At 39.8% G+C, this 72089-nt stretch overlaps 5 protein-coding genes across 6 annotated transcripts in view; all 5 read left to right on the plus strand.

The window, feature by feature from the left end:
- Positions 1-33795: 33795 nt before the first annotated feature.
- On the plus strand, positions 33796-40501 carry LOC139233903 (homeobox protein Hox-A10-like). The gene is made up of 2 exons (XM_070864563.1): positions 33796-34570; positions 40141-40501. Exons 1-2 carry the CDS (start codon positions 33844-33846, stop codon positions 40410-40412), a joined length of 999 nt encoding a protein of 332 aa, XP_070720664.1. The 5' UTR covers positions 33796-33843; the 3' UTR covers positions 40413-40501.
- Positions 40502-49219: 8718 nt separating this feature from the next.
- LOC139233905 (homeobox protein Hox-B9-like) lies at positions 49220-50751 on the plus strand. Its single transcript, XM_070864566.1, has 2 exons — positions 49220-49801; positions 50492-50751. Exons 1-2 carry the CDS (start codon positions 49285-49287, stop codon positions 50731-50733), a joined length of 759 nt encoding a protein of 252 aa, XP_070720667.1. The 5' UTR covers positions 49220-49284; the 3' UTR covers positions 50734-50751.
- Positions 50752-60372: 9621 nt separating this feature from the next.
- Positions 60373-61993, plus strand: hoxb8a (homeobox B8a). Of its 2 annotated transcripts, none has more exons than XM_070864564.1 (2): positions 60373-60799; positions 61189-61993. In XM_070864564.1, exons 1-2 carry the CDS (start codon positions 60373-60375, stop codon positions 61476-61478), a joined length of 717 nt encoding a protein of 238 aa, XP_070720665.1. In that variant the 3' UTR covers positions 61479-61993. The 2 variants fall into 2 exon arrangements, with proteins under 2 accessions (XP_070720665.1, XP_070720666.1); XM_070864565.1 differs by having other exon boundaries at positions 61192-61993.
- Positions 61994-62978: 985 nt separating this feature from the next.
- On the plus strand, positions 62979-65695 carry hoxb7a (homeobox B7a). Its single transcript, XM_070864050.1, has 2 exons — positions 62979-63477; positions 64901-65695. The coding sequence occupies exons 1-2, from the start codon at positions 63078-63080 to the stop codon at positions 65134-65136; spliced, it is 636 nt and encodes a 211-aa protein (XP_070720151.1). The 5' UTR covers positions 62979-63077; the 3' UTR covers positions 65137-65695.
- A 6168-nt stretch (positions 65696-71863) lies between these two features.
- hoxb6a (homeobox B6a) overlaps positions 71864-72089 on the plus strand; it is a 1473-nt gene continuing 1247 nt past the window's right edge. Inside the window, 1 exon segment of the mRNA XM_070864051.1 lies at positions 71864-72089. This exon segment is cut by the window's right edge and continues 333 nt beyond it. Coding sequence (XP_070720152.1) covers positions 71864-72089 — 226 coding nt within the window.

Raw genomic sequence — 72089 nt, forward strand, 5'->3', positions numbered from 1 at the left:
GAACAACCAGCCTCCAACAAGCGATAGGCATACAGTCGCATAATGGTTATGTTTGGACCAGTAATCGGAAGGCCGAGATTAATGATTCGTGAGACATGAGTTCAAATCCCACCACGGCAGCTGAAGAATTTAAATTCAGTTAATTAAATAAAAGTTGGGGGGAAGCTAGCATCCGTAATGGTGACCATGAAACTGGATTGCTGTTAAAAACCGAACTGGTTCACCAATGTCCTTTAGTGTGAAGGAAACCGGCCTATATGTGATTTCAGACCCACAGAAATGTGGCTGACTCTTAACTGCCCTCTGAAATGACGGGATGGGCAATGAATAGGGGTGTCCCATAAATGCTGGCCTTGCCAGCGACACCCGCATCCTGTGAATGAATTTTTAAAAAATACAACTGGTTGAAAGTCGATGTAATTAGTGTTATTTTAAGGGTTGTCACCTGTAAACTCTAAACCTTATCAATGAAATGTACGGAGAAAAAAAACAATTTTCGTAGGTTTTTTTAATAACAGATGAAGTTTGTGCACGGCTCAATGTTTGCAAGCATATTTCCCAAATCACGTCTTGTTTAAATTGTAGACAATTGGTTCTGTTTAGGGAAAATATATTTCAGGTCAATATTTCAACACCAGGGCTATTATCTTGAGGTTTCTAGCCTTGATTTATAGACACGATTATGAATAAATATAGCTTAAAATGTGTGCAGTTACCTTAAGAAAATGAGGGAAGAAAAATTTGCATTGATATAGCGCCTCCCACAACTTCAGATCGTTCAAAAATGCTTGACACCCAATGAAATACATTTTTGAAGTGCCGTCTATTATAATTACTATTGCAATGCCGAGAAACGTATTATTACAGTTGTATTAAACTGTTCGATTTTAAATTAGATTTATATTTTAAGATCTGAATTTTAGAGTCGGAAATGTCAATCAATTCTTCAACTGAAGAACGCTCTTGGTTTCATACCGATACCCCCTGTCTTGAGCTCTGCAGGTGTCGACACCCGCGCGCCCTCTGCCGTTCAATGAGCTTCATAACATGGGACCAGCGGTTACTTTATGACATTATTGATCAGAGGGAGATGAAGATTCAGATTATTTCCACAGCGCCATTATAATTGTTAATGCTAATGTTATGGGATATCGTCCTCTTCTCCTCTCTTCCTGGTCCCTTCGTCCAATCCGCAAAATTGATGACGTCATAATTGATCATTGTTTACCGGTTCTGCTCTGCAAATCCGTAAAACAAATTCCCAGGTATTGCTAAATTTATATTGATTCAGCACAATGTGATTTATCTGCGGAGGAAAAGATTACGTAGTCATGAACAATAATCAAATCAATGCAAATAAAACGTACCTCACTCTTCACCATTTTAATTTTAGTGCATTTATGAACATAGGCTCAGTGACCCCATAACGAACAATACTTTGATAAATTTATTTTAACAATCAACTGTTTAAAGCCAACAAGGCGATTAATTCTCTAGAAAGCAGGGCAATTATTTACAGCATTTCTGCACTGGTAATATACGTACACTTCTTGTAAATCTACCATATAGCTATATGTCCTGTTTTATATACTTACACTGTAGTCAAACAGCAATCTGTTTCGAATTTGTAGTTTCATGGAGAATAGGTCGATATTCGGATTCAAGGCGTCACAACAACTCGTGCTGTGAAATATAACGTTCGAAAATTGGAACTAAGTGAAAATATGTCTAACCTGCCAAGGCTGAATCTCATACTGTAGGGTTCTGTACTTGGGTAGTGTGATGTTGGAATTCCGTGCCTTGAGATTAACAGAAATCTGCATTTTGCAGTTGCTCCTTCACAACACACTGCAAAGAGCATGCAGTCCAATCTCTTCAACCAATATTTCATCTTCTGGAAATCTAAACATAAAATACAAGCAATAGTTCCTATCTGTAAACACTAACTCCGTTTCACTGCAGCCGAAGCATCTTCAAAGTCTCTCTGATGCAAAGACAACTTTAATATATCTTAAACATTAAAACTCGAGGAGTTTAGCATGGACTTGTGTGGATGTCTGTGCATTGGAAGGTGCGGTGTATTTGTAGGAGGGAATCAGGCATCCTGCCGTTGGGATTTATTACTGCCGTGTTTCAGCAAAACGCTCATGAGAGGCGAACCCCGATCTTAGAACGGCTGCAAAGGGAATAGGAAATACTTGGGATATTGTCATTCAAAATCAGCGAGTTAATCAGACACCAATGAGTTTGGAGATAAACAATTTGCACTCAATTCAAGGCAGACTCCAGCACTTTACAAAACGCTGGTAATTAGATCCAAATCGTGGTCATTTCATGAGAAGAGCTGTGCCGTAACTTATTACAAAAATAACACTCTGCAAGGAGTTCAGTCTTATAGAATCGGCTCTTTGCACTAATTTGGGAAATATCTTTATAGTAGCCTTTACCGCTGTCAGCTTAATATTTCTTCACATTTGAGTGTGTGTGAAGAGCCTAGATGTGCGAGACGGAGTGGGATAATATAAGAACATAATGCAGGTCAAGGACGATAAAAACATCGAAATGAGCCCTTCCCATCAGAGCATCCCATACGTTAGTCTCCATAGATGCAAACATTTATCACTCTTTGAGTAAAGCTGTTCTTCCAAATACCTGTATTAATTTTTGCTAAAGATTAAAATGGAATGCATATAATCTGGTTGTAATTTCCTGGATTATATGGAAGTTATGTTCCCAGTTTACCTTGGAGGTATATTTAAAAACTCCGCGAGGTCTCCCTTTAAATTCTTTCCAGATTATAGCCTCGAGTTTCTCCAATTTTCTCTCACAGCTCATCCCCTTTATACTTCGGGTTATTCGTGTTGCACTGCTCTGCATGTATAAACTTTGGTGGCGCGTTGACCAGAACGGGACACAACGGGACACAATACTCCAAGTGGGGTCTGACCTGTACATTATAAGGCGTCAACATAACTTCTAATGCCTTTCTTCTGGCTATATATTCCAGCAGTCCATTCTCTTTATTACACTGCTTTGCCTTACTGTCTAGAATTCGAGAGTGATAAGTTTACTCTCACTCCTAGGTCAATTTCTAAGGCTGCAATTACACTGCATATATGGGCCGAGACCGGTACATGTCTTAGTTTGAATCATTGTATAATCTGAAGTTATAATGAAAGTGATTCAGACATCCTACGCATACACAGAAAATGAAATCATACGTCATGACACAGGTACATACAAACAATTATTCAAAGGCGTGTACAGATCACGCATTCGGAAATTCTGGAGGTGCATTGTAAAGTGAAGTGCAATAAAAATGGGCAAAACGGTAGCTTTACTTATTCTGGGGTTGTGTCTAATCTGTTGTAGCTTTGTATTGGGGATTCAAGGCAAACTGTGAGGCTGTACATTGCGTCACGGTCAGGTTTAAATGAACCTATTCAAAATGAAGTTGTACTGGAGTCAGTCCACAACAGAATGTGTCTGAAACCTGAAAAGAGTGTTCGAAGACCAGGCCCTCAAATCTACCATGAAGCTCATGGTCTACAGTGCTGTAGTAATACCCGCCCTCCTGTATGGCTCAGAGTCATGGACCATGTACGATAGACACATCAAGTCGCTGGAGAAATATCACCAACGTGTCTCCGCAAGATCCTACTAATCGCCTGGGAGGACAGATGCACCAACATTAGCGTCCTCGACCAGGCCAACATCCCCAGCATTGAAGCGTATTCAGATCCTGGGCCACCCAACACTTTTTGGGTCACCCAATATCGTAGACCAGGATCATTTCTGCACTAACACAAAGGTGGTTGTATAAAGATTGTCTAGCTCTCGTTCTGATATTTCGGTTGCAAACATTGTATACCTATGATATGTACTTTACAGCCTCTTATCAACAAGAGCAGACATTGATGACGAGATTCAACACCGCCTCCAGTGCACCAGTGCAGCCTTCGGCAGCCTGAGGAAAAGAGTGTTCGAAGACCAGGCCCTCAAATCTACCACCAAGCTCATGGTCTACAGGGCTGTAGTAATACCCGCCCTCCTGTACGGCTCAGAGACATGGACCATGTAGAGTAGACACATCAAGTCACTGGAGAAATACCACCAACGCTGTCTCCACAAGATCCTACAAATCCCCTGGGAGGACAGACGCATCAACATTAGTGTTCTCGACCTGGCCAACATCCCCAGCATTGAAGCACTGACCACACTTGATCAGCTCAGCTGGACAGGCCACATCATCCGCATGCCAGACACATGATTCCCAAAGCAAGCGCTCTACTTGGAACTTCTTCACGGCCAACGAGCCAAAGGTGGGCAGATGAAACTTTACAAGGACACCCTCAAAGCCTCCCTGATAAAGTGCAAAATCCCACCGACACCTGGGAGTCCCTGGCCAAAGGAAGTGCATCCGAGAGGGCGCTGAGCATTTCGAGTCTCATCGTCAAGAGCATGCAGAAATCAAGCGTAGGCAGCGGAAAGAGCGTGCAGCAAACCAGTCCCACCCACCCTTTCCCTCAATGACTATCTGTCCCACCTGTGACAGGGACTGTGGCTCTCGTATTGGACTGTTCAGCCACCTAAGGACTCATCTTTAGAGTGGAAGCAAGTCTGCCTCGATTCTGATGGACTGCCTATGATGACAGTTATCAGTGTTCAAGTTAATTTCGCATTTGTCTGCTCGTCTCCCTAACAGATTTTAACATGTCTGAAAATCTATTTCTACAGCTTTACCTATTTCAGCAAACCCGATCTTTTTTGATATCCAGGTAATTTGAGTAGATTGGAGAAAACACATGGTTCTTGGTAGTAACCATAGTGGGGCTGCTCTCATTTCCCCCAGTCCAACCAAGCACCCTGTTTCCTATTTTATAACTAACACCTTACCCAGTTCGCCCTGTGTTTTTAGTATACGTTCTGAAAGTTCCAAACAAATAATACCCTTGAATGCCACTATTTTGTCTGTAACATCTTCAAAGGATTCCAAAGGGTTTGTAAAATTCTACACCTCCTAAATCAATGCTGGCTCTTTCTACATAGGATCAGTCGCATGCTGTTCAGCCCATCGAGCTTGTTCCGACATTCAAATTAGATCATGGCTGATCTGTATCTTAATTGTCAGCTGTGGCTCAGTGGGTAGCAAAATCACCTCTGGCCCTGAAAGTTGTGGGCCTCAAGTCCCACTCTAGGAACTTGAGCACGCAAATCTAAACTGACACTCCCAATGCAGTGCTGAGAGAGTGCTGCACTGTCTGAGGTGCAGTCTTTCAAATGAGACATTAAACCAAGGCCCTGTCTGCTCTCTCAGGTGGACGGAAAATATCCCATGACACTATTTCGAAGAAGAGCAGTGGAATTATCTCCGGTGTCCTGGACAATATTTATCCCTCAATCAACATAACAAAAACAGATTATCTGGTCATTATCACATTGCTGTTTGTGGGAGCTTGCAAGTTGGTTGCCGCGTTTCCCACATTACAACAGTGACTACACTCCAAAAATACTTCATTGGCTGAAAAGCGCTCTGAGACGTGTGTTGGTCATGAAGAGCGCTATATAAATCCAAGTCTTTCTTTCCTTCTTTTTAATTCCATTTACCCGCCTCTGTTCCATTTCCCTTGATACACTTACTCAAGAAAAATATATCAATCTCAGGCTCGAAAATTTCAATTGAACACCAGCAATCACAACATTTTGGGGCAGAGAGTTCCGATTTCCACTGCCCTGTGTGCGAAAATTGCTTCCTGATTTCACTGTTAAATGTCCTCGCTCTAATGTTAGGATTATGCCCTGTTGTTCTGGATTCCGGAGGTACATTTTTCTATATCAACGCTATCGAGTTCCTTAATCCTGTTAAACACCTTGATTTGGATCACCCCTCAACTGTCTAAAGTCAAGAGAATACAAGCCATGTATATGCAATCCGACACCATAATTTAACCCTTTAGCCCCGAATTATTCTTATTAAATTATTTGTGTAAATAACAACTTACACTGCATTCCGATGCAAATCATTGTGTGAAGTGCTTGAGCGGTCTCCAGGTGATAAGATGCTACATAAACTTGCATGTGGTTTTATTGTTACTGCTGGTTTATGCAGATAATCCTCCAGCCTCTCCATTAGAATAGTTTCCATGACTTTAGCTATTATTGATATTAGGCTAATGAGTTTGTCGTTAGCTTGATCAGATATGTTACCCTTTTAAAATCTAGGCCATAACTATGCTACTTTCCAATCCTCAACAGTGCCCAGTAATTCGCACATGACGATAGCCAGTGCGACGGAAATTTCCTCTCTAGTTGGCGTTACAATCCATAGGACAGATGGCACCTGTCCCAAATAAATTGTTAGTGTTAAAGTTCAAGCAACTCTGCCGTACCAACTACAAATTCCTCTGTCATCGGGAATGTTACAAGAATTGGATGGCCGCAGAGTGTTATATTCCCGAGTGAATATTTCTCGAAAATATCCGTGTAATATTGTAATTATTTTCCCCTCTACATCTTTTATATTTAAGAGTGGTATCCTCCACACTAACTATTCTTTGACATAATGTTACTGGAAGCTAATATATGTGCGATAGTCAACATGTTTCTATATCTAGGTCTTTGTACATGGAAGAGTATATTTGTCCCATGGACATGTCTTTCTGTGAGAGATGGTGCAAATGTCTGTATATCTCTGGGTGTGAGAGCGCAGGTGTGTAGTAAAGGCTGCATGTACGCATGTGTGAGAGTGTTTATATTTGTGTAGGAACATATATTGTGCATGTCTTGGTGTATGGGAAAAGTGAAATTGTCACAAACTACAGAGCTGATGCAATCATACCAACGTATTGCAAAAAGACACAGAAATATTGACAAGTTATGGTTATGTGACTTTGTCCAATTTGCAACAGAAATCCGGAAACAGTGTAGGAACCACTTAAGGTGTAAAATGAGACTTTTGCAGCCAATGAAAATGGGGGAACTCGAAACTCGAGCACTGCACGAGTTAATATTATGCACATATTGCGTGAATGCTGACGCCTTCCACTTCTTGATGTTGCACATACATGTTCAACCCTGCACGGTGTAAAATCGGCTCTTTTGTCCTAAATTGCCTCCAGTATGTTATTTACAGTAAGTAATGTGTTCATCATACCCTTTCGGTCTTTGTCTGTCACTCTGCTATGGCCATTGCAGCAATGAACTTCTCTGGGTTGTTCCTTCTAAGCTCCAAGTATGTGGCTCCATACACTATTCCCCCTCCCTGCATGCTCAACACTCATTCATAGATTTACACTGCGGTTCCTTCTTTCCCAGAACCGCGCGGCTTCTCGCGTTCCTCGGTTTTACCTTTCCGCCGTTTTCAGGACTTTAAAAGGCAATATTGGCGTCAGCTATTCATTATTTTCTACTTGACTTCCTCCTCCTTTTTTTAAACTGTGGTGCGGTGCACTCTGGTCCTTGGCTTTTCACCTTGACCTCTCGTTAAAAAGATAAAAGAAAATCAGCGATAGCGATTCACAATTTAAAAAAAAAATTTGCCTTCTTTATTCTCTGTCATTGATAATTTTGTTCATGCAGTTTTGACAAAGCGGTCATGAACGGCCGTATACCTCAAAACGTGGATTTAAAACGGTATGTCTTGGTTTACCATTCATCCCTATATCTTCATGCTTTTGGGGCTGAGCGAGAAACACTTTATCTTGCATTAATTATGGAAACAGTCTGTAACGATTTTGTTTCCTGATTCAATTTCCCCGATGCACCAACCCGAGTAGATGTGTTTGCGGTTGAAGTAATTAATTTGGCCTGAATGATTAAAAATCAGATGGGAGCTAATTGTGCCGAGAGAACAGGAATCGGTGTTAATAAGAGAACAAAATCACTGCAATTTGTTTCATAGATCAAATGTTTTTATTTTATACAAAAGGTGTCGAACTTCATTGAAAAATACAATTCTGTCGGGAACATGCAGAGTGAGACTCCAAACGCTGATCAAGCAGTGTATTTACAGGAAACATAATTAATGTTCAATTTGCAGTTGGTTTAGGGGGAAGGGGAACCTTATTTGGTGAAATGCTTCCTATTTTCTCTCTATTCCTGCCACAATATTATGACACAGTAATGGTGTTGAACATGTGCGGGAGTCAGGGTACTTAAGTGACTTGTGGAAAGCCTGCTTTCCAATCTCTTGGCAACGTTTAAAGAGGCAAAAATCAGCCTGTCACATTAATCCGGCCTTTGAAATAACGCTATAAATTCATTTGTTTGATCTCGTGCATTTAAAGTTATTTATTTATGTTTATGCAAATCCATAGTTTGAAAATATGTAATTCGTGCAAACGAGCTGTCACGCAACTGAAAAAATAAATACAAAAGTTAGAAATTTGAAATTAAAAGAAAATACTTGAAATAGTCATCAAATCTCTCAAACGGCGAAAGAGGCGAAGGTTTCAGGTGTATGCGAACCGTTTACTTGGCCGTTGTCTCATCTGTGTCTTTCCAGAATGTTCCGTTTTAATCCCAGAAAACCCGTTTCCTTAATCTCCTCTTGAATTTCGTATTTTCCATTGATAAAAATATTGCAAAACAGGTACTATTCCTTATATAATAGTTAGATTGTTATAAAAATCAGCTTGTCCCTAAAACCTCGCCGTGCTAAAGGTTTTTATTAAGCTGTGCTCACCAATACTATTAGTTTAGAATTAATTTTGATGTTTGTATATTTTGGTGAAATACCTGCTTTGCTATTTCCTTGTCAAACCGCACTTAATTGCAACATATTTTAAATTTTACACGTTTCACTAAAAGTAGAAAAGTTACCAACTTTCAGTTTTTGTTCGACATCTCGGCAGGGATTATTTATAAATATTTACAGATTTTTTGTTGCAAAAGGGAGATATATGTAATAATATGAAGAGCAAACCGATGAAAAATGTTTGAGATATTTAATTTCGAGACTGTCTCTTCACCTCCTTTCCTGCCGGACTTTATGAGCACACAGTTGGAATAAGGAACATGTCTGCGTGTCAGTAAAACAGGGAAAGTAGTAGGTTGATGTATCTTTGTGCCTGCATCCGTTTGAGAGTTGATGCTCTTTACTATCAACCATAAGTCTTGGTGCAGTGGACACGGCAAGTGCGCGAAGAAACCAAACGGGAAAGCGGACGTTTATTTGCTGGCTAGTTAAATAATCGGGTTGTATGTTGGTGTGCAGACATCGGGTGCCGTTCTACAGAGCATCGGCTAACAGTTTAAAATGCGCACAGAACTTACTGTGTATGAGCGGCATTTCTGAGCGTCTTATACCCTGGCCGGGTGCTGGACATTTTGGGTGTGTTGCTCAAATTCGACAACACTTTAATTGGAAATGAATTAATATTTCTATAGATTGCTTTCGATCGGGAATTCTTTTCAAAGCTGCTGTATAGTCCCAGCTCGCCTCCGCCAGGTTCTAAGTACAACTGTCCTGCTGTGTTGCAGTATTTTCATTGGCACGAAGAGCCTTGTTATTTCTGTGTTGATTGCAAACGAACATATTTGTTTATTTTACAATGCCTGAGTTTAATTCACAATCATGAAACGAACCGTCCCATAAACCTTGGTATGTAACTAAACGGTAACGCAGTTTTTAAAAAATGTCATCAACATAGAGATGAATAATTAACTTTTCTGTTTCTTTTTTTTTACGTTTAGCAGTTATTTTTCTCGGATCCAACGAACTGCAAGGATTTATGAACGAACTCTGAAGAGAGAGCGCTGGCGTCAGTCAAAGCCTCTATGCTAATGTGTGCGAGCCGGCATGATGAAATACTTCCTCTAATATTTTGTATTCTTATACCGTGGGGAATACAACGACTCTCTAAAGTAAAAAAAAAAATTCACAACGAATGCACAGATTGAAAGGTTAAATAAGTTACAGGAGTTAATCTTTTTTCCAAAGAATTTGTTGCAGTTTTGACTTCAATTTCAAAAGAAAACAAATAACGAGACTGATGTCACATTCCACATGCTTGATTGGCAGAACGGCGGCGATCACACCGTAACACTTGCACGCTCTTCCTGGAACGTGGTGTGTTCATTTTTGGTTGGGTTAATACGTCTCAACAGAATTATAATTAAAATTATTGTAAAAGTGCCAGACTGGTACAAATTAACTACTGTGCCTTGGGAGGACATATTGCGCAAGTCACCTTCAAAGGACATTTAAAATCAAATATTACGATCAATAAAAAAAAAATGTGTGGTAGTTTGGGAAACAAGTTAGTCAAATAAATAATGATGGGATATTTTTATATAGCTATTTGGCGAATAAGCAGGAATCTGACATAGGAACATAAGAAATAGGAGCAGGATTAGGCCAAGATTGTGTTTATTAAGATAAATAGTGGCCTACTACAGGCCTTGGCAACAAAACCCAACATTGCTACTTGTTCATTCCAAGAGATGAGCGGCGAAATAATCTTCAGCATTTTCACATGAGATATCTGTGTTCTGCAGATCTGTGTTCTACAGCTTGATGGCTGCCATTGCCATTCGACAGCACAACAGACACAATAGGACAAGATAATAACAGCATGCAGTCCGGAAGCTGCGGACTTGCCACCGCCTTTGAACCAATGTTGGCCCCTTAAGTGTTTGCTACAAGTTATGTTGCATTCTTGGTACGATCACGTGATCACGTCACACGTCACGTGGTTCACCATATTGCAAGAGAAGCGGAGGTGATTTATTTGTCTTTAGATACATATATGAAGAATTGCACGTGAAAATAATTTCAATTTTGTCCAAATGCGAGTCTAACCTCTGATTTCGTGAGTACTGAGAGGCCTGCACTGCAATAGGCTGATCCTTCTGACTTTAGATGGAATCGTTTTTTAATAGCTGCTTATATATGTATGTTGGCGATGGAGTTTTATTTAATTAAACCATACCCTAATCCCCAACATTTTTTTAACTGTTTTCTATAAGGTTCGTCAGCAACATGCCTGCAGCAAACAAGAACCCAGTCAATAGAATTGGATTTCTTACTCGAGTTTCCAACACGTTAAACTTCCACCCGAATAAACATCCGCTCTAGAATGAGCGACAATTTGCACAGGGGAATGCGTCCAGGGAATAAAGTTTAAGCCTGGAACCGTTTCAAGGTTAGAAACTGCAGGAGGGAAAACAATTCCGCCACAGGAATAACAAGAGAAGTTCACTCGGTTGCAGCTAACTGCCCCAGATACGGCCATAAGGAGCCCAAAGCGCGAGCAGAGGCATCGAAATGCCAACACGACATTGCTTTAAAAAAATCAATCCTCTATATTAAAACCTGGATTTTTACCCATACCGAATATTTACAATTAAAATTAATGAATGGTGCTTTAAATTTTAAGGACTCCACACCAAACATCCACGATCAAGTACAATTTGCAGACTTGTTTTCACAGTGGCGTTGTTTATTTGCTTTTAGAGATCTAAAATCTCTATCCACCAACGAAACAAAATGTTAGCACTCGCAACAATATACTGAGACTATACATTCTAAATGCGGATAAAAGTTAAAATATCAATCCCACGACTGTGCTGTGGCCCCATTTAAAAGCAACGTTTTCTTTTTATCAAGGCGTTCTATGCGGAGCGTACCCAGCAACAGACACTTTACTGCCTGCCTGTGTAAATTTTATGTGCCAACAGACGACTGGCTGACGAAAAAAAGAGACAGAGGCAGGGGTGCCTCTTGTAACAAACATCAAATTTGGTGCTAGCGTGAGTGGGGGAAAGAGAGATATTCCAACTCTACACAAACAAAGAAAAGGCCAACTGCTTTTAATCCCGGTATCTGAAGTTTATCTGACGCGATAAGTCGAAATTCTTATCATTGTTGGGTGAGTGGAAGAAAGCGGCAGACAAATTCAGCTTGTGTCTGAAAAAAGTGGTGCATTTCATACAATGTCTATGGAATCGAACACACTCCACTGGAGACCCCGACTCTCTCGGGCTGCTGTACACCCCACCCGCTTAAAGTGGCCACTCTCCTTATTCTGGGACACATTTTGCTAGGTTTTAATTAGCATTTCTGCTGGTGCTAAATTCTTCACTCGTGGAGCTGAGCTTTTGACTTGAAAAATCAGCTCGGCTTCCAGATGGGACCAGATGTCGAAGGCCGTTTGGTTCCATGTAACTTTAAACGCTGACCTTGCAAATCCAACTGCAGTTATTTACTCTAGTTTTAAAATCCATTAAATTGAGGGCACCACACAATCCGAGGAATGAATGCGCTATCACTTAGATATCCACATTAAACTTGCATGTAACATCGAACGTCCTCGCCAGTATAAATAAACTGACACTCAAAGATTAATCTTGCAGTCGAATTTGTATTACAGGCCAGAACTAGCTTTCCAAAGAAACACAGTGCAGCACCAGCCTTTAGCAGGGAGTATGAAAAGTTTATAATTGTCTCTTTATCACTGAAAGGAAACTTTAAGCTTTAATTTTCAATACGGCCGATTTAAATGCCCATGGCGCGCTTTAGACGCCATTTAGACTGTAAAACTAAGATGCACAGAAGCGTAGACATGTATAACTGTTGCTGTACCTTCCTGATATTGCATATTCACAACGGACGCCATTTATTACATTGGACCCTTTCAGTACTTATTTGATTAAAACAAGTCAGAATGACATAATTATCCTTGCTTTCTCCATTAATTCGTGTGCAACAATGTTTAAATGCCACAAAATACAATGTGTCAGTCCTGATTTAAACCATCCCAATTAATGTAATCCTCATTTCAACCTAAGCACGGTGTTGTGTCACAGGATAACAATAATATAAACCCGTTAATTTTAACATAAAAAGGTTTGGTAAGAATACTGGGTTGTAGAGTTGAATATCGTAGTTCTCAAAATATAGGAGCACTGAAAAATGAAGGAAGACTCATTTAATAATATATATTGTTGCATGCAATCCTGAGGGGAAATTATTACGCTAAAGAATACTTTGCATTACCGCAAATTATTCGTTAACATCAACATTGTAATTGTTTGATAAACAAAATCCGTCATTTGAATTCCAGGATATGATGGAAACATGAACAATGTCGGTACAAGATATCCCCATTAGGTAAGAACAATTCTATCTGTTCCTCATCCTTTTGAAAAAAGTGAAGGGTTGAAGATATTTCTAACTAATAATTATTCAGAACTTTGCTTTTAAACTGTTCAGTTTCATAACATCTTTACTATGTTTTAAATGTAGTAATCAGTGGAAAGTTCTAAGCTAATTTGGCGCAACTAAATCTTTACCAGTATTGAGAAAATATCGGTAAAAACTGTCTCTCGCTCTGCCATCTCGCAATCTCTCTGAAATTAACTTTACAGGGTTTGGAGAGATGCAATATTTTTATGGGTAAGTGATTGTCCGTGTTTTGTACAACCATTGCAAGTGCTTGCACTTTGTGTTACTCATAATCACACACAATTGTCTGAGAGTAGTCATCATCATCATAGGCAGTCCCTCGGAATCGTTGAAGACTTGCTTCCACTCCTAAAGTGAGTTATTTGGTGGCTGAACAGTCCAATACGAGATCCACAGACCCTGTCACAGGTGGGAGAGACATTCGTCGGGGGAAGCGGGGTGGGGGGGGGGGGGTGTTGGTGGGGATGGAACTGATTTGCTGCATGCTCCTTCTGCTGCCTGCGCCTGACCTCTTCACGCTCACGGCACTTTCTCCACTTAGGGCCGTCTTCGGCCAGGTGTCAGTGGTGATGTTGCACTTCATCAGGGAGGCTTTGAGAATGTTCTTGTAACGTTTCCGCTGCCCATCTTTTGCTCATTTGCCGTGAAGGAGCTCCGAATAGAGCAATTGCTTAGGGAGTCTCATGTTTGACATGCGAACTATGTGGCCTGCCCAACGAAGCCGATGGTGTGTGGTCAGTGCTTCAATGCTGGGGATGTTGGCCTGGGCGAGGACACTGATATTTGTGCACTTGTCCTCCCAGGGAATTTGCAGGAGCTTGTGGAGACACAGCCCTCTGGGGAGGCATGATTGGTAGAGAGGGGGTAGGGAAAGCCAACTCCAGTGGTACATTACTCCTGACAAAATATCTAGAACACGAACTCCTCATCACCAAGATTCTGTTCTGCCAGAGGGACAAATACAAGGCATCGTGGCAACACCCTCACTCCAAACACTGGCACCTGCTCGACTATGTCATCATCCAAGCCATGGATTGCAAGGATGTGCGTATCACCCGCACCATGACAAGAGCTGACGACTGCTGTATGGACCATCGCCTAATCCAATCCATTATTGATATTAACATAGCCCCAAAGCAGAAGGGGCAGCAGAAGCAGTTAATGCTGGAGCATTTAAAGACCCAGCTAAGAGAGCCCTATACAGCCAACGCTTCGCAGCTAATCTGGCATGCCTTGATGACTCTGAGATGCTGAATGCCCACAGCACTTGGTCTGCCTCCAGTCCTCCATAACCAGTGTCTGCGAAGAGACATTTGGTTACTCAACCAAAAAACACCAGAACAGATTTGATGAAAATGATAAGGAGATCCAAGAACTAATAGATCGTAAGCACAGAGCATTTCTGAGCCTCAAGCAACAAACCAACTGGAGATCTGCAAAGCAACGTTACAGATGGCTCAAGGCTGAGGTCCAACAAAAAGCCCGGGACCTAAAGAATAGGTGGTGGATGGAAAAAGCACGGGAGATACAAAGGCCTTTGAGAGTGTCTCTTTCTCTCTCTCTCTCTCGCTATATTATATATATATATAATCAATAGAAAAAAGAACAGTGCCGGTAGAATGGCGAACAAAAAATGTAATTCCCATCTTCAAAAAAGGAGATAGAACTAATCCAGGGAACTATAGACTGGATAGCTTAGCGAAAATGGTAGAATAATACTAGAATCTTTACTATAAGATCAGATAACAAAACATCCAATGTTGGAGAATATAACAAAACAGCAGCATTGCTTTCTAGAAGGAGGGTCGTGTTGAACCAACCCTTATTGAATTCTTTGGAGAAAAAGCAAAAAAGAATAGACAAGAGCAATGAAGTGGATGTGGTATGTTCGGGCTTTGAGAAGGCTTTCAAGAAGGTGCCACATGAGAGACTTTTGAGAAAGGTCAGGCAGTGTGGAGGCAGCAGAATGTATTGAAAGATGACTACAAAATAAAATACAGAGGGTTGAAGTTAAAGGAAGTTTCTCAGACGAGCACGAAGAAGGAAGAGGTGTCCTGCAGCAATCTGTGCTGGAAGCATTGTTGTTCACCAAATGTATAAATGATTTTGACTCCGAAGTTGCGGATGCTGTGTTGACACTCTCAGATGATTCCAAATTGGGGGCTATTGCTAATAATATGCAAGGCTGCATGAAATTACAAGAAGACATAAACAGGCTTGCACTGTCGGAGGAAAGACAGCAATTAAAATTCAATATAGCGAAATGTGAGGTGGTTCATTTTTGTAGGAGGAATAAGGAGGTCACTTATTCCTTGCACGGGGTAGAATGGCAAAGTGATCTGGGAATATAGATACATTCGTCACTGAAAGTAGCAACACACAGTGACAGCACCATAAAAAGTACAAATAATATATTGTGGGTGAATTTATAGAGGAATAAATGCAAAAGTAGGGCGATAATACATTTATGTAGAACCTTGGTTAGATTAAAAAAGAGCATACTACAAAAATAACATTGAAGCACTGGAGAAAATGGAAAAAAGATTTGCAAAGATGTTACTCTAATTGAGAGTATGCAACTACCAGGTAATATTGAGCAGCCTGAGTCCCTTTTCTCTGGAAAAGTGAAAAACTATAACCCATTATTAGCTATAGCCCCCAATTTGGAATCATCTGAGCGTGTCGACATTGTACCTCCAAATTCTGAGTAAAAATCATTTATATATATAAGAGAAGACCAGATAGAGGTCTTGAAAATTATGAAAGGTTTCAGTAGGGTGGTGAAACCGTTTCTACCAGTGAGTTAAGGGGTCAGAGATAAAAGTTGGCATTAACAGAACAAATGAAGAATTAACAGGAATTTATTTACACAGAGAGTGGTAAGAATGTGGGAACTCGCTGCCACATGGACTGGTTGAAGCAGATAGTATTGATGAATTTAAGGGCAGATGCATACATGAGGACAAAGGGAATACTGGGAGAGGTATACGAGCAGGGTGAGAAGAGATGGTTAGAGTGTGAAGAGGCTCGTGTGGGGCATAAACACATGGATAGACCAGTTGAGCCAAATGGCTTGTTTTGTGCTGTAGATTCTATGTAATTCTAGTCCAAGGACAATATTTACAAAGCTGTAAGAATACTTGCAGGAACACATTATCAAAGGTGCAATTTACAAAAGCATATATATATTAAATGAACAGATCAGACTGCATGTGTACGCACTGGGCAATCCTGATATCACCTCATTCATATTGACATCCTGAGATGCAAATCACACCTGGAGTACTGCGTACAGTTTTGGTCTCCTTATTTAAGGAGGGATATACTTGCATTCGTGGCAGTTCAGAGAAGGTTCACTAGGCTGACTCCTGGGATGAAGGGGTTTTCTTATGAGGAAAGGTTGAGCAGGTTTGTCCTGTACTCATTGGAGTTTAGAAGAATGAGAGGTGATCTTATTGAAACATATAAGATACTGAGGGGGCTTGACAGGGTAGATACTGAGAGGATATTTCCCCTTGTGGGGGAATCTAGAACTAGGGGGCATAGTTTCAGAATAAATGGTCGCCCATTTAAGACAGAGATGAGAGGAATTTCTCCTCCCAGAGGCTTAGGAATCTTTGGAATTCTCTACCCCAGAGAGCTGTGGAAGCTGAGTCATTGAAAATATTCAAGGCTGATATTGACAGATTCTTGAACTATAGGGGAGTCAAGGGTTATGGGGATCAGGCAAGAACCTGGAGTTGAGGCCAAAATCAGATCAGCCCTGATGTTATTGAATGGTGGAGCAGGCTCGAGGGGCCTTATGGCCCACTCCTGCTCCTATTTCTTATGTTCTTACCTACTGTCTTATTAGCAATAACATAATAAGCAAGAGCACAGTCAGTGATTATATATTTTATAATGGTAGCTTCAGTTATGCTAAGTCAGTCTCGCCCTGAGAAACGTAACTGAATCCTGCCGCAATGAGACACGCAGGGGTCTACTGCACATGTAACATCTCGCAATCGTTGACAATTTATGCTTCATAATTTGGAAAATGTATCTGGTGGCGCTAATTAATTATATCTAGAGAATTAAAGAATGAACACGTAAGGCTCAGCTTCCGGTTCCAGTCAAGCTAATTCAACAAATGGAATACCTGCATGCCAAGCCTCTTAGTAATAAATTGCGCCCTGTAGGGTTTCGTTTCAGTTTTTTTGTCTTATTACACTCCTGTGAAGCACCTTGGGACATTTTACTACGTTAAAGGCGCTATATAAATGCAAGAGGTTGTTGTTTGTTTTAAATATTATATATTGACGGATCAATGTATTACATTTTTAATTTAAAGATGATTTTAATTTTTTGAGATACGAATCTCTCTACCTGTCGATGATTCGCTCTCCTCAGCTGAAATGGTGCCCTGTGACCATTTAGTTAAAAGATGGAGGCGGGCAATAAGCCATGTAAGGTCATATAAAGTGCCTTGTGCACTTTGCGGTTAAACATTCATAGAGTTGCTGGCGTTTTATCACATTTTTCACATTAACATCTTTATTATGCTTGGTTTCAGTCATAAAAACAGGGCACAACAGGTACACCGAGTGACACAAACAGATTATTATATCAAGAGGAGGAATGTGCCAGTACCTCCCGGGCCAACGTTTGGCGAGCCAACGACCTGAAATGATTCACAGTCTCACAGATCGCTATCAACAGATATTAAAAGTGAACAGTTTCTTAATTATTAATCTCAGCCGTATAATTGTTTTCTGTTATAATTTATCTAGTAAGATAGATTGCCATTATGAAAACTGTCTCGTGGATTCGGCGTGGTGGCGCCTTCAGAACCCTTACCTCAGAATAATATGTAACAATTAGCAATGCACGTATAATAATGTTAACTATTCAGTTGCACGTTTTCTGTAATGACTTATTACCATGGTCAATCTACAATGTTTGCTAATTCAATATTCTCAAAGGTGCTTGCCTGAATATTTCCACTAAAAAATAAATACCTCAATCCTTGATGCTGTTTCAGTGAGTGTTTCTGATCCATTGAGTTAAATTAAATCATCATGCAGACTTTCGCTATACTATATTCGTTCATGATAAGTACCCGTTCTTATCTGTAAATCCCTGGAGCAGAAATATTTCACTTTACCATTTCGCAGTCACATGCTTTTTTTTTAAAACTTTAAAAAAAAATAGCGTAACAATCAAAATAAAGTTCAGATTGAAACCAGAATCACAGCACTATAATGACCGGTGATGACAACAACCATTACAAAATAGCCAGAGTGTGGAATGCTAACGGGAGGTGTGAAATCTAATTAAAAGTTCCAAGTTAATTCCTTTGTTTTGAAGGGAAATCTAGCGTAGATAATCCAGCCCTTGTCCGGCCCAATATCTGGCTCCCCCCTGGACCGGCACACACGGTATAAGAATCCAGGGTTGACCCAAGTCCCGATTATTTTTACTGCTGTTTAGTACAAATCGAGCTTTGGCGGGAACATAGGAACCGGAGGAGGCCATTCAGCCCCTCGAGCCTGTTCTGCCATTCAATGAGATCATGGCTGATCTGCGACCTTACTCCATATACCCACCTTTGGCCCATATCCGGAATACCTTTGGTTAACAGAAAGCTATCAATCCCCTACCACCCTTTGTGTGTAGAAGTGTTTCCTAATATCACTCCTGAAAGGTCCGGCTCTAATGTTTAGAATATGCCCCTAGTCCTAGACTCCCCAACCAGCAGGTATAGTTTCTATCTATCCTATATGGTCCCCTTAATATCCTGAAAACTTCGATCAGTTCACCCCTTAACCTTCCAAACTCTAGAGAATACAACTCTAATTTTTGTAATCATTCCTCGTAACTTAACCTTTGAATTCCGGGAAAGTTAGAGAAATTGTACTCAGGCAAAACAGATAGAGTTATATCAACAATATCGACAGTTATTTTCCTCCAACGTTTACATTGTTTATAGTACACTGGAATTACGCGCGCCCAATCATCACAGTCAATACATGCTTCAAATTTAGTCTCCCAGAATTGACAGGCCGGTCTTATCTGTCTTATCAGAACCCAACTGTGTTGGAATTTAATTCCTCTTAAGTCGATTTCATAGACTTTTGCACTGTAATGATATTAAAAGTAACAACAATGCATAGAATTATTAAAGAGAACACATGTATAACTGAGGTACAAACTGGCCAAATCATGTGCCATCCCCTCCCCCAATCCAAGCGAAGCAAATCACTATGGAAACAGTTTAGGGTTTAGCAAAGTACTTCTGCACTTATCTTGAGTGAGACATACTCAGCATGCAACAACAACTTGCATTTATGTAGCTCCTTTAACATAGCAAAACGTCCCAATGCGCTTCACAGGAGTGTTATCAAAGTTTAACACCAAGCCACATAAGAAGATATCAGGGCAGATGACCAAAAGCTTGGTCAAAGAGGTAGGTTATAAGGAGCGTGTTAAAGAGGAAAGAGAGGTAGGGAGGTGGAGAGGTTTAAAAGAAAGAAAGAAAATAATTTTTATAGCGCCTTTCATGACCACCTGTCGTCTCAAAGCGCTTTACAACCAATTAAGTACTTTTGGAGTGTAGACACTGTTGTAATGTGGGAAGGAATTCCCGAGCTTGGGGCCGAGGCACGGCCACCAATGGTGGAGTGACTGAAATCGGGGACGCTTAAGAGGCCAGAATTAGAGTGGCGCAGAGATCTCGGAGGGTTGTAGGGCTGGAGGAGATTACAGAGATAGGGTGAGGCGAGGCCTTGGAGGAATTTGAAAACAAAGTTGATAATTGTAAAATCTTAGCCAGGAGACATTGCAGATCAGTGAACACAGGGGTGATGGATGGATGGGACTTGGTGCGAGTTAGGACATGGGCAGCAGAGTTTTGGATGTGCTCAAAGTTTATGGATGGTAGAACATGGGAGGCCAGCCGGAAGTGCATTGGAATAGTGAAGTCTAGAGGTAACAAAGTCACAGATGAGGGCTTCAGCAGCAGATGAGCTGAGGCAGGGGAAAAGTTGGTGATGTTACCGAGATGGAAATAGGCGATCTTAGTGATGGCACAGATGTATGATTGGAAGCCCATCTCGGGTCAAATATGACGCCAAGATTGCAAGGAGTCTGGTTCAGCCTCAGGCAGTTGCCAGGGAGAGGGTTGGTGGCTATGGAACGGGGGTTGCAGCGGGGATCAAAGACAATGGCTTCGGCCTTCCCAATATTTAGTTGGAGGAAACTTCTGCTCATCCAGTACTGGATATCAGGAAAGCAGTCTGTCAATTTAGAGAGAGTGGAGGCATCGGTAGAGGTCTGGTGAGGTAGAGCTGGGTGTCATCAGTCTACGTGGGGAAACAGCATGCAGTCAGCTGTGCAAAGTCGTCCCTAACATACTTACACCATATTTCGAGCATGTACCCAGCATGTGCCCGATATGCACTGAGCATGCAGCCAGCATGTACCCGACATGTACTGAGCATGCAGCCAGCATGGCCTTGGTGTCATATTTGGCTCTGAGGTGAGCTTCTGACCACATATCAGCACCATCAATAAAATCGACTATTCCATCTCTGTAGCATCACCAGACTCTGCTGCTGCCTCAGCCCATCCACTGCTGAAACCCTCAGCCATGCCTCTTTACCTCGAGACTTCACTATTCCAACGCACCCCTGGCCGGCCTCCCACATTCTACCCTGCATAAACTTGTGATCATCTAAAACTCTGCTGTCCATGTCCGAATTCGCATTAAGTCCTATTCACCCACCAACCCCTGTGCTCGCTGACCTGCATTGGCTCCTTTTAAAATTCTCATCCTTGTTTTTAAATTCCTGCATGGCCTCGCCCCTCTCTATCGCTGTAACATTGTCCAGGCCCACAACCATCTGAGATAGCTTCATGTGCCTAACATGTATGCATTATGTACCTAATGTTGAGCCAATATGCAGCTGGCATGGATGCTGCATATACATGGTATGTACCTAGCCTGTTCTCGCCATGTCCCCGCCAAGTATTCGCAATGAACCCAGCATTTCCATGCAATGCACCTAACATGCACCCAGCGTGTACCCAGTATAACTTGGCATGTACCCAGTACGTATCCAACATGTGCCCAGCGTGTATTCAGCGCTCGTCCCTCTGTCTCTATCTCTCTCCAGCTCTGTGTCTGTCTTTGTTTATTTATCCACCGCACTTTTGTCTCTCTGTCTGTCGATCTACCGCTCTCTCTCTAACGCAAGAGAAGTTCGACTAAAATCCCCAAATGGAAAAAAAAGAGACCAACGTGAAGACATGATGCGAATTGTGACTTTGGTAGATATCGGGTGGAACACGACTTCTCTGTCTCTCCTTGTTAAGTTAAACGAATATTTGAATTTATCTTATTTCTTCTTTCGACTAAAAGTTACTGAATGTTCGAAGGCCAAACCGGGCAGTCACAACTTCACGCGAAGGTGGAGGATCGGCATTTATCTATTCCCAGAATACATAGGAACCCGAGCGGCCATGTTAACCCCACGACACAACCCCGCAAAATGAAACAAGCCAGACCTGATTTCCGTGTGGGGGGCAATTTGTTACTTTCAACTTCCTTAATACATACCCTAGAACTAGGAGAGGTTAGGGGGTTTATTGGTGAGAAATATGCAGACCGTTTGTCCAGATGTGCGCCTCACGGGGAGGGAATGATTGTTTACATTGAAGTTTAAAAAAAGATAAGATATATTTTCTACATTCTATCCTGTCATTTCTTGTTTGCATCGATTTTTCCAACGCTCTCGCTATAACTATCATTGTAGTTATGATAAACTTATTTCTCCTGTACGTCCCATTTGCAATGCTGCCTGTGTGACCATAAAACAAGCTTTAGATTATTTCTCGACCACCGCTTTGATAGGAAGGCAAACACCAGCCTCTGGTTGGCAATTCTGATTTTTGTCTCTCATCTGTTATTGTTTCCTTCTTCCGCTCTCTCTCCCTCTCTCTCACATACACACTCTCTCTCCCCCCGGTCGCTCTCTCTCTCTTCCCTTCCCTTCTTTTCCACGCCTTTTTTCCGCCTTCCTCTTCTCACCTACATTCCCTGCCTCGGTCTGTCTGTCTCTCCGCCCTTTTCCAGCCTCGCTGCCGGCTGGATATTTAAAGCAGAAACGGCACCAATGCTAACGGTTTTTACCCAAAATGCTAACATTTTTTCTCTTAGCAGTTGCTGCGCGATTCGCGGTATGTGTCTGTTTGTCCCCTGTTTACCTCCTCACTGCCTCCCTCTTCCTCTCCATGTCTTGCTGTTCTTCATCTTTCTGTCCCCCTTTATTCTTTCCCTTCTCGCTTTTTTTTTATCGCCCCTCTCTTTCTCTCTGCCTCTTTCTCAGCAAACGCTGATGTTTTAAGTGCCCCCCAACCCTTCTGGTCTAATAAGCACTGCCTTTGAACTTCCGTCAGGTCAAGGTCACCTTTGACCCCGGGGTCAAGACAAACACATTCCACGACAGCTCAAACTTCCAAACATCGCTCCGGCAACAGATCAGTTTCACGATCTGTTAATGGCTGCCAGCAACCTCAGAGCTGAAACAAAGTATAAGAGGGGTTCAAACTTGGCGCTCCTCCCCCCTCTCGCCCCCTGTCGACAGAAAGTGAATCTATTTAGCAACCAGTTCCGTGGATGCTGGCCGTTCCACGGTGTGACGGAGTTAATGTTCTGTAACCTTGCCACGCTGCACCAATAACAGGCAACAACCGTCGCCATGGCTACAGTTATATTTCACTGAACTTTAATAACATTTTGACGACTCATTTTGCAATGAGCCTCCCTTGGCATAAATCCGACTGGCCAAACGAGCTGGAAAGTACACACAGCCCCGACTTCACATAAATATAACAGCTTCCTAAGTAGAGCTAAATTGTAACGGCGGGCAATCTGCATAATGCGCAGGATGGCGCAATCATCGCCCAGCCCTAATAGCAGTAATATTGTGCTATAAAATCTGCAGCGCGCATACGAACGAGGAGAGGAACGAGCGCAGATTCGACGGGTTCTGTTCATTGAGGGACTGAAGGACTGTCGCCCTGAAACAACGAATGAGAGTGGTGCTGGTGGGGGGAACCCTAAAGATACAGTAGGATTCTGACAGGTGAGTGAGTGCATGTTCCTGGTGGTCTGGCAATGGCGGGATTCTTGAACGTCACGCTTTGGGCCTTGATCGTACATTATTGAAGATTGTCGCTCGCAAGTTCAAGAATAATACATCAGACAAACTAACGGCAGATGCCAAACCACATGTAAAAAGGATAGGTCCCCCCGAAAATCAGACTCCTCCCGCCCCCTCTTATCTCGGGGTCTAACCCCTTCGTTGTATTTACAGAATTCCAATGCAGCAATATAATTTCCCGGGAATCCCCCGCTTCGCATTTACCCCCGAGTTAAGATTTGGTTCCGCAGTCTCACATCGGTGTAATCCAGTGTAAATATTCGAGCAAATGTCGCCGGATCTGTGTTGATCTGGGCGTCTTTCTTCCGTCTCATTGAGAGGTGGTTGGGGAACACCTGAATATAGAATACCCACGCTCATTATTTTAGATTCCCGCCTTCATAACGAGCTGGATTCACATCTAGCGCTATAAGTTTAGTTTCGGTTTAATGCGCAGTTTGCCGTTAATCTGTGCTGTGTTTATAAACAAATACTGCTTTTGTCTATTGGATTGTTGAGTTCTATTGTTTGTTTCTGCTCCCAGGATTTGGATTATTTTTGAATTGTTGCAACAAATGTTGCTTTTACTTCGTTCAATTTCTGATTTACTTGTGTCAGGGACTGATCACTTGGCGTGATTCTAGAATGTGGTCTTGTGTTCAGTGTGGCGGGAGTTTTAGTTATTCTGATGCAGAAAAAGAAAGGTGTGAAGAAACTTGATGACTTTGAAAAGATTTCGACTCTCGTCCTGACTTTGAGTTTCAGATGACTCCCTTTGGAAGAAATATCTCCTGCCTCACTCAGTCACGATTTCAAGTTTGCAATAACGCTTTAGTTCAAGGGAACGCATGACATTAGTGTCGATCGCAATGCAGAGACCATTACCCAGCATTATTTCCCCTGAAAGGATAAATCACTTCAAGTTAAATTACTAATTATGATAATGCTGCTTGATACCCGGTTTCATTTTCATGATAATCCAACTGCTTCGTAGATGTTATACAAGGAAAAATGTGCAGACTTAAGATTTTTCTAATCAGTGATGTAGCCTTTTTTTGTTTATTTGTTCACTACCTTAAAGCAACAGGAAGGCTAGTCTGGGAGTTGGAAGTGGCTAATTGGAAAAGCAGTAAAGAATGGAAGACAGGTTAATGCACAATGATCTTTCAAAGTGGCATATATATTCCGACCTGCTTATGCTGTAACTCAAAACTGTATGAATACGACATCAATCATGTTCCCCTGATAGGAAGGCCCAGCAATTATTGAACAGTTCGCAGACAAACTTTCAACCCAGAGTTTAAAAAACAACTCGACGGTTAGTCTATAATATATAAAAAGACAATCTCTTCAGTATAGTGGCCGCCTTTTCTCTCTATTCTAAATTGATGCAAGATTTAAAACAAATAAAAACACGATAGAGCAATGAAAAGACACCAACGTGAGTTTTGTTCCTTAAAATTAACTATTAGTGTAGTATGTTGGCCGCTTCATTTGTTATTTCATTTCACAATTACACTAACCAGGCATGATCTAAATCGTTGAAGTTCAATTTTAAAATATTTTAGACTGTGACGTGCAATATGAAGTTTAACTTTGTTAGTGCATCTTAATGCTACAAATAAAACTACGGAAAAATAGCTATGTTATTTTAGCCTTGAATTTAGTCTCAAGACAGTCACATAAAGGCCAAGTTCCCGTTAGGCCCATTTGTGGAGCAACACCGACCTCACGTGGCAATCTGAATTATTACAGCGGCGGCTTGTATTTTTCCAGTTAGCACAGTGCTGTATAAACATACGAAGAAAAGACTGTTTCGTTACTGAGACAATTGGTACAAGAATCTCCAATTTTCGAAGACCTATTGTTCGCAAATATTAATTATCCATAGATCTTTCACCCTCTAAATGGATGAATACTTCGCAGAGTCAGTGCAAACTCGTCTGCTTTATACCACCGTTATGATGTGCCTCCTCTACTTTTTCAAAGATTAGCCCAACATGTGAGTGTATATTAACAGATATTATTGCAATATTAACAGGGATACACAGATTATTAAACACTTTATTTTGTGAGTAAAAATCGGATTTATTTTATGAAATCAGTATAAGCTATTGAATCTGGAATAACCCATTTATAAATAGTATTTTTCCGATGCTAAGTTGGAAGGGAAAAATGGGGAAAAGTACTGCGGGTCTGAAAAGCATATGTTGGCACTATATCTTCCGAAACCCCATAGGAAAATTCTTAGTAATCGCTTAATAAAATTGTCCCAGCTTGTGGAGGAACCCACCATCCCACAGTATAAGTGATCCTTCATTTTCGAACAATGTAACAACGTTTAATAATTCTACAGCGCGACCAAAGATAGTTTCCTTGAGACAAGTTTTCCATTTATTTTTGTTCGCTGAAATAGTTGTATCTTTATTTAGGTTCTGGTTTAGGTTTTTTTTTAAAGTTGTTTTGTGCAAATATGTGTTTGCAGCACCAAGGATTCAATAGAAAGCCATTTATAATTTATGAAAGTTTAGCAAATACTCATAAGATTCCTGCGGTTGCGGGTATATAGAGCGACTTGTTATTCCAAGTTCGGGTTGTTATTCGCAACTTTGATGTAAATTCAAAGTCGGCGAGCTATTGGGGAGAAAACGCCAAGTTTTACTTACAAATAATTGATTTAGATAAAACATTATATAAAGCGCGAGCTTGGAATCAGTTGAAAGAAATAAAAATCGTGGCATTCGTTGCATTATGCACGGAGGGTTTCCTCCACAAGCTTTGTCGAGATAAAATAGTGTTTTTGGTAAGGGTTTAAAGCTGTGTTTGATATGGAATTGTAGACGCAATCTCTCTATATTTCTATTTAAGTCTTCTCGGCCTGATCAAACAGACAATACAGGCGAGTAAAAAAATCCATTTAAACTTTATTTAAACTTCAACTGAAATGCAAAATTGTAATTTTCATGCGGCAATAACAATAATAGTAATTAAAGTCAGGATGTTAATTATAAATCATTTACATGTCGTTTTAAGATCTCAAACGTCGCTAAATGTAATCAGATTTATTAATGAAAAGAAGCCAAAAATTAACTTCTGATCTGCAGGTGTTCCGATTATATATTTTTTCCCCTATTACAAACGGAAATACACCGCACTTACAGTGGCTGCAGAATTATGCCTCTATGTGACTGGCAATAAGTTATTTGTTGAGAAATGGAAAATCAGATTTCCATTATGCTATTCCATTTTTTTTTAAACAGTCACAAGCGATTCTTGTTTACATTTAGAAAATAGATTAAAATATGACTGTTCGAGTGACTGAATGTCAGCAACAGGAGCCGCCAATGTCAAAGTCAGTGTTTGGAGAGCCGCGAGAAAGAAAGGCAAAATCTTGAAAAGCATACCCGCTAGGAAAGAAAGTAGGAGCCGAGTAAGTGTAATTCTGGTGATCCTGTTTGATGTGGGTGCTTTATGAAGGGATGATAGATAGATAGATAGATAGATAGATAGATAGATAGATAGATAGATAGATAGATAGATAGATAGATAGATAGATAGATAGATAGATAGATAGGCAGAAAGACAGATAGAGAGAGAGAGAGACAGACATGCAAAGTGAGAGAGAGAGAGATAGATAGATAGATAGATAGATAGATAGATAGATAGATAGATAGATAGATAGATAGATAGATAGATAGATAATAGATTTGCAATGTCAGTAAATACTGGTTAGAGTTGCGATCTTTTTGGAATGTTTCTAAAATAGCGTGACCTTCCAGCGGCGGTAAGAGGGTTGAGGCAAAATCGAGATCAGCATATCATCGATGTGGATTAACTAGGAAAGCAAGCAAGGTAGTATCCTCGCGAGGGTAAACACGCGAACTCATAAAAGATTTCTTCTTCGACTAATCTTGGCACCTTCCCAAGCGAGGCACATGGTCAGAGAGCAATAAATGTACTGTACAGTCCGCAAGCATCAACCACAGGCCACTGGATGGATTTATTTCAACCAATAATAAGTGAGAAACGTTGGCTGTAGTGGACGCTCCGGTGTCTCTGTTGTATAATAGACAGCGCGGAATCTGGGTTAGTGATGGTCAGATAACAAAATGTAATTTACTGAAAATGTGTTATTTTAAAGGATGGCCACATTAACTGCGAAATTTCATTTGATTTCTAATCGTCAGACTCAATATTTCATTTAGAGATGTTATTTTTCAACCTCAGGAACTCTGTACAGATCCTCGTCAAATCCGATTTTTTAAAAAAGTATAAATAATTTTAAAATTCGATTACAATCCAACTTGGAACATTGTGGAGTTCAGGAAGGAGGGGTAAGTTTAGTGTTTGGGAACATTTATTATAGTATTAAAGTTTGTTTGTTACTACCTTGTTATTAAACGAAGGCAAACGGTCCAAGTATTGCTTTTGCGGGTTTAGAGTTTCTCTGTTTATTGCAGTGGAGGATTATGCGAAGCAGATTTGTTCTATTTCTGAAGGAATCCCGAGGAGTCTTGAAGTCTGCAGAACCTGGACCTTGAGGGGATTTTAGAGTGGATACATGGATGGCTGGATTTGATTTAGTTTAGAAATCTAGATGCAGGAAAAAAGAGACAGATCTTGAACAGATTCAGAGAAAAGAGGTGACCAGGGTGGCGATGGTTTCTCGATATAAAGTTTGGATTTTACATGCTTGCATTTTGAATGAGAATAAGGGATCCTGTGAAGCAACGAGTGAAAGAGGGAGACGGGGGGCTGAGAGAAGGGAAATGATGACATCATCTTCAACTTGGAGAACGGAGGCAAACAGATAATAGATAGATAGATAGATAGATAGATAGATAGATAGATAGATAGATAGAACAGATAATAGATAGATAGATAGATAGATAGATAGATAGATAGATAGATAGAATTAGTTCGATAGATAGATAAATAGATAGATCGATAGATAGATAGATAGATAGATAGATAGATAGATAGATAGATAGATAGATAGATAGATAGAGATATAGATAGATAGATAGATAGATAGATAGATAGATAGATAGATAGATAGATAGATAGATAGATAGATAGATAGATAGATAGATAGATAGATGGATAAAGAGAGATAGATAGATAGATAGATAAAGAGCTGTGTTCTTGGTTAACTGAGTTTGATTCATGCTGTCAATAAAGACACAATGAGCACGGAGTTGAAATGCATGGGGTTTTATATTTGATTGTTGTGTCTGCGGTTGGCCGTAAGCCGATGTGTTTCCAGAGACATGTTCTGTCGGGAGGTAGACACTTGGAGGATTGTGTGATGTCTTTTATCGTTGTTTTGTTTCCTGGCCTGTGTCTCCTTTCAGTCACCGCGCCCTGCCCTATGTGAGATTCCGATATTAACTATAAACTACAAGAGGCGAAGCGCAGGGTCTAGCTTCGCCCCCCTGTAAGTTTCTGCAATTTTAAACTTAATTTGAACTCCTAGCCACAGAGCTTTAGATTGATTCCAACCGAGTCTGTGTGGAAGACTGATCATTGATGAAGTTGCGGCGAAAGTATATCAGAGATGCAGAAATATCCCAGGAAATTGACTGCGCGTTCTGGAATTAAATGTATCTCCGCTTCAACATTGTTTTTTCAGTTAGAAAAGTATAACCTATAATAGGCGCGCACTCCGAGGTGAAATGTACCTGATTCCTGTGAGGAAATAATGTAATTTTCATTGTGTTTTAACTGTTGATATGGGAGCGTGTATAAAAAAGATCGCAGGTTGTCGGTTAGTAACAAATAAGAAAAGGTATTGCCCGCTCTCTGTGACCACTGCACACCGACACGAGCTGATTTTACACCGATGTGACTTTCTATCCTGACCGTCAGTTTTGTGACATAGAACGGGCGAATTTCCTTGTTGCCCATTTGCCAAGAAGAAACATAGAATTAATGGAATAGGAAAAGCCTAAAAGTGTTTAACATTTCAATGCCAATGTTAATATATGTCTCCATATATATCCAAGGAATCGCATCACATTCACCGAAGCGTGTTGGGACCATTTTGTGGTGTTAAAGGACGCTGTACAAAAGCAAGTTGCTGTTGCTATTTTACATTCGATAATATATACACATACTAATCTCACCGGTATATCGAGCCAATGTATAAACCTGTTCTTAGTGGGGCCGCTCAGAGTTTAAAACTTTCTTTCGCGAATACATTTGAACGAAAGCGAACGAAAGAGTAAGCGTGAGAGAGAAAGAGAGAAAGAGAAAGCATCAGGCCATAACGACTAGTGTGTTCTGAACTCGGGGGTTTAACCAGTTTGGATTTAGAAGTTACGGTATTTAGTTTTTCAATACTGAACTTGATTAACAAGGGAGCTATAAAGCCTGCAGTAGTTCCAACTAACTTTGTTTTGCAGTTAAGAGAGTATGACTGGTTAACTATTTTTGTTGCCCATCTTATTATTGTAGCATCACGGAACAGAAATCAATAGTTTTGTGAAAGTTTCTAGAAATAAGTTGTATGAATTTTTCAAATGTAATTAGAGTCTTGACGCCATTTTGCCGTATATGCCCTGCTCACAAGGCGTAAGATTCTCCATCCTCCCTCTCCCCTACATCACCCGCCCCCCCCCCCCACCCCCACCAAGGCCACTCTGATACTCTGTTAACGAGCCATTAATGAACCGCGTTTCGAATGTGGAGAAAAAATAATGTGACTCTTTCAAAAAGATTTCTTCACTTAAGTACAGCGTTGTGATTGTAATTCTTCCACAAACAATGACCGTGCAGGGTTCCTGGTGCTGCGGCTGTCACCTTTATTGTATAACTCTGATTTAAATATCTTGGAATTATATATGGCTCGGTTTCACCGAGCAGGCACCAGCATCGGAGACGGTTCTGCACTCAATGCAGCCTCGTGTTATGTTTTAATCGGCGCAGTAATTCTTATCAGGAGCCCCTTGGAGTTCTGAAGGTTTGTGGGAGCTTGGCCTCATTGTAAATTTCAACATTATTTCGGGGTAAATAAAAGCCCGCACGAATCACATAACACAAAAAGCTCTGTACAATAATGTCCTTTATGATGTAGCGTATGGTGTGTGTTACTTTGATAGTTTAACATCCCCAAGGACATTTTTAATGGAAAATGAATGTTGTTATTTTTTTTAAGGCAGCACATATATTTTCCGTCGATCGGCGAATCCTCACTGTTCAGCAGCGCATATATCAACATTGGACGGATACGCTGTTTACCAAAGCCTTTGAGCAAGGATTACAGACAAATTTGTGTGCTAAACATTATGTTTTAAAGTTAAAGATACCAATGGAAAGTTGCTTACTGTGAAGATCGAATGGAGCAGGAGAAATATTTATAATTATATTGCGTATCAATTTGGCTGATCTCATTTTTGGGTGGGGCTCTTTTTACAAGCTCGCTAAAAAAATATCTTAAATCTCACTGTGTTTTAATCAGTATTTTGTGCCTCTGAATTCAACTGTGCGTTCCAACCTCGTAGTGTCTATAAGCAGTTTTAAAAAGTGGATCCAAATCCTTAATAAAATGTGAGAGCAGGAAATTCAGCCTCTAACAAACTCGTTCGTCATTATGCGAGAGTGTATGTCATCCATACAGGCAATATAGATTATAAAATGTGGCCGGATTCTGTGTCTATCGAAACAGTTATGCAATGTTGTGCCTGTGTGTTTAGATAAGGAATAGAATGTAAATGAGGTTTCAGTCAATCGCTACATGCAACATGGGCTGCATACCTATTCAGAGATTTGCAAGTGTGTGTGTATCTATATTATAATTATTATATATTATATATAGTTCTGAGTTCTGCATTTATATTCTCTGTTTATTTGCTATGTATGGGGTGGCGATGTCAGCTATTAACGTGCCCTGCTGGGAATTAGCCGCTAAGGTTTAAGTTTGATGTGCTTTACTCAGACACTACACTCTACAAGGCCTTGATATATATAATTCCCCTCTCACCCCTTTAATCTGGTCTCTCTCCCACATGGAACTGCCTGCGCTTTCGATTGTGCCAGACGGGTGCCCAGAATACTGTACTCCAGGGTCTCGTTATAAGCAAGGAACGGGATAATCCCTCTGCTTATTCTCATCCAAGAGGGCTCTCAGTGATTTCTGTAGAATTATTGCTGCAATTCGGGGCAGGAAAAAGTACCCCCACGCGTGTCCTGTCCACGTGGTAATAACATGCTACAATCTCCCATTGCCTTTCTGAAATATTACCCGGTTATGAATTGTAACTAAGTCCAGTTATGCACACAAAGGCGCTTTCATTTCAGTTTAGATGATATATTTCTCGGGGTGGATCGGGGCGGCAAGCGGTGTGAGAGTCGAATCGAATCCTATCTACACCCTAGTTCAATAACTGCAGCACATTAAGTTCCGATCGAATTTCCAACTCACATTGCTGATTCGTTGGCGCTGCTCCCAGAGGATTAAATTATGTGCGGACTGTACAATTTTAACTTTAGTCGCGAAAGCAGATTTAATTGAGGTTGAAAAGCCAAATCTGTAGTTAGTTAGCCAGTTGTCAAAAAAAAATTGTCCCTATCTGTCATCGTCGGGATTTAAATCTTTTTTTGGCTCTTAAAATATTTACAGTTGGGAAGGTGAGGCCTCGTGAGGGATAGTATTTCAAAGTTCAAACTTTTATTTAATTGTTAATAAAGATTTTTTCAACTGGGGTGGCGCCTGTGAGTGAATTTGACAGATTGAAAATATTTCACTCTCAGGAAAGAGACAACTTACATTCTTCAAAAAAAAAGTTTAGCCCAAACTGCTGTTTCAAAGACAATTTTGCACCGGAGATTTGGTCTCACTTGAAGACCTTGGGGGTGCATTAAGTTGGATTTAATGGTTATGTATAAACGGCCGAACGATTGGTCTCTTAATGTACAGCTCTACACAGATGTACTGCAGGCATGAGATGCATTTGTTTTAGAAAGATGTGTGTGTGTGTGTGTGTGTGCTGTGCATCGTACATAATATCCGCAGTTGGGGATTAATAAAATTATCTATTCATTAATATGCTTGTTTATTTATTTATTTATCTGTTTGTTCCGCTCTGTGACTCGGCGAAGCACAATAAAGTGCGAGAAATAAATAAATATAGCAGCGTTTAAATTATGTAAATCATAAATATTAAATTATTCATATTTAAAATAGCAAATAAGGGACTTAACGACTTCGATAAACAATTGAAATAGGCAAGGGGGAAATTCTGCGGGACATAAAATCGAAGCTGTAAAGTGACGTTTTTGCCATTTTTGTTATTGCTGGAAAATGCAAGGTAACAACAGGTTCACTAAACTGGGAAGAGTTAAAATAAATAGGTCAAATGTAATTCTTGTTTTTAATAGCTAGTTGAAGGGATCAAACTATGTGCCCGGGGGATGGAGAAAATGTGGGTATCTCCGAAGCTTGGGTCCCATTATTCTCCTTTAATCCGACTCAGAACAAGAGAGAGAAACACACACAAGTTAAATATTCAGTCTTTGGTAAAAGCCGTTTAGCCATATTGTTACATCCAGTGTTGTTTGGCATGATATCCATTCTTTTATGGATTTGGGAACTGCAGGTTTACTCCACCCAGTACAAATTTTACATGTAACAAGCCGCCATTACCAATTAAAACGAGCTAAATTTGTGGTTTCAAAATCATGTTTGTGCGTGAGTATAAAATATGTATTCAGCTTCACGTAAAATTAACTGCTAAATCTATGTCCCATCCAATGGGAGGCTGTTAATATCATTTAACTATATTATTGAAACCATAAATTAACATGCAGCTGTTCCAATAAATTAATTATATGAGTATGTATATATATATTTATATATTTATCTATGACATTAAATATATATATGTGCATATTTCTCCAGGTGCCTGAAAGCTAATATATTATTTTTTGCACTAGTGAATTACCAGCGTTGCTTTCAGGTTTTCTTCTATTTCCTTATTTTTCCTGAATCTTCTGTTATGAGTTACCACCACACAGAACTTGAAAAATGCACAGAGCTGCTCCAGCGTTCCTGCTGTCGCCATACTGTCTGAAAAATTATAATCTTGTTCTGTTTTAAGTTGCCACAAAAAAATGTTGTTTGAGTTGGACTGGGAAATGTGCATGTGTAACTAACGAGAGGATTCCCCTCCAAGTTGGTTAATAAAAGCAGAATTAACAAGCGTGTATTTGTCACAATAACTAGGTGTTGCTGAGCCCCACAAATGCATCAATTTTCTTCTCATTTCAAATCCCTCGTGATGTGGGCGGCGCCTGCAGTGGCTGACAGCATTCTGATTGGCCGGCTGGCAGGAAGTTGTCTCCAGCCGCCTTCTGATGAGTCCAAGAGAAATGTCAGTTTGATAAGGACCTTTTTTTTCCTCCCCCCCCCCCCCCCCTCCCTCCCCTCCCTACCCCCACCTTCTCCTCCTCCCCTCCTCAGCAAATTAAGCTGCAGCTATGTCATGTTCTGAGAATTCTGCTTCAAGCTCGTTTTCAGTGAGGTCTTTAATTTGCTCTAACCGGACTGAACCTTACTGTCCTGGGGGTTATATGTCCTCCCGACCGGAGCAGGGCTACGCGGTGCAGAATTGGCAAGTTGGCCTAGCGCATCGTAAACAAGCGGAGATGAACCACCAACAAGGTCTAGGTTTGGTTCCACATCAGTACGTGCCAGGCATGGCAGGATGGACAACCCCGTCACCATCCAGCCACATAGGCCGACTCCAGCAGCTAAGCACTTACTCCTTCGCGTCCAGCGTCAAGGAAGAAGCCAACTACTGTTTATTGGACGGGGATAAGCACGCGAAGACCCACCCCGAGGGCTCAATGTACCCGAGGGTGATTTCTGAAATGTGCACAAGTGACAGTGGCAGGCTCCCCGTGCCCAGCTACTTCCGTCCAGAACCGAATTATTCATCAAGCAAAGCGACGGATTACAACCAGCCGCAGCCAGTCACCGCTCCGTGCTCGCTTCAGTCCAGCATTCCCTTCACTTCTTCCTTCGCCACGTCGTCCTCCTCCTCCAAACCAGGTGAAAAAGACACAAAAGTGAGCACCTCAAACGATCCAGGCCGCGGAGAGCCGGGAAAGAGCACAGGGCGAAGAGAGGGGGCCTATGTACAAGAGCCATCCTCTTTACAATTTCCTGGCGCGGATAAGAGCCTTTCCGAGAAGGAAACAAAAGGTGGGTAAAACCATGAACCTAAGGAAGACAAACAATTACACGGCAATTGGAGCAGGAACATAGGCAGCTCTCTCATCTGCGGCAAGGTGACTTTATGTAGGCCATAAAGGAGCCTTTTTGTCTCCAACACAAAGATCCCTCAGTACAAATTAATACTTTGAGTAATTTATAGGACAGGTCCCTTACGGTAGAGTAAATTACAAACACGTTGAAGTGACCCTTTTAAAGATCAAAACAGCGGAAGGTTCCTGTTCCGAAGACCATTCCTCAGTTGCATTAGAAACCGCTGTAAAAGCCCCCAGTATGAACAACCCACCGAGCCAAAAACAATTGAACATTTTCAAATGAAAGGCGTGCTTAAAAATAACTTAAAACTGCAGTTATATCAAGTGCAACGTAAACTTAAAATAGCAGTCACGTTATCAAAGGAAAAACGACACAACAGGTCTATTTAGCTATATAATTTTATGAGCGTATATACTATATATTATAATTATATACACAGATAGCTGTTTACAAAATTACATAGATATCTATATAATTATAATGTTGAAATATGTGTGTACCTATATCATTGTACATGTATATAATTATACGTAAACACAGGGGCAAACGAATTTAATTGACCTGCTAATTCGCATCTACATCTTTATGAATATAGGTATGTATGTGTGCATATATGTGAGTAACATTGCAAGGATAGCTAGTTTTATGCATACATATATAGAAACATAAATAATACAGATGAATATTCCTTTAAATGAAATCAGAGGACGTCCTCGAGTTTAAGGTTTTGGAACAAACATTGCATTGGTGGCCAGCAATGTGTTTTAGTATATAGCTGTGGCGGTTGCTATATTATTGGAATTGAGCGTGACATCCAGTGAACTGAAATCTAAGCACCCGAGCGACGCTCCAGCAATGGTTGGCTCACATATCAAAACAATCTAAGATGCAACTATAAATTCAAAATACTGAATATAAATACAATGAGCTGGGTGGCACCATGTGATATTTACTTAAGCTCCCTTTGTTGTCATGGGGCTAGATTATGGCGCCAAAGGAAAATTACATCGTGCAGCGCTGCAGAGGTATTGCAGCATTATTTTGTGGGACCTCGCTCCTCAGTAAGTTGGGAATAAAGGAGCCACAAATTGAACTGACATGCTAATTAGTGATCCGAGGTGCCCTAAATGGTATTTCCTGGTAGGTATCTATGATGGTGCTCTGGCTGTGGTTTGTATCTAACACAATCTCCGAGAGCTGTGATGAATATCAAACCCTTTGTAGTAACGCCTTACCGATTCTTTTTGAAATTGACTATTGTGTAACAGGTGACCAATAAGCTACGCTTCTGTGTTTTTTAGGAGAACATTAAAATATATGTTTATTACCCCCTGCCCCCCCCCCCCCCAACACACACACATACACACTGAACCGCTACACAGGAGGAAAGACGTGAGTAAACACCAGGATGCAATAACTCGTAGGAAGTTATAATTAACTCGGTGCCGCCATAACGGATTTCCCCCATCTAATCCCACACACAAACATGAAACATTGCAAAGCAAAGCCACTTCAACTACATTAAAGCCGGCAGGCCCTTTGTGAAATCGTCGCTATCTCCAACAGTTCAAGTGGCTGCTTTCTTGCTTGTGTCTGTTTTTGTGCTGTTGGGGTCTAAATATAAATGCTGAACTGATGGGCTGATCTCGCTAGCTAGCACTGATTTTATTGAGTCTTTACCCACACAATCAAGAGACACAAACGAGGAGACTGTACTAAACATCAATTAACAATGGAGTATACAACTGTCGGTATTGTTATGGAAATCTGGGACATGTTAAGCACACGCTGCACTTTGAATTTGAGGCATGGCGTGTCCCTTGTCCCGCTAGATAGACAGCCAGCACCTCACAAGTTAAATTAACTCTCAATTAGCAAGACATAGTTACGTATTTCATAACTTTTAATACGTATTTTTAATTTGAATTGTGTATGGGTGCATTGATGGCATTTATTAACAGCAACAGACTAAATCGTACACAGGGGGCATAGATTTAAAGTCGTTAGTAGAAGGAGTAGAAAGAAAGAAAGAAAGACTTACATTTATATAGCGCTTTTCACGACCACCGGACGTCTCAAAGCGCTTTACATCTAATTAAGTACTTTTGGAATGTAGCCACTGATGTAATTAGAGGGGAGATGAGGAAAAAAAATCACCCAGATGGTGATGGGGGTCTGGAACTCACTGCCTGAAAGGGTGGTAGAGGCAGTAACCCTCATCACATTTAAAAGTACTTGAATATGCACTTGAATGCCGTAACCTACAGCGCTAGGGACCGAGAGCTGGAAATTGGGATTCGACTGGATAGCTCTTTTTCGGCCAGCACAGACACGATGGGTCGAATGGCCTCCTTCTGTGTCGTAACTTTGTATGATTATTTGAAAGCAGGAGTGTGCACTCAAACCACAGATTGGGAGATTGTTAATTGATAACGTTTAGTGTAACCTGGCAAATAGGCTTGGCATAGGGACAGTTGTAATTTACCTATAAACATCCTCCGTAGATGTGGGGACTTTCCTAGCCTTCTTACCTATGAATAGTTGAGCTGGTGGCCAACATTTAATTCCGTAGAGTGCAATATCATTGAGCAGTTTTATTTATTTTTCCAAAATATGTGTAATATATCATTGCTGTGCTCCAGTTGATGTGTTCAGTTTCAGGAGATTATTTGGCTTGCAAGGGACACTGAATTTTCATTTCTAATTGATGACAAAAATCTTAGGAAAACACTAAAGGCTATGACAACAACGTCTCCGCCATCTTTGCTGCATTGTAACAACGCCAGCTTCATACAGATAACTTAATAACGCTACAAAGTAGTTAATAAAGATGCAGGCCTTCGATTGAGTTGGGAGTTTGACTGCTTTTAAGATTGAACTTGCGCATAACAAAGCAAGAATTAAAACGAGACCGTGCATTGCGATTCATAGGTGCCAGGTACTTCCCAAACAATTTCTATATGTGACACATTTTATTGTTCTAAAATGATGATAAAAGTTGCGATTTAGACCCGCGAGTGGGATTGAGACACATAGTACAATACGACTTTACTGCATGACACTCAAATACTTTACTCAGTCAATAATTCGCAGACGGCTTCAAGGTACATTTTAAATTTGCATTTTAATTTTTAATCTGAACCGCAGTTTGTGTAGTAGGACCGTATTTCTTTTCTGTTCCGCTCCTGTTGAGTAATTTTCCGCATTTTAAATACATTCAGGCCAAAGTAATCACAGCATGCAGGTTCCATGTTGATCCGAAGGCCCCACTCAATTAAGCTGCCGCATTTGAACAGAAAATGTCACACCTGATGCAACTCTTAGCCACAGCATAACCCGAAACAGCAACAAACACCGACAAAGGAGACTACCGGAGAAGCCTGGGGAGATTTCAGACCCTCTACTATCTAGTTCCTTCTCTTTTTGACCATGTTGAAATATTAGGTCAAAAGGGAAACATAATTTAGCCCCGTGTCTTGCACGTTTGTATTTGCTTACAAACTATTCATTTGAAATCCAAGGCAAATTCGCATAGATTCATTACCACCGCAACAGACGCAAGAATCATTGCTAATAAGCCGCTATTGCTTCAGTCAGGCTGCAATAGTTTGCGAATGTTTAATTACAGGTTTATGACTTAAAATAATATCTCAGAACAGAAAGCTCCCTACAAAGTTAATATTGATGAATTGTGATACTGAATGTGACGGAATTTATGTTATGACATTGAGTTCTAACCAAGGACATGGCCAATCAATAATCATTTATAGATTCTATAAGCTGTGATATTCAGTTAGTTTTCGCGTTTTACTCCTCAGAACTTGTTTGTAAAGAATTGTCCCCTGCACTATATACACCTTTTCTTTTATGGAGCGAATATTTTAACGCTATATGGATCGCTTCTTTGTGATGTTATCCGTTTTGCAAGTTTATTTATTTACAGCGGTTGAATGTATAAACCTGGAGATTTCTTATGTTTCATGATTTTTAAACACCTCCAGCAAAACTTGCCCAATGTTAGAGTGTAAGTCACATCAACGAAATTACATCTGATATTTTTTTATCCTAAATGCTCTCTGTTCAATGGCTATCCATATTTACAAGCGGGTTAAATCATGCTGTTTCATTGTAACTAGAGAATTTCATAAAATACTTTTGATTTCCCCAAGATACAAGTATGTTGTATTTAACCAACACACACTGCAATGATATTGAGAGACGCTGGTATATCTTTGCATCGACAATTTGGATACATTTGACCCATTTGCCAATAATGACTTCTGCTTCATCAATTTTTCAATTCAATACAGCGATACTGGCGGCATCAGCAACATTTGGCTTGTTTACCTCAATAAAGAAGGGAACCAGAGATCAGTTTACAATCTAAAACAAACTACTAATAAGTCTAAATGTTATTGTAGAAACAGTCCAGTCTCACAATACTCACAAAAGGACGGTGAATGAGAAAAAGCGCGTCAGCTGTTGCGTTAAAGTTAACAAAATCAACATGAGTCTTTCAGCAAATTCAGTAAAATGAAAAGCGAGGGGAAGCTTTATTAAAAAAGGCTCATGATTTCCTGTTGAAAACATCTGCGCCCATGTTCCTTCTTTCGTGCACTCTGCTCTCTAAACGACTACTTCCCTTCCCTTGCATAAACTACAACCTTTAAGTGAATATCCAGTGTTAAGGCGATATTATAGGGGTTAAAGGTTATTTTGCAATGCAACAACCCGCTTCTAAATCAATTCTCAAAAGGTCATCTGCACTAAACATTGACTGTGAGAAGTTAATAGATGTTTAAATGCTATTTGGTGAGATACCCCTAGGAAATAGATAGGTTTATCTTAAACTAATTACTCACATTTTTAACAGAAAGTTAATATTATTAGATAGAATTCAGAGGTGCAATTTCCTGCTAATGACAAGCTATATGAGCTGTGTTTTAAACACAGTGACTTTTTTGCAATGAAGGTTTCGGGATAACCATGTCTTTTTATAATCAGACTGTAAGCTCTTTATAAAGGTGAAGGGACAGGAGTACTAGCACGTCTGTGATGGCTTATTCCATTATATTGCGTCTCAATCTTGTTAGAAATCAAAGATTAGGTGTAATGTGCATTAGAAATAACATTTTAGATTTGCCCTTAATTAGACCTTCGTTGTAACTATTTGTCCAGGTGCTGGATTCTCCTTTAAGTAAAGTTGCTGGAAAACTTATTTTGATAAGTCGTCAAGTTACATTAGAGCAGGTAATGCCACAGTGTGACACAATATTCTACAGTGTGTGCTAATGTGGAACGGGCTAATATATGGACGGTTCAGATTCCACTGTTGACTCTGATCCGCCACTCCAACCCCCTCCACGCTCCCACCTGGGTAACCTCGTTGAAAATCCTGAGTCATGGTATCGTTGATGGTGAAAGAAGGGGGGAGGCAGAGGGGGACGGGACAGACCCGTTTTATTCAGCAGGTCGTCTGACAATGTTTTTTTCCCGATTGACAGAGAGCGAAAAGGCTGAGAATACGATAAACTGGCTGACGCCGAAGGGCGGTAGGAAGAAACGCTGCCCATACACCAAGCACCAGACACTGGAGTTGGAGAAGGAATTCCTCTTTAACATGTATTTAACTCGAGAGCGCCGCCTAGAGATCAGTCGGGGCGTGAATCTATCCGACAGACAGGTCAAAATCTGGTTTCAAAACCGAAGAATGAAACTGAAAAAGATGAGCAGAGAGCACAGAGTTCGAGAAATATCGGCTGCGTTCCCCATCTGATGAAGGGGGCTAGTGCTTTTTTTTAATTGAAAAGGACGAGACAGTGGACGATAAAAAGCGGCTAGTTAAAGAAACCGAACGCTGCAGGGCGGGGGGTATGCGGGGGGGAGGGGGCGGTGTGGGGGAGGTTGGTAGTCATGGGGAGGAGTTGCAAGTTCAGCAGTCTAGTCACTAGAACAACATTGAGCCAGCTATGGGGAAGGGTAGATGGTGGGATGGCGGGCTTGCAAGTTCAAAATAACTAAACATGACAGAAAGTTACGGATTTGCTTTTGAAAATGAACTTATTCTGAAGACTCTCCTTTACTGCCCAGGAGCCCATTAATTGATCTCAATTAATTTAGTGCCCTATCACTTAATTATGAGGATATGAACTGAAAGAATGTTTGAAAAAGGCAATAAAATCTGGCTTGCTTTATGCATTTAGTCATTTTGTTGGATTTAAAGTAAGTATAGTTAATACCACATATATGTGTTATGCTTCCAAGAGTAATCATTTTACGGTCTGCAACCTCCGCTTACTGAGGGACAACAGAGAAATCGGCACCTATTAAAGTACGCCACCTGCGCAGACATATTTCACGCACAAGAGTGTTTGAAGCACTTGTTAAAGTATAGCAACAAAATAGCGAGACACGTTGAAAGAATTAGAGGCCTGTAATTAAGGGAAATGCTCGGTGTACCAAAGAGTAAATTTAGAATTATTTTTTGCTTATGGATAGATGCATCCTGTTTTGTCTTAAAACAAAGTAATAAGAAGTCGTAAAGGTTAAAAAAAAATCGTTTTCATCAATGGTCGCCCCATCAAGAATCCTTCCTCCTTCTTAGCGTGTTTATGCAGGTCATTGTATAGACATGCATGACAAAAATGATATGAAACAACGTGCAGTTATATTCATTGCTGTCATTTACTTCCAATAGGTAATCTTTCCAACTTGATGTCCAGTATTCAATTGTTTATTTAAAAAAAGGTTTCTAAGAATTCCAATTAAAATCTGTATTTTTCCCTTTCAATGCACAACCGCGACGTACAGTTGACTAGAATTGCATGGATATAACCAAACTATGAAAAATTGCATATCTATTTCATAGAGATTATAGTACTAACACTTGCATTTATTTCGCGTGTTTCAGGTCTAAACGTCTTAAAGCTTTTACACAATAACTTGCTGTGGAAGTGCATTGACTGTTATGTAGATTAACAACATGTTTTACAGTTGATTCCACTTAAAATAACATCTAATAACTGGAGATTACTATTAAATGAAGATTTGAGAAATAACTTTAATTGGATGCACATTGGTTCCCGATTAAGCAATTCTCATCCTTATTTTCAAATCCCTCCATAGCCTCGCCCCTTCCTATCTCTGTAATCCCCTCCAGCCCCACAACCCCCGAGATATCTGCGCTCCTCTAATTCTGGCCGCAACTGCCTCGGCCCCAAGCTCTGGAACTCCCTGCCTAAACCACTTCACCTCTCTACATCTCTTTCCTCCTCCAAGACGCTCCTTAAACCATAACTCCTTGACCAAGCTTTTTATCATCTGCCCTAATTTCTCCTTATGCGGCTTGGTGTCATTTTTTTTTTAATCTCATAATACTCCTGTGAAGCGCCTTGGGGCGTTTCACTGCGTTAAAGGCGCTATATAAATACACGTTTTTGTTGTAAACATTTAAATGAAAGAAACAAGTACCAAGATTGAACAATTTTTAATGATCTTGTTACAATGTTATAAAAAGACAGATTCTTACCTAGCGACTCTCTTTGTCTGTGTTCCTTTGACTAACATCAAGTGGCTAAAATTATTCATGAACCAACCCCCACACCTGGCTCCTAGCGACTAAACAGAAAATAATTTGCATAAAATCCTGCTAGCTATTCATTTCACGTGTTTATTGAAAAATGTTATTCATCTATATTTTCCCTCCCTACGCCTATAAATACCTCAAAGCTTCTCGGTTCACGTGGGGGAAAAGCTACATCTGGGTGGGGAACTAATTGGACCCCGACCTATTTAAAAAGATTTAGCCTCAATTTCACGGTTTAATTTCTCATTCAGTTCCACACTACAGATGTGCTGTAAGGCATCCCATCAAAACGTGAATGGAATGTGAGAAACCCATAAATTAATACTCACAGTAACAATTGCAGATGAAGTATAACGGCAAATTAAAATAGATATACACACAGGCGAGTTCTTGATCAGTCAATGGTCTTGAGAAGTAATGTCCATTGGGAAATCGGTAGTTGTTCTTTTCAACATCTGTTGCATAAATAATGTGAATATATAACAATCGGTGAAAACCCAGCTTGTAACATGCCATGAGTGCCGATTATACCTCTCGCAGTGAACGTACACCCTTAGTGGATATTATACACTATAATTAAAATGTGTTTGTACTTAGGAATAACGTGTCTTTTAAATGTTCATCAAAGTGTCTGACATTTAATACAAGCAATCTATGGTGGTCTGTCGTGTCAATTAGTTTTACATGCGTGTTTTTAGATAGAAATTTGTCAGATACTAAATGTGTAATGTTGGATAAAATGTAATATTTATTTTTAAAAATATAAAGAAACTTGTTATACCAAAGACTATTAACGTTGTGCCCATCACCTCTTTATTGCTAAGCACACTGAACTCCGTACAATGCCCCTGTAAGAGAGAGGGGATTACAAAAAACTGTTAATATTTGAACAATATGTAAATTCACCAATAACTGTTTCAATGAAATATTTTAAGTTCATGGTGTATGTTAAATGTTGATATAATTTTTTTTGTATAGCATGTGCTGTATATTTCACGGCTTAAAGTCGTTGCATTATTTCCTAGGCCTTGTCACAGGTCAATATTAAAATGCGGATTTAAAAACAAAATAAGAAAATATCGTGTTTGGGTGCCTTTCTGTAGTTCTTAATACTTTTACTCAATGTTCAAGGGTCTGCTTAAAGTTTTTGGTCGCCATTTCCCCGCGAGTGGCTCTTCCTTTAAATCTGGCTCGTGTATTTCATGAACGGTGGTTGGCTGAATGTGAACCCGTGAAATTGACCTGAAATGGACAAGTTGATGGTTGAGAGAGAGAAAAAAAGACAGTGAATTCCGATGCTTCCAGCCCGAAAGAAAACCCTGCAGTTTGAAATTTATTTGGTATCCGGTGTCGGTGATTTAAATACCAGCGAGACGGTCGTAATCTGACTGTGGGCCCTGACGATGCGCCACGGACGACCACGTCTGCTTTTGTGAAGTTTTATGGCTTGTAAATATGTTTGGCAAGTTGCTGTCATGTAGGACTTGTTGGACTTGGGCAGTTTGGCTCCGAGCGTCATGTCACACAACATAGCGTTGGGATCAGGAAAATAGTCACGCTGCTCTCTTCTTGACAAACTTCAAGTGGAATCTCGCTAACTGTTGCCCAAATTTGCTTACAGAGACTTTGGAAAAACATGATGGGAATGGTAGGACATTGTTGTCACGTTTAGCTGTGTTTTGCCAGCGACCCTTTGTAAGGCTGCTTAGAGTTGCTGTGCCTGCGTGGAGATTTAAATTGTTGGTTTTACTAAGTTTGTTGTTACAGCAGTCTAGTGACTGGTTTAAAAAGTGAAAACTTTGATCCTTTACTATGGTAACGATGCAACATAGTGAGGCCTATTGCTTCAGTTTCTCAGATGTTTATTTGCACTCTGAATACGAACGAAGCAAGGTCAAAATGGTGCAATCGGCCCTGTTGGAATAATTAAACAGTGATATATGCAATTTTGGAGCCGTCAGTGACTGAGATTTCTAACCACCCTCCCTTCCTTTTCTTTCTTAGAAACATGAGACTCTTTTTATCAATTGAATGATTATTTTTAAAGAGTAATGTCTAGCAAAAAAACATATTTGACAATGATGGTCTTTACTGTTGGAACTGAAGTCGACTCATTCAGTCCAGTCTATGGCGCAAACGAATTGGAACTGCGGTGTGATTTAGGTAGTTTCATGTTGTTGGGCTTGTGTTTGATCGCAGTGACAAGAAACTGCCTGGATCACTCCAGTTATTGTCATCGCAAAGTGTTGGATATTAGTCAAACAGAGGAATCTCTGGCATTTTTGCTGCCTGAAGAAGTGGTCTCTCTGGCAAAACATGTGCTATGGTGCGAAGATGTGGAAGTATGGTGCCACTAACAATGCCTAGCGCGGATTGCTAGTGCAGAATAATTGGAATATACATCTGTCTAATTGCCTATCCAACCCATATGTGGATAGACCCTAACATAACAATTTCGGTGCAAGCACGTGTATGAATAGCATGGCAACGGGTTTAAATAGTTCAAATTATGCATATTTTTCTGGGGGCAAATACGTAATTTTTGAATTGTATTGTGATTGCAAAAGTGACTAGTTGGATCTGCTGTTGTAGTCTTTAAGGTCCAACTGCGTTGTTAGATAAAATAGATCGTTTATACACATAGATAGATGGATAGATATATAGGTAGAAACACAGATATATGGGCAGTTTTGTAAAGTGTTTCGCCAGTAATATCTCTATAGTCTTTATCTATTCAAGAGATTATTTCAAGTTTTTAAAACAGAGAAATGGGAACTAGCATGAAAATGAGCACGATTAGTTCTGTAGTGCATTCGTTTTGTTTCGTGAAGTAACATTTATACACTTATGATTATGATCTAAGGGAAACAAACAGAAGATCACACACTCAAGGGTCAGAGCCCTTTTCTTTCGTCCAATGTCAAGTTATCAAGGCTTGTAGTCTTGCAGCACTGGTGTTATTTTATTTTGTTACAATGCAATTGATCTAACATAAAGGATAATGTACATATTACTCATGGTTGCTCAGTCTATCACAACGTTACTTTATATTAAATAAAAGAGGCCGTGTCGATCTTACTGCAGCTAGGCACATCTTACTCTATCTCATAGTATTTTTAACTGGACGCAAGTCTCAAATTAGACCCTTTGCTCTGGACCGGGAAGCTTTGGCATCGTTCTCACCCTACTGTGGTTTGGTTCGTTTAAATATAAAAGTATAAACTGAGCGAGTTCGCGTAGATATTCTTCAAATCGTTCATTTTCACTGTCAGTTTGCGGTGTGGGGTACCTGCAAATTTAGTATCGGCTACTGTTTAAAACACACGCAGAGACGCACACACATCGGTCACTTAACCCGCCGAGTGATTTGTAGAATCTAAATGCATCAAGGGGGAAAGGAAAACATTTTAACCACAATTGGATATCAGAGAGTGTTCCAAACACGAGCTGTAGCGGATTGCCGATCGGTATCACGGTGTGTAGTATTGTAAAGGAGTTTGACTTGTTTTCCTGCTCATCTGCATATTTCCAGTGTGTTAGGAAATGAGCCAAACCGGGGGATACAACAAAGGAGCTTGTTACTGTTAAAGATGTCGGAGCGTTTATAACTGCACTTAAACTAGTAGAGTTGCTGGGATTGCTGCGTGCCAATGAGCTAGGAGCTAAGGGCCCCATTTCTTGTATAATTAGGCCGAGTGAAACCTCCGTCTTTAAATCTAAATGAGGAGTTCCCACTCAAATGGCCTGCAGCGACCCCGAACGACGGGACTTTTCCCATTCATGATGCCAGTTTCTGCTGTTTGGAGACAATCGCCATTTTTGGTTGGCAGGGAAAAGTCTTTAAACATATAAGTATATAAATTCGGAATATACAAGAAAAGCCCAATAATATGCTCCAATAAAAACATATAAACTTATCATTGCAACAATATATCAGCATAGATACTACAAATGGAGCAATAAAATAGCTTATCCTTTTTATAGACTTGTATTGTAAAAATGCAGTTCCTATTCGTTGTAGCCAAGTTAAATTTTGCATCTGTTCTCCCTTATAGATACAATCGCTTTTAATATTGGAACACATCTATTTTAATTAACCACATAATAATGAAAACTGCATTGTTGCTAACCGTTTGGAAGTGCACATTTTTACTTTATTGAGAGTGAAACAGTAGACGATATTAAACAATCATTTTTAAGCTACGGCTTGTACATTCCAGAATGTTTTGGTTGTTAAAGTGAGAACATTACAAGAATCCAATGGATATCCAAAATTTCAGTTGGATCGGGACGGAGTAATGGCGCTGTGAGTGCCAGATTATCGCTTCAACGAATACTGAGTCTTTGAACCTGGCTTTTAGCATTTGCACAGTGATACACTGGCCGATTGACAGTGTTCAGCTTAATAAGACGTACATAATTATGAGGTATACCTCAGCATGCTTTGAATAAATACATAAAATAATTTATTTGCACAAATAAAATAACAAAAGTTAATTTTCTCATAGTTCGCACACTTGATGGATTTCAGAAAAAAACAAGTGCGTTGCATTTTGTAAAATCTATTATTTTTCAGTTGAAAGCAATATCTATAAATAGAGTTTCTTAAAAGAACATATCGAATAAATATAGCTCAAAAGTTTAGTAATTAAGTATAGACTATCTTAGCAATTCCTATTTATAAATAAGCCAGGCTTCGGTCACAGTAGCTGCAGAGACGATGGGCCGCTTGTTTCATGATATATACAACATTCACCAACATATGTAGGTGTGACTTCGTCCTCCTGATTCAAGCATCCGTTTTATACCAATTTACAGATGCTGACTCTCATACTGCACAATCTTTCTTTTACTCTTTAGCATCTTAACGATTTTTTCCCTGAAAAACAAGTTTTAAAGTACACGTTCTTAAAGTGTAGAATATTGTCAAATTATTTTTTTCTAGTTTACTCCTAAACTTTTCAAACTAACGTGGAGGCAAATAAACTTTTTCAACGAGGGTGCAAGCTAGAGAATAAGGAAGTTATGTTAATACATACAATGTTTGTCAAGGCAAGTAGAATGAAAATACAAAATGATGTTCAAATGTGTACATACTTTGAAATTTAAATGCCACGATGCAAACAACCAATTTAAGGACAAAAGTGACGCTTTATATTGACCTGTTCTAACATTTGGATATTTTCTCACTTGTACCCACAACATGGTGGATTATAGTTTAGCCAGGTTTCTGCAAGAATTTAAGAAAATATTTTTAAAACGGGAGGATCCTTTTGGATATACTGGCTATAGCGAGGCCCCAGGCATCGCATGAACGAATAAGCAGATATTATCCTCAGCCTATGATTTGCTCAATACCCAGAAACTCTCTTGTGATATTTTAAGGGACCACAGTCTATCTGACAGTCCACTGCTATTCAGCATAACAGCTCCAAAATTCGGACTGAAATGTCAGTCAAGTGATTCCTGAGTCCAAACAAATGAACATCTATTTATATTTAAATTAATTTCTTCCTGAATTGAATAATGCAGTTTATTGCATTAATTTGATAAAATCAAAGATTGACAAAAAAACGTGTTTAGCATTGCGTATAAATATTTCGCCACTTGTTGTAATCTTTTCGCACTGCCTTCGCCACCGCTCGCCCTGAGGTTTGACTAATATCCAAATCTTTTCAACTCCACAGTCTTTGTTCAGCTGAATCACATAAAATCAAGTTATCTCACCAACCTTCGAATTGAATTTCTTGCAAAGTTAAACATTGTTAGTTTCCATCAATGAGTTACATTGAGAAATTGGTGGGGTGAGTTGTCTAGCCGAACCGTTTCCTATTTTTATAAGCCCTTCACTTCCCTTTAAATGTTGTCCGTATTTCGCTATTTTCTTGTACCTATTTTCAAGTCGAATGCAGTTTTAGAATTTTCATTCACAATTTCTTCCTATTTTCATGATACAAATATCTTTCTTGACACCGATTCTCACGGAAAGGGCGGCTCCTTACACAGATTGTAAAGATAACGGGGCAAGACGTGGCTTTAACTGAACAACTTATAACATGTAACAATTTGTGTATAAGTTTAAAACAATTCATAGTTATTCAATCGTTCACTGTAGTTCATTGTGGTTTAAATATAAACTTTCCGTCTTCCTTTGCTGTAAAGCAGTCTTGTGAGTAATTTAAAACCACGCAGCCTTATAATGCAGAATAATCCGTAGCCGTGTCTTTAATGTAACTGTGAGCTTTAAGATATCACAATGGGAACAAAAGGAAGTTCTTGGTTGAGAATGCAGGAACGGGCACAACAAACTATCTTTAATCCAATTGGTTCCTAGCCCTGCTCAATTGTGGACTTTTGTCGCGATTAAAATGTGAAAGAAAAGTAACGCATTGGCTTGTCACGGTTTGTGATGTGTATTTTCACCACAATCTCTGCTGTATAAAGTTTACATTTACCGCACGTTGAACTCACACATATTTCACTCAATGGCTCCAGAACCTCGGGCTAATGTTATTAACTCAAAAATGTGCGTTTGCAAATCGCCAAACTCGGCACTTTCTTGCACCCATCAAACACAAATATCACAAGAATGATCTGTTAGGATGATTGCATTTAACACTTTTTATGTTATTGGTCTAAGATGATAACAGTAATAATAAAACTGACGATTATGAGACCTGGTGTGAGAATTTGTCACACCACAGAAGATTAATTAGGAAGCAAAATAGTTCCTTCAAAGATTGCCTTTTAAAGTTAATCCGGTTTTTGTATTTGAAGGAAAGTTGTACAATATGTATATATGTGTGGTGCTGTTGGCTGTTTAAACCCTCACTTCAACGCTAAAACTATTTAATACGGGGGCGATGTTAATTGTTTAACCCCCATTGCGGATTGATTTACGTTTTATTGTCGCTTTGCCGGTCTCATGAAAACTTTAACCAATCATTTCGCAGAGAGCCCACAACATATTAGCTAACTCTACTTTGTTAGTTGAGAAGTTGAGAGAACAATTTCTAGTCTTACATATAATTTCCCAATGAATCGAAGTGTATGATGTTTGACAATGTCGATATCTGGCGCGATTAGTAACTATTTTGTCGATTCACTCATAAGTCATGAGAGCGAGGGGACGCCTGCAGCAAAGTTTACTTCTGGGCAATATATAGTCTCCAGACAGCCGGGGCTCCCTGAGCACCCCGATTTTCCTGCCTGTAATTTCCAGCCGAAATCTCCCGTGTTCGGCACTTCTTGGGCCCCCGTGTACTCTCAGCCCTCGGCCAATGTCTCCACTTTGTATCATCCGTACGTCCAGTCTCACCCCATCCCGCCTGACAGCAGGTACATGCGGTCGTGGCTGGACCCGACGCCCAGGGCCGTGGCCGTTCCCGGGATAACTTCCAGCGGTCACGATGCACTGAAAACCGACTCACTCGCCGGTCACCGCGGCGAGACCTTACCAGCGGCGCTGCAGAAATTACATGCCGAATCTTTGGAGGGCGAGACGATCAGCTCGGGGAAAGCGCCCGGCTTTGCAGACAATATATGTGAAGAGAAGGCAGACAAAGAAACATCAGAACAAAGTAAGTTGTTCGGGAAATGTACTTGACTTGTCTCAGAGTTAAAATAGTTAACCAAACTCACGCCAAAAACGCGACTGAAATAAGGTTCTAATTAAAAGGCAGTTTGCTTCCAGTTTAGCCACGAGTATTTAACTGGTTTTATATTGCTTGTTATTTTATGCGCCTCCGTTCTATTTTATGGCTTACACAAGTAACCACCTGCAAACCTTTAATGACGGGTTTGCCAGTCTATCCTCCACTAGGCAATAAATACATGACGAAGGAATACAACTTTTTCTCTCCCTTGTTATTTTCTGTTTGAATCAGTGTTCGGAAGAACGGTGAGCAAAACTGTGCGGCACACCATCTTTTTGTGAAACCGTTGAGAGAGGGAACAAAAAGAAAGCAGTGCTGTCTGGTTTGGCGTTTTCTTCTCAATTGCAACGGTGGCAATAAACTGCACAAAATAGACCATCCGAGGGCGCCCAGCGCTTTCCAGTTTAGTAATACCCTTTACTGAGGGAAAGACGCTTAGGAATATGACCACAACACACACCCCCGCTATCTCAACACTTAGCTTGATATAATTTGGGGGGGGGGACCTCCTCCCCCTTACGCATTGCAACGTTAGAAGTGCATTGAAGAAATATGATCACATTATAATTCTTAATTCTGAACTGAATTGTTTTCTCCTGCTCCACTCATCTTCAGGCAATCCTTCTGCAAATTGGCTGCACGCTCGCTCGACAAGGAAGAAAAGGTGTCCTTACAGCAAGTATCAGACTCTGGAACTGGAGAAGGAGTTCCTGTTCAATATGTACCTCACCAGGGACCGGCGGCACGAAGTAGCCCGTCTTCTCAACTTGACTGAGAGACAAGTCAAAATCTGGTTTCAGAACAGGAGGATGAAGATGAAAAGACTCAGCAAGGAGCATGTCAAAGAGTTCGAGTGACTCGCTTGTTGAGTAGGACTGTGGCGCGCAGCTAAGAGTGCTGTCACTGCAATATATCGGTAAACCACTGTAGTTCTGAGAAAAGCGACATCCTTCCACGGCAAAGAATAGCCAGAATGTAAGCTTTTAACATTCAGCAATTCGGCTATTTATTTCGAACATTTTAGTGCATTCATTCAGGGAATAGAGTCACGTGCAAAGGATTTTATTGCAGGATATTAAGAGATACAACTTCCTCTCATTCTCATCCACTATAACAGTCACAGAGAGAGCAACGAGCATTCATCCCCGCTACGTTTTCTCTCTTTATGGCTTAAAAAAAAAGAAACTTCAGGTTATTTATAAATTATTACAATGTATGTGACTGTTTTGGCGCGGGACCGCGATGGATCGCGCTCCAAAGCAACCTTTAGCTAAAAATGAAGGGATCTTTTTTTTAACTTACGATTAAATATATATTTTTAATCTTTGTTGTTCGCAATGATTTAACACGACTTATTTCCAATTGTTTACATGCAAAGGTGAATGTTTATAATCCATTTCGATGACACGTCGCATTGCTGTCGTTTTTAAGGGCTGTTTTCCCGATCCTGTATCTGTCTGAGTTGGAACTTTGATTGTCTCAATGGAAATGTGGTTACTATTTAAACCGATTGATGATATACTTTGCGATCTCTATTTCTGTAGACTTTAGTCTGTGTGTTTGAGTGCGTGTGGGTCTGTCGTTTAGGTTTTAATGTGCAGCGCAAGACTCCTGCGGTTTAAATTTGTAGCTTTCACATTTGGGTGCCTGTATCCTTTGTTAAGTGTTTGTATAACTAGGGGTAACTACCACGTGGCTCTTTTAAAAAACATGGTTTAATATTGTAGTAAGCAGGTTTAACTGTGGTCGAAGCGAACATTGAACAATCTGTAATATAGAATTTCATGACATTTTAGAAATAAAACTGTTTAGGAATAATCTGGAGAAGGGGTTCGAATTATAATTGTCTACCAGGTTGCACAAAAGGAGGATGACAACCCGGATCAGCTCCTAGGGATAAAATGTAGCGACAATAACATTCCAACTTGTTTGATATTCTCAGCATCTCTCTGTCTCTGTCCGGTGTGGAGCTGGTGTATATATTCCGGGTTTTGTAGATTTTGTGCAGATTTTACATTTAAGGCGAACGAACCAACTGCTTCACATCGAAGCGGCCGGATTCTCGGGGGCCTTTACTCTTAGTTTGATTTTTATCCGGAGCTATCCGACTTCAACAGCGCGCGGTTGCACTATTTTAATGTGATTTATCATCAATAATATTAGTGATAATAATCAGGCATGGAAGCCACTGAATGGCGTGCACCATTTTGAACCCACCGTTCTCTGGACACCTAACATCACAATCAGTAGATGGAAATATATGAATGTATTAAAACCGGCTGCAAAAATAAAATGCTGCTGAAAATTTGAAACGGATGTTTCCGCGTGACCTTGCTTCTCGTTTCTGTAGTCTTGCCTCGGTCCTGGTTGTGAATGTGAACCCCAGTCTGTGCTGAGAACTAGGCCCCATTTTTTTAAAATAGAAGGGGGAAAATGAGCTTATTTATGAAGTAATCTTGGTGAATAATTATAACTAGAGAACGAGAAGAACTATTTGGAAACAGGCGTGTAAAGTCGATTCCTAAAGTCTCAACATGGACAGCGTATTTCTCTGATAGAGCACGGGGCAATCATTGGGGGCAAAGCCAGTGTTTATACCGGACACAGGGACATGAAGTAATTCAGTAATTTTATCTTACAATTCATGGTCTTTTCCGATAAATCCTCTCTAACAGTGGACACAATGGTGGGTCCTCAATAGAACAGCCCAGAGAAAGGAATGTGCGCAATTACGGGGAAGAAGCATAAAACTAGGCAAAGTGTCCAATAAATAATGCTAAATCAAAATGCCACCATCTTATGAAGGAATATTAACCGGGGTGACTCGCCGAGTAAGACGCAGTCTCAAGTTGTTGTCTCAAGTTATAAGATGCAGAAACTCTAGTTTCATCCCAGGGAAACTACTCGACATCCAGTAAGTTGCTCACTTACGTTCCATGCTTTTATCGTTACAGGATCTGAAATATCAGCTATTTTGGGATTTTTCTTAACCCATTAATTAACTCCGCACTAAACAAATTACGAACAAAAATCCTGACCGTTTTATCTGCTGTTTACTTTGCCTGTTTCATCGTCCAATACAGATCATAAAGTATGTAAGTTCATCACTTAGTATTTTCAACACGTTGAATCTTAAGCATCACGGTTATTGGAACAAGATTAAAAGCTTGGGGAATTCGAACGCAAAATCTAACGTATTTATACATGAAGGAGATTATATGTTCCGACAGAATTTACATCAACTATTAAGAAATAATTAATCCGTTTTCCCTTCTGCCGGGTTCCTTGCACTGTTCACTATTATAATGAATGTGCTAAGTAATATTCCTCTAGCCCACCTATTTATGTTGAATTTTCAAACTCATTTCAACACTTTTTGGAACTTTAAATTCACCTCTTTATTTAGCGGATAGAGGGAATTTATGGAAAAAGCCTTGTTACTCAATGTACATTTTTTGCATCTATCTATCTATCTATCTATCTATCTATCTATCTATCTATCTATCTATCTATCTATCTATCTATCTATCTATTTAACTATCTGTATATTTATGTATCTATCTACCTTCTATCTACCTCTCTCTTTCTCTTTCTCTCTCTTTCTCTCTTTCTCTCTCTTTCTCCCCCCCCCCCTCTCTATATATATATATATATATTTCTATCTAACTACATACCTATATATATATATATATATATATATATGTATATGCACATTTCCATGTACATATATAGAGAGATTATAGATGAGAGTTGTAAAATGACGAGAGTAAATTAATGCAGAAACCGATCTGCTAGCCGTTACATCCATATATATATAATCACATATTGCAAAAGGCTTTGAGAACCACAATTTAAAAACGAAGAGAAATATTACTGAATCAATTATAAAAATTACCATGAGGAATTTGCACCCAAACAACTAATAGGGACATTTTCATGTAATGCCTTTAACTTGCAGACAATTACATGCTAAACAAAAATGCGTTCAAAAGTGATATGTATAAATCTCTGATAATAAGGTACATATTTCACCATAGTCGAAAGAAAAGTTGATCAATTTCATCGGGTGTACAGGGTAGATGACATTTCTGACAACGCAGCAAGGGATAATTAGATGGGAGGGAGCGGTGCTCGCCACCTTAAAAGCTTGCTCCTTAAGTTGGTTTAGTGGAAGGGCAGCTATGGATATCTCATAGCCATGTTAAAAAATAAATCTATGTAAAGACGCATTAACACCTTCTTATTAATGTTTGGGGTTATGCGGCCGTTCGAAACTGCTTTTACTGGGCGAGATTAAAATAATTACAGTATCAGCATGTCGTACAGTAGGATTAATATAATATCAGATATTCTCATTTCAATATTTTTTACAAACACAAGAAACGAATACAAAAAGAAAGCATAAATGAGTCTTGCATGGCGGAGGAGGAGGAGTTAGGAAGGTGTCTGTCATTATAGGAAATTCAGTGTGGTGTGCTGCAATAAAATAATATGACCGTTGTAAAAGTTTATAGGGTATAAATTTCTGAAGGTTAAGAATTGAACGTCTGTAAAACAAACACAGCAAAGGGAAAACTTTCAGAACCTATTAAATTAAACTCACAATTGGAGGTGGCAAGCAATAAAAATATGGCTTTGTGTTTTATTTCTGAGGGGTAATAGAAAGGAACTGGATTTTTTTAAAGGGAAAATCCCGGTGAAGATTGCGGTGCAACCAACATGCTTTTTAGAATCTAAAGCAAGCGACGCCCTCTTTTGTTTTACTTCCTAACCATTTCAGGCTGCCAGAAACTACTGCAATAAAAAGCTATACAGAATCTGGCGAGACGTCTGGAGCGAGGTCCTTGGATATGTTTACAGCCCAGCGCCCATGCCTGGGACTTTATTCTAAAGCAGAATGCCCAATTGTTTCGTCTCGAAGGTGGAGACAATAGAGTTCTGAAAGCTTTCTTTCCCTCCTTTTTTTTCTTTTGCTTCTTCCTCTTCTTTACTGCCCATTGGCAATTCAGGTTGTTAGCAATCCGCTACAGCACGACACTAAGGATGTCGTTTATTGGTACAGTCTACGGTTGTATGTGACGATGGAATTGAAGAGCTTAAACATTCTTCCTCCAACGCGGTTTGGGTCTAATGAATTCTTTATATTCAAGATTTTATCGCTCTATTGCGCATATTTGCTAATGCTTTTACAACATGTTCTTTCTTAAATGTCCAGAACACTTCTCCTTGACAACAGTAGGCGGCAGCATTGTTCCACCAAACTCAGGCGTGGCGCTGCACCGGACATTAGTCCTGGAGTCCAGGATTCAGTCGATATAACACACATGTAACAGGCATACAGCTCCTGCTTCAATTCTCCCCTGCCCTTCCTGCTCGATCCTGTTGCGTCATATTATAAGAATAAAATATTTAAATACTCTTACTAAAACTTTGCCCCATCAACTGTTTTGCTGAGTATTGGCAAAATGTCACTAAAGCTTATTCGCAATTATCGTCGTTACAATGTGTTCATCTGCGCCACGTTTTAAGCAGTTTTAATTTTTATTTTCAAACACCTTTATAAACCCGAGAAGGAAAAAAAACAAGATCATCCATTTAGGACAAGATAGTGCACAGTATGAGGCTACCGTCAATAAATAAAAGAGGGTTCCATTATAGCGAAATCACGAGATTTGCTGCACTTGGGAAATATATACATTTTTAAGGATTCGGACTTTTAAATGTGCGTGCGCAGAGCTGACTATCTAACAAACTGTATGTTGACTTGCAGTTGGCTATTCTAAAACGATGCATGCATTGGGAAAATAATTTGTTATACTTCTTTAAAGACATAAACAAGTTACGTCGAAAGATGCTCCAAGTGTACATTTTCATTTCTGAATGCGTAGCGTCCAAATGAACTTTCAACCCCGTTATAAGTCTCACATCTCAGTGCACATACCTTTCGATTCAATCTGCCCTAGACTGTTGTACATTTATTGATTATTGTTTGTGTGACTGTCTTCCTTTCAACAAACCATATACCACACATTTTCAGTGCAATGACCATCCGCATGGGCATTTCCTCCAGACCGTGCACATTTATTCTTTCTCAGATTTTATTGATTTCGTTTTTTTTCTGTTGCATATTTTTAGAAGATACACAGTTTAGGTGACCACCCCCTGTCTGTCTGTCTCTGTATTTAAATCAAACGGTAGTCCTGTGTTATATATAACAGAAAGGGAGGTGTGCAGCAATCCCGTGCAATAGGGTTTGCGCGGAACGGGACTGATGCAACATTATCTAAAAGCAAAACTGGAATTCCGCCCAAGATAAATGCAAGACTATACTTCAGTTAGGGTTGTTCTTTCTCTTTCTCTGTCTCTGTCCCTGTTTCTTTTTTCGTGTCTGACTTTCTCTGTTTCATTTTCCTGCACGATCATATATATTTTTAAATAGATAACACGTTGTCTATAATTTCAGTAAAAGCGAAATATAACACAAGGATGCTGAATACAAGCATTTTTTGGTGATACTTTATTTTTGACTCGTAAAAGTCTTCACATGATTCACCCACGAGCTACAGACATAGAATTAGATCTATATTACACACACACACACATATATAGATATATATATATACATATATAAACAGGATTACCATTTTTCAAGTGGAATCCCACTGTACATTTACGACGTGTGTAAGTGAGTGCTTTGTGTGTGTTTATCCATGTGTATATGTATGTGTGGAAGTAGTTAGCTCTCTGTTTCTACTTTTGTGCGTTTATACATAGTTTATTAATAGCACCATAACAAACATGCGGTTTTAGATTTCAAACTTGAAAACTTTGGTAATACTTTCACTTTTGTACAACATAGCAGCTTTCTATTAATTTCAGGTTAAATTCCAGTACTATGCTATGCATCTGCTGAAAGTATCAATAATGTCCCAACTGATTCAGTAGGTATAAGGATACATACACAAATATTTGTGTTACTCCATCTTCTATAGCCGGCAACAGAATTACACAGGGATGGAAATTAAATGGAACAACCAGCGCCAACACCTATAACATTCTATCTCGCCGAGCTGCTGCATATTTATCAAAAATAATAACGTTCTGCCTAAGTGCGGGGAAACTACTTCAGTTGCATGCATATATTTTCAGAAATACACGTAAACATATCTGTAAACAGACTAAAAGTAGGCTTATTTTCTGAATAGATTCGGAAATAAAACTCATCAGTATTTGAAAATGTAATTGTGTCAGTGTGCATGATAGATGCATGGAACATCATATTACGCACACACGTGTATACGTGTGTGTGTGTGCGTGTGTAGAGAGAGAAAGATAATATAGATGGAGATTGTCCAAGTAAAATTCACGATATTTGAATGCTGTCATTGCTAAACTTAGGAGATATATATTAATACTTTCTAACAAAATCTAACTACATCCATAAAATGATGCACTTTGCTGATAAAGAGATTAAACACATTAAAAGAACAAGGAAGCACGGCAAGCAATCGTAAATAAACAGACCAGAGCCATCGAAACCACGTCACGGCCACAATACATAATAAAACAATCACGTGGGTCCTCACGGACCGGACACTCCGCAAGTTGTAGATTTTAAATGTTTTTGCAGTCAGAAATCTTTTTCGAAAAGCCTCAAAAATTCTGCAGATAATTAACCAGTTGCGAGATGATCCCGTTTAAACAAGGCATTTTTGTGCGAACTTCACGATATTGTTAAGTAGCTGGCTGGTCTATGTTGCAGTTATGTTGCATTTTAAAACATATTTTTTATCACTTTAAATTCTAACATTTGTTCCGTTATATTTAACATTATTTCCGGTAAATTCGAGCGAAATTGAAGCAGAATTTAATCATCTACAGACAATTGAAAGGATCATTGCCAAAAGCGAAAGTAAAAGTTAATCTGTCAATCGGAAAGTGGTCCTATAATCTTAAGGAAAAACACAAAGTAACATTAGATTATTTTAACCAGAGTCTGAGAAGCCGTGCACCAGTAATCGAAGAGGAAAAACTTTTGAAGAGGAACCTTTCAATTAATGATTATACTAGTAGGCTTCATTCAGTCCCATTTCTGATACATTTATTTTTTTCCAGAAGGCTAATGCTACCGATACAGAAAAGCAAATTATTTAAACACAAGAACGCTCGCAGAATCGAATCATTTTTGAAAGTTCGTAACGTCTTTCATACTCTACGCTTTGTAAAGGCATTCCAACATCTTTTCATCACAATATCCTTCTACGGGATAATTTCATCAGTTGACCACATTCCGCAGGCCACACGTGCAGTATGTTCATAACATTTTCTTATTTTCATTATTTTACTGCATAAGCTGTACTCGGGAACTTTGGACGAGCGGTGGTACTTTTGCAACACCGGTGCGTTCAGTTTCTCTCGATCTGACGCATCCCATAATATCACAGAACAGAGTGCAAATCTGCAGCCCAAGAACCATCAGTTTTTCTGCAACACTCACTTATTGAGATTGAAAATCCATTGTTTATATATTATCGATAGATAGACAGACAGAGTGATGCTCAGATAGATAAACAAATAGGTAGGTAGAGAGACTGGGTGATAGAAAGATGCCTAGTAAGTACATGCATATGTAAAGTTTGAATATTGTTATATATTGCGTGTGCTAGTTGTGAAAGTACATTAGCTCAGCTACCCGAAAGTTTCAGTTACACCTTGCATTCAAGCAAGTTATGCTTTAACTAACTTTTAAACTGTTATCAGGGCGTAAACTCGGTTGTTTTGGACCAGACTTAGGTGTACAGAGGGGCATTCCGAATGCTAACACAAAATATGCCTTTTGTAAATAATTGAATTGTATGATTAGATTTAGTCTGCTTCGGGAGATCTGCCAAGGTGGGACAAATCGATGATAACTTATTGATTCTTCACAAAATAAGAGTATTAGATTTGTTGTGTAGGGAACCGGTTTGGCGTCACAACCCGAGGCTCCCTGTGAGCTGGCGTTAGGAAATAGCTTTCTTTCAATTGTCAAAAATAAACCATAACACTTCAACATAATACAGGGTCAGTATGATTCACGATTATGGCGTCCCGTTAGTGGTTTAATACTAAATGAGCAGTTTGAAAAAATGAGTCAGAATTACAACACTTTCCCTCAAGTTTATACCTGATTTTAGAATGTAATGTCAACTCGTTGTAAATAACGACTAGTATATATATATATATATACATACTTGATATATCAAATCTACATAGTATTTACGATAAAGAGAAAATGGATTCGAAGCAAGTTCATGCGCGTCTTTAGTGAGCGTTGTGCTTTTCTGCATAAACCGTTTATTAGAAATCGCTGCACTTGTTTTCAGTAAGAAGCCTGTGGGTCGGAAACTAAAACTCTCTTAACGAGCTCAAATTTGCGGTGTAATTTGTCACCCAATAACAAATAGTCCCGTATTTTTTATATATATATATAAAGTGTTGCTGCTTTGTAGAAAAACAAATTGTTTAAAAATAGTAAACGGGAACAGCGCGTCCACTTTCAGCAAACCTGTGTTTTACTGCTCCACACAGAGCGTCTCATAAAAACACTAACTGCCGTTCACTGCATGTTATAAACAATAACAGGCTGTGCTTTTATTGCGCTTTATAGTTCCTTAATCTCTTCCCTATAGTTCTCAGATGACTGTTACTGTTCCACGGTCCGTCCAAGCACCAGATAAAAGGCTTTATTAATAATAGGACAACGGATCATTAAATTGTTAAATACCACTAGATTCCCCCTATTCCTGAAGATAAAACCATTTTTTTGTAAATTATCCCAAATAATTCGCGTCTGAGTGCGACTGGACATGTCACTGCGCTGCAATAACTTGGGAGGAAAAATAGCAATTAGACCCAAAGTTGATGGTAATTAGATTTCAGGTTTGCTACTGTACTTCCTCATCTTGTTGATGTAACTCTGACCTTTAAAAGAGTCGCATATTCTCATTAAATGGTTTGGAAATTAACGTCTGGCTGTCTACCCTTTACTTCACAACAGCATGGATACTTCCCCTTATCAATCTTTGGGTGGCGTATGTATTTCATCTGTTGTAAAGCGGCTGATATCCCTGTAATGAACATGGTTGAATATATTAATCCGCATATTCCCCCTCTCTATCTTTCTCTCATTCCCTCTCTCTCTCTCACCATTCCCCTTTCACGCGGTGCGGTGTCCGTACGGAGTAAGCGAAGCCAATAGGACGTGGTTGAGGTAATAAATGCAAATTATCATGAAAAGAGACGGCAAAATATGAAACAACTCATTTGTGCTGAAGTAAATCACAGAAAACTGTTTATGAGTGAACCTCCTCAGGAAGATGTGATATCAGGACACTATATGTTGAGATCAATAAGATGAAGGTTTAATCTTTAAAAAAAATAATTCTTGGCTTGTTTGTTTGTTTGTCCAAACACTAAGTTCCCTCGGTTGAGCAGAAAGATCCTTGTCCTTCCCAATGAGCTCCTACTTTGTGAATTCGCTGTTTTCCAAGTATAAAAGTGGGGAGACTCTGCGCCCCAATTACTATGACTGTGGGTTCACCCAGGAGTTGGGCGGCAGACCCACGGTGGTTTATGGACCCGGCACCGGGAGCACCTTCCAACATCCCAGCCAGATCCAGGATTTTTACCATCACAGCGCGGCCACCCTCTCCACCTCGGCGTATCAACAGAATCCATGTGCGGTGACGTGTCACGGCGATGCGGGCAGCTTCTACAGCTACGATGCCCTGCAAAGGCAGCCAATTTTCGCCGCCCAACAGGAGGCCGAGCTGGTCCAATATCCCGACTGCAAGTCGACGGCGAACAGCCTGGGAGAAGATGCAGAGAATTCAGAACAGAGTTCCTCTCCGACACAGCTTTTCCCGTGGATGAGACCGCAAGGTGAGGCTTTGGCAGGAACCAGCAAGAAGTAAAGAGAGAGACAGAAAGATAGTGATAAACACACACACACAAATTTTTAAAACACAGTAAGGTTGATTTCCTGAACCAATACAGGAAATGCTGAAACTTTAGTGTTTTATGATTCTAAAGTTCAGCACTTGTAAATTACTTTATACTTTAATGGTCCTGAAGGCGGGTTTTGAAGTGTGGTATATTGCGTGCTGTTTGTAGTTTTATTGCGGTTTTATGGCACATTTTTTTCCTACGGTGTTGAATACTGTTCAATAGTGTTTGGATCCTGTTTTAGAACCCCTCGTATAACAGCTACAAAGCCTCACTGAGATGCCTCTCTTGTTCCTCCTCTCTCTCCCTCTCCCTCTCTTTACCAGTAGCTGCAGGACGTCGACGGGGAAGGCAAACATACAGTCGCTATCAGACACTAGAACTTGAAAAAGAATTTTTGTTCAATCCATACCTGACTCGCAAACGGCGGATCGAAGTGTCACACGCACTGGGACTGACCGAGAGACAGGTCAAAATTTGGTTCCAGAACCGAAGGATGAAATGGAAGAAAGAAAACAACAAAGATAAGTTTCCCAGCAGTAAGTCTGAAATAGAAGAGACGCCAAAGGAGAAGGACGGGAAAGAGGAAGAAGAAGACGAGGAAAAAGAACAATAATAATAAAAAATAATAATTTAAACAGTATAAACGCTAACTGGACGGGGAATGGATAGAATAATGTGGGCGGTTTTTAAATAGTGCGGGTGTGAGAGGCAGAACAACTGTTACTGATCACTGTTTGATACAAAATATTGTACGGAAATGTATGGAGGTGTAGATTAAAAGGAACATTTCAACTTTTTACCAGATATATACGTGTTGTTGTGTAACAATCTAGCTATTTTAAGTGGGTTCGTGTAAAAGTATTTGATGTGAAGCTCATAGAACAATGTACTAGTGTGTGTGTGTGTGTATGTGTGTGTGTGGATATACTGCTGTAGAATTCTGAAGCCCTGTGCACTATTCCAGCTAATAACCATTAGCTTAAAGAACGATCCTGACAACATGAAGCTGCCTATTTAAGCTTTAGCTGTTTTAGAATGTTATTGTTTACGTCTATGTTGTATTTATAAGGTTGTTTTCTCCAATTTGGCATGTGCATCAGTAAAGGCTGTTTTTTTTAAAACAAAATGATGAAGAAAGTGATCTTTAACTTTAAATTGTGAGAAAATTCTACTGTATGCGTGAATTGCTTTTATTGGGGGAGGTGGGGTGGGAGGGTGGGGGACCGGTGGTACATTATTGTTATACACCAGATTGGCCCATTGTTTGACCATGCAAGCGGCGGAAAAGAGTGACAATAAACTTTACAAGCGAAAACAGAATTGTGAAACTGCTCGGCTTTTAAAAAAAATAGAATTTCTTTGAATGAAGAGATTTGGCAAAACTGCATATTGTGTCGAGTACGAGATAGGCAAATGCACAGAGCGATGGATAGATAATGTTGTTGAAAAGTGACCATTAAAATATCAATAACACATAGCTATCGCACCTGACTCAATTTGTCTTTGTGACCTTTTTATTAGCGACCTGTTTATGTTTGCAGCTCACTTGACTCATTTGCACTCATAATTCCTCCCTCCCCACACCACCCCCTGTAAAAAAATGGGACAAGTTGAAGTTCGCTCTGAGCTATCTGTGGCGAATATAAACAGCAGATTTTGTTTGTGCATAAACTAATGTTGTACTTTTTGCAACAAAAAAAATAGATTATGAATACTTTCCTTCGGCTAGCGACCGATATTAAAGTAGAAATCGATTAGAAGAACTTGTTAGAACTCAATCCAGTCCGCGCCCCCCCTCCCCCCCCCCCCGCCCCTCCAAAAAAGCTGTTTTGACAAATGCGTTTCCCATTGTAAACTGAATCCCATCTACAGAAAGCCAATCGATTTTTTTAAAAATCCCCATCTACAGTCTCAATGCAGCCAGCCTAGAACCTCAACCCGCGTCCCATTCACCTTATATTTAAAGTTAGTCACTTTATTACTTGGATACAGGAATTTTGCTTTTGATCAGAGAAATGTTTCTCTCATCCAAGGAAGCAGCGGGTAGCCTGGCTGTCATTGGTCGGCCGCGTCACGTGCCGACTATCACGTGCCTCGGGAGGAAAAAGGGGGTTCTTCCAGTGTAAATCTGGACTCTTAATTCCGTAATATATCACCGTACCTCGTAAAACCGACACTGAAACGTCCCGGCCTACAAATCACCGGCCAAATTATGAGTTCATTGTATTATGCGAATGCTTTATTTTCGAAATATACAGCCGGAACTTCTATGTTTCCAACCGGGGTATTTTCCGAACCAACTTCTTGCGCGTTTGCCTCCAACTCCCAGCGGCCGGGCTATGGCTCGGGATCGGCTTCCTACGCAGCCACGGTGCCGGCTCTGTACAGCTCAGCCAACAGCCTGCACCACCAGAGCCCGACCATGTACACGTCTCCTTACGGCCTCAACGCCAACTCCTTTAACATGCACTGCTCTTCCTTCGATCACAACATCTCCTCAATGATGTGCGGCGCGGGGGACTCCTGCAAGCAGACTTGCAGCAAATCGGAGCAAAGGGAGACAGACTCCCAGTCCGAGAACTTCCGCATCTACCCTTGGATGAAGAGTTCAGGTATGTGAAAAGTCACAGAAGATGAAACCTCTTTGAGGGACCGTGAATTACTTTATTGCATTATGGTGCCATGTTCATTTATGACGTTCAGGGGTATAAAATGCAATGTGCCCTCCCCCCCTCATAAGCAATCAAGTCGTTGAATTGGATGTATAATAGCTCCTTGTGAAAAAATATTCAATGCCACCTTAAAATAAAATGGGGAATAGAGTGCTGCAAAGTTGTGCATTAAAAGGCAAATATATTCACACATTTCAAAGAAGCATGTATTCTTGTTCTTGTAAGTGTTCACCAATCTGTGCTCTTAATTCCAAAATAACACAGCATTGAGCCCGGAAAATCCCTTGAGACTTAACTGGCCTCTTTATTTTCTTTTTCTCTTTATTTCCATTAAATCCTGTTACAATTCAGCTTCGGTTCAAAGTTTCTCTCGGTGTTTCTGAGTTGCAACGTGCTATTGGGTGTTGTGGATGCAGCTGGAGGGGGGGGGGGGAGGTGGTAGAGAAGCGGCGTACATCAGGGATGCCTAGAAGATGACAAATGGAGGCTAGAAAAAAGTGCGCAAAACTAGCATTAAATATTTAAAAAGATATTTCAGTTCAATGGGAATTACATCAATGCGCAGGCGAACGTTGCTTTGGCCGAGTCAAACCAATGCGGCAGTTTACACTTGTGTAGCTAATGTGGGGAGTGTGTGTGGGGGGGGGGGGGAGGCATTACCCCATTTTAGCAGCTCTTTTCAGCCAGCCAAGCGAGAGCGTTGTTTCTATGCCTATTCCACATTTGTTTTATTTTCTCCTGTATGTTGGCGAGTTGGAAAACTGTCGACCCTTTACTGAATTTGGAGGCTGGTGCTTTCAGCATAGCCGCGCAGACAAAGTGCACCAGAGTGTTATGCTTTGAAACACATCGCAGTATCCATTTTCCAGCTACCTGTCAGGTTCAGGTTACATAACATTAATTCACCTAAAATCCAGAGAGCTGAGGATGTGGGCTAACCACCATCCATCAATAGATTATAGTTGTTAAACTAATGCAAATAGCCTTCTTTAAAACTAATAGCTAAATAGAAAATTAAACTCAATATAGTTTTGAGTCTCATTACATGATAGGGTTTTAGGCCTGCATGTGCTTGCTATGTAAACAATTCAAATACTTTCACATATACAGCCATCATCCGTCCTTTATAAAGCATTAATACAACCTTTATATTGATTATAATCAGTTACTTTCCGACAGCAATATGTTGTATCTGTCAAGGGGATATTCTGGATAAAATGTTGTAAGTTGTGGCAATGGTGAAGTGCAGGGAAGGGCAGTGCTGATTTTTAAAAAAGGACTTTGCTGTCTTGTTTGTGATCTCTTTTTCTCTCTCTCTCTGCTTCGCCTTCTCTTTCGATGGCTCTCGTTGTGCACGGTCCAGCTTCAGACAGGAAGAGGGGACGTCAGACCTACACCCGGTACCAGACACTGGAGCTGGAGAAAGAGTTTCACTTCAACCGCTACCTCACCAGGCGGAGACGCATCGAGATTGCACACGCTCTCTGCCTGACTGAAAGGCAAATTAAAATCTGGTTTCAGAACAGGAGGATGAAATGGAAGAAAGAAAGTAAAGTCGCCAGTCCACCCGAGGCAATCGAAGAAAAACAAGAAGAATGAAGAAAAACACACTTCTAAAAACTAAAAAAAGAGGCATAAACTTAAATGACTTTTTTAACAAATGGAGCGATTTGCTCCTCATTTCTTAACACTGAAACAGAATACTACCTAAATCTGTAACTGTTTTACTTGTAGTTTGTTTTGTACAGATTAGAGGGAATAACCCATATCTATATTGTACAAGTACAGTTATATATGGTCTGTGCGTTAGCCTTTTTGATGTGGTGAATTTGTCGTTGCTGTAATTAGCTTGCTTTACCTTGTGTGTTTAAAGGAAATCATGTCAGTGACTTTATATTTGTTACTGTATCGATGTAATTTCATGTCAGTAAGAAATAGTTTTGAAAAGGAGCTGTGAGTAGTCACAGTCCGTGTACAGATTATTAATGTTCGTCCCGTATAAACTCCTGTTATAGTTAAATATATAAAAATAGTGTTCTGGTGGAAGTGTTGAGTGTAACTTCTATGTACATTTTTTGATATTTAAAAATGGACCATTTATGTCTGTTCAGTTGAGTTTTCGCGCTTTAGTATGAAGGATGTATACTGTTCTGTGAAATAAAATTAGGGTTTTTTTTCGTTATTTTGCCTCGCTATCAAAGTTCATATTTTGTACAACACAGACACAGCATAATCATAACATGTCCCTCAACCAAAATACCAAAGGCTGGGAGGCGTTTCATGAGTCAATGCCAATTCCTCTGTCAGACTAACCCCATTATTTTCGCTCGGACTAATTCCCAGTTTTGCGCCCCAGTGTATAAACACTCGACTCTTTAAAACTAGCTCTCCTGGTTAAACAGAATTCGGCAATTACACGCAACAAAGGGACTGGAAGCACACCGAACGTTGGCGTGGGAGCTGTAAACCTATCTGTGTCTAAATAAAGATATAATACATTGTGAAGACAATGTAGCTGGGGTAGGCGTCGGGTGTCAAGGCATTGCATTTCGGCGGGTAAACAGTTGCAAAATTACTCGTAAAAGGTGCAGTTAATATATGCATTGTACGTAAATGCACTTTACATAGCAAACATAAGTGTCCCCGCCAATGAAATATTTTTTTGCCGGAAAGCAGGGACGAATATTATTTTAACAAATACTGGCAACATATAAAATGGGCAATGCCATTTTCACATACAAACGATTGTAATTGTTTACATAAGAATTAACTAATTTTGCTATTTAAAAACATTCTGACGATTACTATAATTGAAATATTCTCTTATGGTGGTTTAAGCGCCTCGTCTTGTAGAGAGTGAATTCAGTCAGTTTACCAGGAGCTCGAGATTGCGATCGGTTTATTCTCGCTCTTGTCCTTTTGGAGTATACAGGACGAGTGAATCCTTCTGACTTGATCAAAGAAACCGGTATACTATTGTATTCAAATACACTGCGTTCCTTCAAAAGTAAATATCAGGCAAATATGGATGAAAATTTAATTTTGAGAAAATAACACGTCGAACTGTGAAAACCGGCTTTTAAAATGAAACCAGGCAAATTTCGTTAAACGAACCGTTTTATCTACTTAAGCTAAACTGAATCCATAATTTTACATCATATGTTTCAACAAATTGCGCCAATCGCAGCCGCACAGAAAGAGTCCAGGACTATTTGATTTTCGCAAAAGCTATTTTTTATTTTATGTAGCTACCCTTCTTTCTACGGAAAGAAAAGAGGCGAATGCGGGAAACACGGAGGAATGGGCTTTGGTTTAAACTGGCACAGAATGAAAAGACAATTCATATAAACATTGCCATTTTGTAAAAGAGCATTTAATAAAAAATATTCTTTTTTTGCCATTTTGCTTTAGCACAAAACATGGCGGCGAGGGGGCCTGTTGTTAGGAGTCATGAAGAAATGCAATAAATTCCTTGTTGTTTTATGAAAATTTACAACTTTGTGATAGAACTTTATGAGTGGATCGGTCCTTCGATTGGCCGCTGACGGTCATGTGGATAGCAACCGTGAACATGAACTTTTTATGATTTCCCATGTGAGTATATTGCAGTATTCTTTTGGCCACCGTACCTTGGGTCGGTCCTATGTCCTCCTCAGGGCTTCTATCGGTTTTTTTTTACAAACTTTGATAGTTAATATTGGCGGTGAAAACACACACACACACACACAGACACACACATAGGCAGAGACATAGACACACACACACACACACACATACACGCGCACACAAAGTAAACAATACTTTTTCTTTTGTAATCTACTACTTGTCCGCCGATTGGGAATTTCAGCAATGGATGGAGTGGCGCAAATCTCAGTGATGTGGATGATATCATTTTTCAAAGAGGCTCGAATTCCGATTTCCCGTGTAAATGACTGATGCATGAACCCGGCCACTCTGCGGCCGCAGGTTAAGGGACGGCTATCAGTTTGGGACAATATTGTCGGTGAAAAAAAATCGCGCTGGTTCCAAAGTGAGAGGAGGCAGTCGAAACAAATTCACAGACGATGCTGCAAACGGTAAGGCGAATATTAGCACGTCTTTTACAATTGATTTAAATAATTCGACTAAATGATTTCTGTGCAGAAATTCAGCAAAAAAACTCAGAAAATAATTAGAGACTTGTTGACGTAAGTTGTACAATATATTTATTGCATTTTATTCTAATGAGCCTGTGTTTAGAGACTGTAATGTGATGCAGCTGTAGAAAAATTATTTCTTCAATTTAAATGAGAGACCGTGAGTTTTTGGCATTGATTTCAATCTGCAAGCATTTGTGCTTCACATGTCTGTTACATAATTAGCAAGCCAGTTATCCAGTATAGCTGTGGCTTGTTGACAAATCTATAATTGTGTTCAGGGACGAGTTCTGTTACATGGTAATGTTAAATGAGCTCGGCGATTGTTAATCTTCTCTCGAGGGTCGCGCATTGCGTGAACAGTTTTATCAGGAGCAGCAATTAGAGCCGGCAGTGTCACCGAGAGTGACGCACTGACGTATTATAATTGTGTTGGAATAGTGGTGTTTTTCCTCCTATTGTGTCTCACGTTTGTTAATAATTTGTTCTGAGTCGAGCATTTGGTGCTACAGTTACAAATTCATTCGCTCACGATCTGCGACAGGTTTTTTTTCTGTTGGAGAGCATTAGGGTTTCAGCTTACACCGATAGTGGATAACAGTACCATGATATAATATAAGATGGCGTTTAGATGACCGTGGTTTAGAATGTTTAGCAACCAAGAGGCCCAGTAGCTCAGCATTGATATAATATAAATCCACCAGGGTTTTTGCTGGAGGGAGGGGGGGAGAGGGCGGAGGGAGAGGCTGAATTTCTGGCTCTCTGCTGCCACCTTGCGTTCCACTTGGCCGAGGAAGTCAGAAAATAATGGAGAAAAGAGGACATGCTGCATTGTATCTGCAGAATATGAAAACGAACTGAGCCTCATAAACGAGCCCCGCCGATGTATATATACTGTCGGGGTGTGTGCGTGTGCATGCGTATTTATATGTAACTATTAAGTTTGCAGCGATTTTCACTATTGGTCTATGTGCTTTTAAGTAGCAAGTTACATATTTGCTTCCCCTTCATTTCTGTCTCTCTCAATGCAACAATTGCACTAACTAGTATAGAACTATTAATATTTGTGATTTTATTTTATTGACTGTTCTGTTCAAAGCAAAAAATAAGCTCAAAGTATTTGGAAAAGGAAAGATATAGTACACGGCAACCCTGCCGCAGTGCTGTGTACGAATGTAAATGCATCGTGATGGTCTGTTGGCGTCTCTCTCCCAAATGTTTTGCTTTAAAAACAACCAATTCGTAGTAAACAGAAATGATTCGGAGGAAATTTCACGGTTGTTGTTGTAGAAATCGAATTTTGAATCAAAGTCAATCTGCAATTGCCATTTGTAAAATGCCTGTGCAAACAGATCTCACAGGAGCAAATTCCTGGCTACCTCCTAATAGCGGCAAATTAAAAGCAAGGCCCGCGTTTGCTGTCTGTCCGTGCGCAGATAGCAATGCTGCAAGTCAGTCCTGTTATGTGCAAGGCCTGGCATGTAAAGCATAACCAGACCGGCTACAAATGAATTTCTCCCTTTAATGTCCCCGACCTATTGCAATAAACCCGACCCAGAGAACTGCCAGCACCCCTTTAGTTTTACCTTCCCACACTATGAAAGAGGATTTTAAACCTTTTCCCTGACAAAGAGATGTTGAAATTGACACCAAAAGTAAATGGCGACCCTCCATGACCAGTGAAAGGGAACATTGTCGGGTAGTGGGAATATGTAACTAAGACTTAAAACTACAATATTTAGTGAAAGGTACAAATATCAAGTTTGTATTCAAAAACATGTCTTATTCAGCAATCAAAAACTCAGGTTAAAACATTTGTACACCGGATTTGTTTAACCAACTATGACATTTCTTGGGAGCTCAGCGTTGGGACAATTGTGCTGTGAAATAGCCATAATCTTACAATGTTTGTTCTACGTGGTTGTATAATTCCAACTCTGTTTATACTGAATTTATTAAAAAAAATAATAATGAATAAATAAAACAAAACTTACACCGACTGTAACGCACCTTTGTAGCTTACAGGGATTCAGGTGATACAATCAGACGGTATCAATCATTTAAAAAACGACCAAATAAAAACAAAATAAACTTAAAGTTACAATAAAAATATCTAGTTGGGGCCCAAATTTCTAAAAAATGAAAAGAAAAAAGGTTCAGCAAGAGAAATTAAACATCGCATAGCAACTGATTTGAGTCGGTTGTCTCCGAGTACTAATGTTATTTGGAAGGTTGCAATGTATATGCAGAATCTTGATATCACTGCTGTTTGAAACTTTCTTGGCAACTAGAACAAGAAAATAAAACAAAATAGAAAGTAAAAATCTAAGATTTAATTTGGAAAGACTTGGTTTGAATCCAGTAACTACCGCTTCTAGAAGCAATGCCAGACTGGGACGCTCTCAGATGGGAAAAGTTTCGCCTATGCTTTCTCACCCAGCTCAAAATGACATGATTCTGGATCAAGAAAACTGCCCGCGTCTGAAAATGAACTAGCATCGAGAGTGAAGCCTTTCTTTAATCTCTGCCATGTGCTCACTAATCAGTTTATGATTCTTTGAAACAGATGTTTGAAACCAGGAAGTGGTGCGTTCCAGAGGAACTGCTAAAAATAAATCCTAAAGTCCAACACAAACTCTCTGCTTGCAACATTTAATAGTTAAAAATGGTAAAATAATAATATCTCTTTAAACATATATTTATGCGTTTTCGTCTAAAGTGAAAATGGCTAAAACTCCGTTTGATATACTTAAATTGCTAATCACAGATGGACACAACATGTTTGTATTTTTTTTGGAACAAAAACCGTCTTGTGCATTTCACGAGTAAAGTATAAAGATTTATTCAAAGAATAGCTGACGTTTGAATAAAAGACACATTACGAAATTCATACGTTACAATGCAAAACTATTTTATTTCTATAACACATAATTTAAGAATACAACACAACATAATATCAAATATAGAAATCGGAAGAACCACATTGACTGATATCTGAAGTACTGTGCACCAATCTATATATGTAGGCGTGTATCAGTTTACAGGCTGTGTGTAGTCGTGAATATCACCGAGTAGCTATTAAGCACTTAACATAAGTGACTTCAAGTAATATTCGTACATATGTGTGAGGATACACGGAATAAGTCTGTAAATGGTGTACTCACTGAACGAAACAGAGTACATTTAAATATAGCCATACTTCTGTCAGCGAAAACCGTTCTTGCCGCTTTTGGGCGCAGGCGCTGTTTCGTTTTACAAAGGCGGCCACTCTCTAACAAGTTGAGTTTTTAATAAATTTTGAGCCATTTTCTGTGATGTTCCCCATTCGTCTATTCAAAAAAAAACTCTTCACATGTTGTTCCGAGAACTTTAAAATATAAAATCGTAGTTTCTCTGTAGCGAATGCGTCTGTGCCATTCCGCTGCTGACTCCCTCCCGGGTTTTGGGTCTAGTTGCCTTTTTTTCTCTTTGGAAAGTTTCTTCCGTTGGCTTTGCGGTTTCAATTAAAGATTAAAAGTTGGTATTTTGATCTCCTTTTCGTGTGCCTCAAAGTTAAACCGCATCACATTAATACACAGCGAGAGAACTGCAACACAAGCACAACAAACGTCTATCAGGATCTCTTGAGTACTTAATATATTTATACACATACAATGCAATATGTGAACGAAACTGTTATGGCAAATAACACGGGGAGCTGGAAATGTCAATGGAAGCATCTTATATGTAAAACAGACCAAATGCATCTTTAATTACACAATCACAATGCAAACCAGACCGGTAAGAAACATAAAACCGACCTCCGATTGAAAAGGGAAGAAGCAATAAAATGTAGTTAATAAGTGTTTAGTGAATTATTATCTGAATGCACGGATACTGGATGGAGTTTTATTTTGCTTGTGGTTCAGTTTGAAGGCGGTGGATTGTTTCGCTGTTTGCACGGGCTTGTAAACTAATGTTAAATAGATGCAGAACTTTGCGCATTGTTGTGATTTTTTTATTCCTAACAGTACAGAGTGAATCTAAAGATGCTGTGTTTGTGTTGATTATTTTCTCTCTCTCTGTCTCTGTTTGGGACTTTTCGCCATCACATGTGCCGGTTGCTGCAAGCGTCTCTGATTCATGGATAAGTCCCTCATGGGTGCTATTTTCCTATCAAACAGTATTGCCATTGGTCAGTCGATGATCAGATGGTTATATTTCCTGCTGTCCTTTCTGGCACTTGGCCATCCCGAATCAAACCCATCTCGCTAACTGCTAATAGCGCAGGCACTTGGACTAATACATAACAAATCATAACAGAGCGCAGCCAACAAATGAGTTCGTATTTTGTGAACTCCACTTTCCCGGTGACTCTTGCCAGTGGGCAGGAGTCGTTCCTTGGGCAGATTCCGCTATACTCCTCCGGTTACGACC

This window comes from Pristiophorus japonicus, chromosome 21 (genome assembly GCF_044704955.1).
Source record: "Pristiophorus japonicus isolate sPriJap1 chromosome 21, sPriJap1.hap1, whole genome shotgun sequence".
Lineage (NCBI taxonomy): Eukaryota > Metazoa > Chordata > Chondrichthyes > Pristiophoridae > Pristiophorus > Pristiophorus japonicus.

Bases quoted from the DNA above. Each gene is read 5' to 3' on its own strand.
- LOC139233903 (XM_070864563.1), top strand. From the start codon at position 33,844: ATGTCATGTTCTGAGAATTCTGCTTCAAGCTCGTTTTCAGTGAGGTCT. The intron at 34,571-40,140 runs GTGGGTAAAACC...CCCGATTGACAG, and splicing joins TTCCGAGAAGGAAACAAAAG to AGAGCGAAAAGGCTGAGAAT.
- LOC139233905 (XM_070864566.1), top strand. From the start codon at position 49,285: ATGTCGATATCTGGCGCGATTAGTAACTATTTTGTCGATTCACTCATA. The intron at 49,802-50,491 runs GTAAGTTGTTCG...ACTCATCTTCAG, and splicing joins CAAAGAAACATCAGAACAAA to GCAATCCTTCTGCAAATTGG.
- hoxb8a (XM_070864564.1), top strand. From the start codon at position 60,373: ATGAGCTCCTACTTTGTGAATTCGCTGTTTTCCAAGTATAAAAGTGGG. The intron at 60,800-61,188 runs GTGAGGCTTTGG...TCTCTTTACCAG, and splicing joins CCCGTGGATGAGACCGCAAG to TAGCTGCAGGACGTCGACGG.
- hoxb7a (XM_070864050.1), top strand. From the start codon at position 63,078: ATGAGTTCATTGTATTATGCGAATGCTTTATTTTCGAAATATACAGCC. The intron at 63,478-64,900 runs GTATGTGAAAAG...TGCACGGTCCAG, and splicing joins CCCTTGGATGAAGAGTTCAG to CTTCAGACAGGAAGAGGGGA.